At 44.1% G+C, this 71,276-nt stretch overlaps 4 protein-coding genes and 1 non-coding gene across 5 annotated transcripts in view; 2 read left to right on the forward strand and 3 right to left on the reverse strand.

The window, feature by feature from the left end:
• Positions 1–16,683: 16,683 nt before the first annotated feature.
• Pgbd1 (piggyBac transposable element derived 1) lies at positions 16,684–33,443 on the reverse strand. The gene is given in 9 exon segments (XM_051143192.1): positions 16,684–16,975; positions 16,977–17,181; positions 17,184–17,420; positions 17,423–18,013; positions 18,016–18,242; positions 30,435–30,508; positions 31,539–31,700; positions 33,043–33,263; positions 33,266–33,443. Coding segments are annotated over 9 exon segments (2,187 nt in total).
• On the forward strand, positions 22,443–22,569 carry LOC127187298 (small nucleolar RNA SNORA76). The gene has a single exon (XR_007830448.1). It is a non-coding gene; the product is annotated as a small nucleolar RNA SNORA76 (small nucleolar RNA).
• Positions 33,444–39,700: 6,257 nt separating the features above from the next.
• On the reverse strand, positions 39,701–45,048 carry Zscan26 (zinc finger and SCAN domain containing 26). The gene is made up of 5 exons (XM_051169181.1): positions 44,794–45,048; positions 44,635–44,694; positions 43,566–43,883; positions 43,157–43,274; positions 39,701–41,010 (listed from the first exon to the last, which is right to left on the reverse strand). The coding sequence occupies exons 1-5, from the start codon at positions 44,806–44,808 to the stop codon at positions 40,109–40,111; spliced, it is 1,413 nt and encodes a 470-aa protein (XP_051025138.1). The 5' UTR covers positions 44,809–45,048; the 3' UTR covers positions 39,701–40,108.
• Positions 45,049–58,707: 13,659 nt separating this feature from the next.
• Positions 58,708–59,995, reverse strand: Nkapl (NFKB activating protein like). Its single transcript, XM_051168433.1, has one exon. The coding sequence runs from the start codon at positions 59,925–59,927 to the stop codon at positions 58,728–58,730; it is 1,200 nt and encodes a 399-aa protein (XP_051024390.1). The 5' UTR covers positions 59,928–59,995; the 3' UTR covers positions 58,708–58,727.
• Positions 59,996–67,740: 7,745 nt separating this feature from the next.
• Positions 67,741–71,276, forward strand: part of LOC127209545 (zinc finger protein with KRAB and SCAN domains 3-like) — a 4,649-nt gene continuing 1,113 nt past the window's right edge. The window contains exons 1-2 of the mRNA XM_051169220.1: positions 67,741–68,410; positions 70,292–70,448. Coding sequence (XP_051025177.1) covers positions 67,994–68,410; positions 70,292–70,448 — 574 coding nt within the window. The 5' untranslated portion in view covers positions 67,741–67,993. The remainder of the gene's footprint in view (positions 68,411–70,291; positions 70,449–71,276) is intronic.

Here is a 71,276-nt window from a genome sequence, read left to right on the forward strand (position 1 = left end):
CTTTTAATATTTTCAATCATATTGAAGGCTGGGGCTATTTGACTCACTAATTCATAGCTGTTTTATTGTTCCCTTTGGTCCCAGCTGCCGTGAGCAAGGACTATTAGTCACAGCCAGCTGGCGTAATGTAACGTGAGATCTATGTGCCGTAAGGGCCCCAAGGATACCTCAAGGAAACTACATGCTAACTTCAGCTGCTTGCTCAGAAGGTACCACCCCAGCCCTAACTGCTTCAGTGTATGCATCGCCTTCTAAGGCATCACATGCTTTGGTGACCTCTGACAGTCATTTTCACCCAGGCCAGAGGGGAATTGCTTTCTCTGGTGATCCAACAAAAGAAAGATGTCGTGATTGGCGCAAACAGTTCTTGCATCAAAACCTGTCAAGATTGGCGCAAACGGCATTGCATCATTCTAACTATAAAGTAGGCTGTTCAGCTTACTGTTTCCAGCCAGCCCGGAAACATCCTCTGATGCATCTTCGTGGGATTATCAGTTTGTGGAGCCCTCTTTCCTGGTTGTCCATGTGGCTGCAGACTTAGGACCTTGACTTTTGGGTGGCATTTCAGGACCTGGGATAGGAAGTAGCAAAAGCTGGCCCTAAGTACTTCCGTTACTGGTTCCGTTGTGGCTTTAACAGACGGAAACTACTTAAATGACTAACATACCTATCTGCAGAGTTGAGCAGGAACCTGACGCAGACATACAAAAAGAAGGAAGAAATGACAGGCTTTTTAATCATTGTTTAGTTACCTTGTGGATCCAGGTGGGGTCTACTTTTCAGCAAGGCAGTTTCTACATTACCTGCCAGACATACATATGATGTACCCCTTAACTGACCGACAGATATTTAAATCATTTCACATTTAAGTGTTCTTCTCTCTCTGTTTCTCTCATTTTCTTTCTCTATCTCTCTGCTCTCCCTCTGCTGTCCTTTGCGCTCATGGCCCTGTCCCCGTCTGCCTGTCCCATCATCCGTCCCCTATCTTCGTCGATAACTTCATAACTGTAATTTTCTACTATTATAAATCATAATGTAAATATCTGATATGCATGCTATCTGATATAGAACCCCTGTGAAAAAAAAGGTCTTTGACCTCCAAAAGGGTCGCGCCCCTCAGGTTGAGAATGCGACTCCAAAAGAGAAATACGGAAGTTAGGAGAAAACAAAACAAAACCCCAAGTTTATGTTTTCGCCACCCCTCTCCTCTCTTCACACTGTCGGCCAAGGCTGGGGACCGGAACTAATGAGTCCGAAATACAAGCGGCGAGCTAGCAATCACTTCCGGTCCCCGTTTTCGTTCTCGTGCCCAGAATAGCGCCCCCTACAAACTTGGCCTCCTGCGATTTGGGCCCAAAGCAGGAAGCCACACGCCAGCAAGGTCCAATAATCTTTAAATTCCCGAGAAAAGCTGCTTTTAGAAAGAGGGAAGGGAGGCTTAACTTGGCGCCTGGACTCAGGACCGATGACGCATTTCCCGTCTTTGTGGCAGTCAGTTGCTCCGGAGCCGGAAATTTGGGACAGAGAGGCTTTGCTGACTCTTGGTTTCCAGGAGACATGAGGCCCTTATTTGGAAAGGGGTGAAGGAATAATTGCGCAGGCGCGATCCGACCCAGTTTCGGTGAAATCCCGAGGAGGCTGGATCTTCCCAGCCCTGAGGTACCTGAGATGAGTAGAGGTGTTGATGATTACTGATTGTGCTGGGAGTGGAACCCATGGCATCTTGCCGTAGGCAAGCACTCTCCCGCCCTAATTTCTGTTTCATGATGTTGGGTATTGACGCAAGGGTTATGCTAGGCACCATTCTAACGGTGAGACCATTCTACCGACCAGCTAGACCTTTAGCCACACCGTCACTCATATTTCATAAACGTAAACGCGAGGTAGCATTTGGTGCGTATACTTTCCTTTGTTGTCAAACAAACTACAAGTATCATGACATGTTACCCTCCCCATTATTTTTTAAAAATAATTATTGTTGTTTATAGGTTTGAGTGTTTCACCTTGAACGTGTGCACGTGCACTGTAGGCTGTCTAGTGCCCACGGAGGCCAGAAAGTATTTGGTACCCTGAAACTAGAGCTACAGACATTTTGTAAGCCGCTACATGGGTACTGAGAACGGGGTCCTCTCCAAGAACCACTGAGCTATCTCTCCAGACTTTAATGCGTTTCCAAGGACATTTTCCCACGTCATATTATTAACACACATAGTTAAGAGCAGGACCATTCCCTAATATGACACCTAGTTTACACTCAGATTCCCTCTGCCTGTCCCAACAGATCATCCCACAGATTTTTTCTTTGGCAATTGATTTGTACCAACTAGCATGCAATTGTAGGCCCCTTTTGTAGGCAGTTTAAAAATCTCCTTTAGTTACAATCCCACCCCTCTCCTTGTTGAAGAGACCCCACGGGCTCACCTCTAAATTACCTGCTTACAGATTTGCTTGAGTCTTCGGGGGGTACTTAACTTACTCCTCCATTTCCTTGTAATTGTGACCTGTATCCTTTGGGGGATTATGTTCCAACACAGGTGGTTGACATTGTTCTGTTATTGCCAAGTATGCCAAAGCTAATGAGAAGATGTTCTTACACGTTTATGGTTGTAGTTCACAGTAGGAGGGAGATGGGAACACCTCAAACTGTAGTTGTTTCACTGCCTGACACACACTAGGCACTTAGTAAATACTTATGAGAGGGTTTCTTTGTGGGTTGCAGAAACTGTTAAATTTAGGAAGGATACTTCTGGTTTTTACAGGGAAATACCTTGAAAACACCTTCTAAACTATAGCTTTTCTTTCAGTGTATTATAATTGTATACAGGAGCTCTAAGTTAGTCCCAGACCTATAGACATCCATTGAGTGAGGGAACTGCGGTTTCAAAACTTAGTTTCTTTCAGTTGTATCTGTTTTTCAAAATTGCATCTTTTACAGATCATGGTGAGGTCTTAAGTGGAAGTCTTTCTAGGTTCACTGCAATACCTTGTCTCTATTTTCTTCCAGCTGTGTTTCAGGCTTCTACTCTTGCTTTTGTTCTCATTTTTCTACCCAGCAATGGAACTTCTTAGTGCACAAATCCAGTCTTCTCACTTTTTTTTTTTTTCTTTTAAGCATTTAGAACTTCCCTGTTCATTCATACAATTCAAGCTCCTGTGTTCTTAATCTGGCTTGCCAGCCTAGTTCTTTGCCACATTCCTCTTCTGGTTTCTAGTCTCCTGTCATTCCTTTGGCCTGTGGCAAGACCTTTGAAGAGTCTCACCGTCCTCAGGCCCAGTATGCAACTCCCTCCTTTGCACTTAAGGATTGATTCCACTTTAATGATACTGAACTCCCCCCTTAAGTTTTCCATGAGAGAGAGAGTCCAACATTTTTAGCTTTTCATTTCAGCCTCATGAATCATGTACGTTAGTGTTTTTGTGCACATACTCCAGTGCTGTGGAAACCAGAGGACAACTTTTGGGAGGTGGCTGTTTTTCAGTCTCTAATTCAGTTGTGAGGTACAGTGGCAGCCACCTCTATTGGTGGCATTTGCTGGCCCTCTTATGCACCTTTTTAACATCTTATATCACACATTTTGTTTTTTACTCATATTTACATTTTATAGCTAAGCCACCAGAAAGCCCCTGACTGTCCTTAGAGACCTGATGTGCACCCTTAAATTACTTTCGTTCGTGTCTTTTGTCTGGTCTGTGATATTGGATCCACTTTATGTGTCTTTTCTCACTAGACGATCTCAATCACTTTAAACTAATCCTACTGAACTTGCTTCTGATCCATATTTTTCAATGCTCTACGTCCAATGAGAGTTTTTTAAAGCCTCCTTTTTGTCCTTTCTTTAAACCTTCATTACCTTTACCTAGAGCTACCTATATCACCAGATATTTCAGTCATTACACTCTCCTTGGAGAGGTCTTGAAGGACACTTCTAGACAAGCATGCTTGGACCTAAAGTGGAGGAGCCAAACCCTCCTCCAAAACCAGCTTTCTAGTGAGCTAAAACAGCATATGGCAATTTGTAAGGTAAATTATATGTAATAAGGTGTATTGCCATAGGATTGCTTGCTATCAAGGCATGTCAGCTAGTTTTCTCCAGTGTAGTGAAAGCAAGGAAGGAAAGCCAAAAGCTTTTCAAAAATGACCGTTACACAGAAGTTAGGTACCATCGATTCTGCCATATTTCAGTAGAAATGAGCCATGAGCACTCAAGGATAGGAAAATGAGATTTCCCCATCCTCCCACCTTTTTTTGTTCTTTCTGGTACTGAGGATTGAACAGGCTGCCTTGCTCAAGCTAAGCAAGTGCATTTCAATTGCACTATATCCTCATCCCCTTTTAAGTTATGCACCGTAACACAAAGTCTCATGTTGCAGGATATTTGATCCCACTGTGAAGTGTAAAAATCTGTTTCTAATTGTGGTATGGCTAGTCTTGGATCCTAGAGCTTTCTGTTTACTGTAAACAGGCACTGTGATCTGAGCACACCCCTTTACTCCAAGAGCTTTCTGTAAACAGGATTAAATAAAATTAACCCTAGGTCAAGAGTCAAGTAAGTAACCAGATTGACAGGAAGTGAACATGGAAAAAAAAAAATAACATAGTGAGAAGTCTGGAGGATGGACAGGAAGTAGAAAGGAGGGACATTGAGTTGAAGGGTAGTTAAGAAAGTGTGGGGAAAGAGAAAGAATCTTTTTTTTTTTTTTTTTTTAGTCAGGGTTTCTCTGTGTAGCCTTGACTATCTTGGACTTGCTTTATAGAGCAGACTGGCCTCACAGAGATCCACCTGCCTTTGCTTACCCAAGCACTGGGATTACAGTAGTGAGCCACCAATTCAGACGCATGAGAGGAGAAAGAGCTGTTGCTTTCCGGGACGTGAGTGGAATAGGAACGTCAGCTGGGTGCTTTCTCTGCCTCTCTGAGCTGACAGCTTTTCACCCCAGTAGCTGGCTCCTGAGTCTTCATTAGTAAAATAGAATTAGTGGGATTTTGTTTTTTTTTTTAAAAACACCATCTTACTAAGTTCTCCAGGTTGCTTTGAATTTGAAATCTTCCTCGGCCTCCTATAATTGGGATTTCAGATCTGGACCACCAGCCTCCACTAGACTTCACTGGTTAAAGGGAGATGTATCAAATAACTTGACCTATTTAAAATGACCCCAGGTTATTGGCTCACTTTTTCTTTCTTTCTTTTTTTTTTCTTTTTTTTTTTTTTTTTTTTGCTCCTGGTGGGATATAGAACTTGGGCCCTTCCATTGAACAATCTTTTTATAAACTCCACACAGTCCCTTGTATTAACCATGAGTTTAGGCTCTGACCGTCTCTTATAAACCCACAGGCTCTAGATCAGCAGCATGGGCATGCAGAAGCGCCCTCAGAAGACGTGATGCTGTTGAAGACCAAGCAGGACTCATCAGTTAACCAGCCCATGGAGACACAGGTCAAACCTCCACCAAGAACAAGGTCAGGACTGCACAGGTCCATTCAAGGGAACGCTGGCGGCTTGGCAGAGGGCTTAGTGAAGATTATGATTCTGAGGCCAAATTCCATGGGTCGGAATTAAGCATTGCAACTAAGTAGCTCTCAACAGTAGACGAGTAGGCAACCTTCCTGTTCTCAAGCTTTTTATATGTCTGACATGGAAAAAAAAAAAAATCTGTGTACCTCCAGTAAGGCGTTACATGAAGATTTAACAAGTTTCTATGCATGAAACAGTTAGAACTGTGCCTGTCATGTAGTATCCGCCGTGTATATTCTTTGAGCCTTGCTTGTTCTTCAGCCATTTCAGATGTAGAAAAGTGGTAGCTCTAACATCCTCGTTTAACCCATCCTTACATTATATCTTCAAGTTTTGCATTCATAGAAGTATTCTTGTTTTGTTTTGAGACAGGGTCTCTCTGTGTTAGCCTTGGCTGTCCTGGACTCGCTTTGTAGACTGGGCTAGCCTCGAACTCACAGTGATCCGCCTCTGCCTCCCAAGTGCTAGGATTAAAGGCGTGCGCCACTACGCCTGGCAAATTATTCTTTATATATTCTTTATATATTAAATAATGCAGTAGATTATTACGGCAACAGTTTTCTTTAGCCGGCTAGTTTCCCAATGATTGACACAGAGAGACTGTGATTTATTTTTAAACTGTAAGCACTGTGCTCGGCAAATCCAAGCTACTCTATTCCTACTACCTCTAGAACCCACACACACACACACACACACAACCAATCACTTGCCAATCCGATGACTCCTGGGGCGGCTTCTGCTCTATCAGTCTGTTCCCGCAGTCATGTGCTCACCACCATCTTGCCTTATAGGGACCTCTCTCTCCCTCTCTCTCCCTCAAACCCAAGCTGGGGCACCTTAAACTCTACTTTCCTTTCTTCTGCCTAGTCATAGGCTTCAGCATCTTTATTTAGCCAATTAGGGATAACTGGGGAACATTCCTTTTCATCACATAGAGATAGTTCAGCATTCATAACAATGTCCATGACAGGGAGGTATCCAGATCTCAAGGCATTGGAATTAACATTTGAAACCACAGTTGGGCCTTCCTCCAGCAGGATAATTTATTATTGTTCTGTTTCAGGTGGTGACACTATACCTGTAAACCAGGGGTTGCCGTCAAAGCTAGAAGTCTTCAGGGAATCAAGACATTTGGAGGATATTACACTCCAAAGAGATGCTCCTCTGGATTCTAAGCACAGAGAAACCCTGCTGGAGACTGATGACAGCGGTGCAGTGTGCGTGGGAAACGCTCCTGCACAGCTCAGTCCTCATTCAGCACCAGAGACTCCACAGCGGGGAGAAGCCACATGAATATGAGGCATGTGCGAAGGCCTTCTACCAGAGGTTGGGCTGGAATGAACATCGTCGGAGCCACACTGGCGAGAAGAAACCTAAACAATGTAAGGAGGAGTGTGGGGAAGCCTTCAGTGGTCCCCAGTGACCTCATTAGCCATGCAAGAATCCACACAGGGGGACAGATCCTATGAATGTGAAGCAGGAGGGGAGACGCTCCACCTCAGCTCGCACCTTGTCCAGCATCAGCGGATACTCACTGGAGAGAAGCGCGATCAGTGTGCCGAGTGTGGCAAAGCCTTTATTCAGAACGCAGGGCTATCCCAGCATCTTCACATCCACACCGATGAGAGACCTCACCAGTGTGCAATAAAAGCTTTAGTAGCAGAGACTCCTTATGAGTCACCAGAGAGGCCACATTGGAGAGAGACCTTACAAATGTGATGGATGTGGGAAAGCCTTCAGTCATCACTCATGAGGCATTTCACAACTCACCCAGTTGCGCAATTTGACTAATCCTATGGACTGTAGTCCTTGTATGTGAGGGGGTTCAGTAAAGAAACTGCCAGCATGACTGCTCGATGATATGGTTAAAATTTTTATTGTACATATGAGAGAAAGGAGAGAGAGAGAGAGAGAGAGAGAGAGAGAGAGAGAGAGAGAGAGAGAGAGAGAGAGAGAGAGAGGCCAGAGGCATCTGGAAGTCCAGAGCAGAGAGACAAAGAAGTAGACTGAAAATGGTCCTCTGACTGACATTGCATTGCCAGGGCTGTCTGTGAGAGAAGAGAGACTAACTAGGCGCAGAGAGGAGAGGGAGAGAGTAGTGTAAGGAGTATGAGCAGCTGTGGGCGAGGGAAGCCTGTAAGATGGAGGGGGTTAGGCTAGAGGAGAGGGGGAGACAGGCTACGATGTTACTTTGGCCTTTGAAATGTACAACAGCTACTCGGGATACTGAGGGAGCCTGGAGGCCAGCCTGGGCTTTGGTATGCTGGCACGCACCACAGCTAGCCATATGCCCTCTCTTTCTACCAGAGGGAAAGAAATGACTCCTTTTGGCAGGTGGGAACTGGTTTCACAAGTTCCTGAGGAATGCTGGCTTTTAGCTAACTACCTCAACTTGTATGTTCCAGTTTACATATTTGCACTGCCTGTGAGACCGAACAGTCCTCTAAATCTTGGAAAATAGGTTGTCTGTTCTGTTCTTACCTTTTTGTTTGTTTGTTTGTTGTTGCTTTGGAATGACTAGCTTTCTAAGAACCAGATACTTGTGTCTTCTGGATCTTTTGTCTACGGATCTTCTAGTCAGTTTTTTGATTCTCAGTTTTTCAGTTCATCCCTAATGATTTCCCTTAAAGCAACCAAACCTTGAAATACATTTGGATAGAGAAGCTGTCCTTGAGTAACACTGAACCCTCTAAGTATTTGTGTGTGCTTTGTAAAGGTTGGGTGACTTTAAAAGATACTATAAAGCTGGGTATTTTGCTATAAGACATAAATGGACGAGTCACATTTACATAGGAAGCTGTTGCTGTGGTCTCCCTTAACAACGTGATGGGTGCAGCCTAGGTGGACCATTGGGGACTGAGGGAGTTCGGGGACTCTGGAGGGTAGCTGAAGCAGAAAGATCTGGGAAAATGGAAAAGGCAGAGAACAGGAGGCACACTACTCTTCAACACAGGTGCAGCGTTTTCAGGAACCTTCATTTCACCCCTGCACCCTCCACCCCCACGCACTCATGGGCTTATATTTTAAGCATCTACACCATGTTTCAGGGGTCAAAAGCCATTTTTTTTAATTCTAGAGAGCTTTAGAGAGAAAGTCAGGATCTAGAGTGGGTCCCCGTGCCGTGCGTGTGTGTGGGCGTGGGTGCTCATAGTCTGCACTCAGGAGGCTGAAGTAAAAGGATTGCTGAGCCCATGAGTGCAAGACCAGCCTGGGTGACGCTGGCACCCTTTCTAAACCATAAAAGACTAAAACGTTCTTTCATATAGATATGATTTTTATCATTTACTAAAAAGAGAGCAGGGTAGGGCCAGTAAAGAGGCGCAGCCGGTGAGTGAGAGGCTCAGCCTGCCACCAAGCCTGGTGATCTGAGTTCAGTAGGAGACCCACAAGGTTGGTGAAGAGAACTGACCCTGCAAAGTTGTCTTCTGACCTCCACATGCATGTTCTGGTACACATAGGCGTACATATACATTATGCACATACGCACTAACTTTAATCTTTTTCCAATGAAAAAACAAATCAAAGTTGTGAACTGGTGAGCAGTGTTTGCTTATGTTTTGTATAAAAAAAAATTAAGTCTTGTTTGCTATTGTAGGATATACTTTCGAAGGTTTTTAACGTTGTAATTATTCAGGAGTACACATGTTCCTGAGTATATGTGCCCCATGTGCACGCAAGCGGCCTCTGAGGCCAGAAGAGGGAATCAGACACCCCCCCCCCGGAAGTGAGGTTACAGGTAGCAGTAAGCCACCCAGTGGGTTCTGGGATCTGAACCCAAGTGCTCTGCGAGAGCATCACGTGTTCTTCATGGCTAGGACATTTCCCCAGACCCATCCACTCCCTTAACCATCTCCTCTCTCTTGTCTTGTCTTTCTCTCTTGTTTCTCCCCCTCTCTTCCTCTGTCTCTGTCACTCTCTCTCTCTCTGGGGTACCCCCTTCCTTCTCTCCCCATGTTCATATAATAAACCTCTCAATATTATATCTATTGTGTGGTGCATTATTCCATATCTCATATTTCATTGGTATTTAAAAAGCTTCCTTCTACAAATTAACTTTGCTGTCATTTGGGATTAAAGGCATGTACCACCATGCCTAGGTCTAAGCTTTTCTTTACGGCATACTTGCTCTACACCAGGCTGGCCTGGAACTCCGACTTGTTTGCCTCTGTCTCATGGATTAAAGGTGTGTTTGTATTCCTGCTGGACCTAGTAGGTCTTTGAATGTGATCTCTTGCCAGAAGAGCCATATTATGAATTAACATTTAGCTACTAAGCTATTATTTTTTGAGGATTTTATTGTGTTCGTATGAGCATTTTGCCACACTGTCAGTATGTGCAGCACATCTGTGTCTCCTGGCTTCTCCTGATTCCTTCCTCAGGGCCCCTTTGCAGTGCTTCACTGGTTCTCAAGTTCACAGTGACTTCATTTGAGTCATCTTCCCTCCCTCAGTATGGGAAACAGCTGACAAATGTCTTTTGTATTTCAGAGGGAGAATCCAAAGTTGGCCTCCCATCTCTGTGTACTGTGTAGACACTCTGTAGTGGATGTATACATACATGTGTTTTGCTTTTGTTTTTGTATCCCAAGTGTAGTATATGTAGTGGATGTGAACATGTTTTTGTTTTGATCCTAAGTGTGGGATGGGGAACGGACTTGTGAGAGAACAGGTGACGTTTATCCATTTGAAGATGAACCACCTAGTGTGGGGGCTTGGCTTTTGCCAACTGAAACCCATCTTAGTACAAACTCTGAGTATATATATATATACTCAAAAAAGGAGGCAGGGTCTTTATGGGTCTTGGTTTTGTTTGGCTGTTCATCACTCCATTTTGAGATGTTCCCAGAGAGAACCACTCCAGAGAATGTTTCCAGGCTCCAGGTTCTGGCTGCTGTTCCAAGTTCCAGCAGCATCTTTGGTTGAATTGCTGATCTGCTGAAATCCTGCCAACTACACCAGGGGAATCGCGCCCAGGAACTGAGTCCAAAAAGGTCTACTTCTCCTGTTCCCATTTACCTCTTTTCTCTCCTATCTAGGGTAGGTGGGTTGGAAGGGAGGTGTAAGCATTAAAGAACCCCAAATAAAGTAGGTTGGGAAAACCTCGAAGCATACAACACTCTAGCACTGAGCTATATCCTCCACCTTCCCAAGGTTGAAAGACCAAGTGCAAGAAACTGAGTGGCTCCATGAAAAAATGGTAAAGAGGTCCTCGCTAGGTAGATACTGAGGACGAGAGCATCTCCCCAATTCTTCTCCTCTCATGTCAAAGGGTGGTACTAGTGTTTTCATTCTCAAGTCAAGTGCCTAATTATTTTATACAGCAGTAATAGTTTCTTAAACAGGTCATGTTTTCTTCTGTGACAATCCAGAATATGCAGGATATAATTGAAAGTTAATATTTAACTTAAAATGTAGGCTCAGCACCAGGCTCAGTATTTCTTTTCTCCTGTTTTGTAACACAGGGCCGTTTTGTACAGTACTGGAAAACCAACCAGTCCTTTTCTAAATGTGAATTCACAAAAGTGAAAAGACTAAAGGAACTTCCTGTCACTGTCCATCTTTGTGTGATTTCCCTCAATCAGTTTTTATTTTCTTTCAAGAGATGCTAGCTTGTGGTAACCTGTATGCATCATATTCTCAACTTGTTTGATACCATCTGTAAAAAAAAAAAAAAAAGAAAGAAACTGAGCGGCTGTCAAGCAGGAAACATCCGACGATACAAAACTCCCTTTAGCAACTCCCTTCAGACTTCAAACACCTTTCAGAGTTCTAAATGGGACAGAAGCTGTCAGTGGACAAGTACACAATGGAAAGGTCTTCCTGTCATGAGTGTAAAAAGACTTTATACAGTCATGAGACCTCCAAGCTCACCAACAAATATACACCAGGAGAAAGAGGCACCATACTGTGTGGGCATGGCCTCCAGGTGACAGAGCTTAATCTTTCCCACACCAGCTGGACTGAATACTTGGGCAGCCTGGCCTGCTGATACCTTAGAATCTACCAGAGAGGTCTGATATCATGTATATACTGTCAGTTGAGGACGTGACCAATCCTGATGGAGAAGGGCGAAGAGCAGAGTGGCGCTGCAGCGATGGTGTAGCCACAGCACCAGGTAGCCACTGCTATTTCCAATTTCACTGTTCTGATTTTTTTTGCTTCAGTTCTGTGTCATGAGGAAAGCAGGCCACACTCATGAGAAGACTGGGATAGGGCTTCAAAAGATGGTACAAACCTGTCCAGCACTAACCAGTATGTGGATGAGAGGATATCTGAGTTCTAGAAGAGAGGCCAAGCCTTCAACCAGAGTTCCGGCAAGGTGTAGTACCAGAGGGGTCTCAGGGACCAGAGGCCTAAGGAACCCAGCAGTGCTCTCAGACTACAACACTTCCTAGTTGGTAGCATTGTGGACATTGGTCAGGAATAGCATAGGTAAGGCTAGAGTATTCAGTGACTAATGAAAAGCATAATCTCCACAGCAGGAGTGACCCATGGCTGATGAATTGTCTTTCATCAGAACTCACTTGTGTCAGGAGTACTCAGATGTCACAAAGCCTGCCGTGTCAGACTTTGTCAGGTGACAAATAATAGACCTGGAGAGTGCCTTGATACGAGCCTGAACTTCGAAGACAAATTCAAGGTATGGAGTCAGCACCACCGCAGATTGCATTGCCCTGACATCTTCAGTAAATACATCCCAGAGAGCAGTTCCATTGTGTAGCTCAATTCGAGATTTTTCTTTCTTCCAGACCCAGAATTCTGACGTCCATGAGAGTCCTTGTGGGCAGAAGTCCCATGTTCATTTGTGATTTCTCTTGAGTGGAAGGGACGGGAAGCCTTAGGAAGGAAATTACTTTCCACTACTTATATTTTATATTTAGGGTGTCCTAGCCTGACTGGACCTTTCTTCAGAATACGTAAGCAGAAAGGCAAACCAAAAGTCCAAGCTTTGCAATCACTTACTGGTAATCGGAAAATCCCAAACTCCCTGACTAGATCCTTTCTTTTTTCCTCATCAAAGTTATTATCTTACCCTAATGTCCTCAAGTAGAGTGACAGGGCTAGTAAGACGGCTTGGTAGGTGAAGGATTCCTGCCAAGCCTCAAGACCTAAATTTGATTCCTAGAACCCATATGGAGAGAACGGACTCCCTTGTGCCCTGAAGTCCACATGTACACCATGGCATGTGTATACCCACACAGATACACACAAATAAATGTGATAAGGGAAAAAAAAAACCCAAGTTGGCATTTGAAAAATAAAGTTACAGCTATTTATTTGGATAAGCTAAAAATTTCAATTAAGTTGCGAGGAAGTTAAGTACCCATAGCAAGTATTTAAGATCCGTGTGGCTGTAGAAAACATTATTTGGAAGTTTATTTTCCGGTAATGGACAAGCATTGAACAAAAATAGCCGCCATGTAAGGCACTGTTTGAGTAGCGTCATGAACGTAGTGTGGATGGAGGTGTCATATGTGTTTAGTGCAGGGGTACAGGAAGGTAAACCGTGAGCATCCTTGATACAGTTCAGCATGAGCCTTTGGAAGCCTTTCCCAATGCTATGGTCCTTCACAATTACAGAAGCATGGGCCTCCTGCAATGCCACTTCTGCCGCATCACATTAAAGCAGAAGCAAATGAGGCATGGTGGCCCACACCTGTAGTCCCAGTATGTGGGAGGCTGAGGAAGGACTGCCGAAAGTTCAAGGTCCGCTTGGGCTATTTTTCGTTGTTGTTTTCAAGAGTCTGACTGGAAAGGGGAGGAAGGGAGAAGGAGGCAGGGGAAGGGGAAAGTGGGGAGAAAGGGAGGTGGGGGGGGCGGAGAAAGAGCACTCAGCCTACTTCAGTGACAGGAAATAGAAATAAACCTTCTGCAGAGTAGATGAATCTGTTATTACACGTGGCTTAGACTTGTCCCTCAAGAGGACTGCAGAGAAGGCTCTGTGGTTAAGAGCACGGGTTACTTTTTCATAGTACCTGGGTTCAGTTTTCAGCACCTATATGGTGGATCACAACCATCTGTAATTCCAGTTCCGGACGACCTTGCCTCCATGGGCACCAGGCACTCATATGGTACATAGACACACACCAGACAAAAGACATACACTTAAAATAACAATGACAAACTACAGAAAAAATTTCCCTTGTTGTGGTTTCAATGCTAATGACTCCACAAGCTCATATGCTTGAGTACCTGGTCCCCAGCTGGTGGAACTGTTGGGGACAAACAGGTACAGCTTTGTTGGAAGAGGTGCACCACTGAGGGCTTGCTGTGACGTTTCAAAGCCTACACCATTCCGAGTTGATACAGTGCATTGTGATTGAAGATGAAGGTTGAAACCCTCAGCTACTGCTCAGGGCCATACCTGCCTGCTGCTCCCCACAACGATGGGCAGGAACCTAGCTCTCTGAAACGGCAACCCCCAATAAATACGTTCTTTTATAAGCTGTCTCAGCAACTGAAAAGTAACTAAGACACCCTTCTACCACAGATACATACATAATAAAACAAATGTTGGGAGAAAATTGTATCTAAAACAAAAATGATAGGGAATTTTTGTCTTAATCTAATCCTATAAGACTTAAGCGCTGTGGGGTCATGGTTCACTTGTTCCAAATGTCTCTCACCAGATGAAGAGTCACCGATGACCTCAATTCAGACATCTTACGAGACTTTAACATGGGGTTTATGTCAGTAGGCTTATACTTTCTTTCCTATCAAGATTGCTCTCGTTACTCAGCTTGCTTCACCACCTCCCTCTTTGACTTCTCCCAATTCATAGTCATCACATCGTCAGTATTCAAAGCTCCACACCTACACACAGGTGCATGCACACACACAAGCACTTGCATGCACACATGCACACGCAACCGCACAAACACATGCACACACAAATGCGTGCTCAGACGTGTTGTTTTCAAATTACCTGTATTATTAATATTATCAGTATGCTCGGCTGGCATGCAATTAAGACACAGACACCTCTTATATTGTAAAATAGCCTTAGTTAACCTGGGGCAGAGCAGATATCACTCCCCTAAACTACCTCCCATAGTGGGGCAGGTATGTGATACCTGCCCCAATCCCATGCCATCTGCTTCTAATAACTTCTATCAAGCTACCTCCCACCCATAATCCCAAATACTTGCTAATGTTCTTCATCTGAGCCACATTCTCCATCCACGCCAGCCATGTGCTTCTCCTCCATCTAACCTATGGCAGCCTTCCTCTCCTCCTTGGGTCTTTTTCCTTTCTCCTTGTCTTTCTTTTTCTTCCCAGGATTCCTCTCTCTAAGCTCAGGAATCTCAGACATATCTCTATCTTCTCTGCCCAGCCCAGGTGGGATGGCTTTTTATTAATTAGCATCAGAATACATCAGACCATGCCCCAACAATTCCTCTTTTCTGTTTAAATAAAGGCCATTTTTATATATAGTAAGTAAAATTCTGAAAAATTATAAAAACCAATAGGTAATACTTACATACATAAGGTCTAATCAAAAGATATTTGGCAACCTTGAGGAAAATATTATCTATTCTATCTTGGTGAGTCTTAAGTTTTGAACCTAAATCAACATCTATTAAAGTTCAAATCTATCAACCTAAATATCTTTCTAGACCTAAAATTATCTTTTTAACTCCTAAACAACTAAGTTTAATTTTACAACTAACTTTAGCCCATCAGAGACTTGAGAAGGAATAAATTGAATTACCTGAGTAAACAGGAAGCGCAGGTTAGCAGCTTCTAAAATGAAAAACTGACAGAGACAGTTTACTGCCTGAACAGACACCCAAAACTATAATGTTGGAGCATCAACCTCAGCTTTCTGGCTCAGTATATCTGACAGACATGTTTGTGAAGCAGGAACCATTGAGGACTTGCTTGCCCTGTCTTGACAGAGTCTGGCAGTTGACTGCCTGCATCCAAGCTTGCCCGTTTTTAGGCAGAACTCTGTAGGGGAATGAGGATATTTTTGTCCCATGGCTGTTTTGCCACAGTTGAAGCCATCTCCACAAGGAGGTTTTTTTTTGATGCTCATCTTTTTTTTGTGGTAGACTGGGTATTGTCAGGAGTCAACCTGTCTTATTGTCAAAGAATCCTTAAGTTAATAAAAATATTTTAAATGCTATATTTTGTAGGTTTTGAGGCTTTTGTCTTATCTATTTATAGAATTATATCTATGTGTTAAACCTAGCATGTATATTCCTGTACTTGACATGACCCTGAGTTGATCAACAATTGACTTGTATTGCTTAATTATCCTCAACAGCCTACAATAGCATTATCAGAATACTGGAAGTAAACCATGTATTAATTGAGTTGTATGTGTACAATACCTCATATCAGAGTAGACATACAGTGTGTGAAGAATAATATTACAGTTGAATTCTATTTTAATGTATCAAAATTAAACTTATTTTGTATCAATATACAAAATTCCATATTAATGAATGAAAATTAATCTTATTTGTGAGTAACAGCTAAGGCCTTACGTTGAGCAGATTCAATAATCTACTTTTTGTCCTTTCATCCTATCTATACTCTCCTTTGTTTCTTTACAACCCCTATCTCCATACTTCTTAATGACAGTATTCATCTATAGCCCAAGAAGCCACCAAAAATCTATCCAACCCGTTTCTGCGTGTGCGCGCACACACACACACATCACACAGCTATTTCATGACTGGCCCTGTCTCAACTACATACAGTGTGATCCAGCTGAGACATTTCATTACTTACACTTATGTCTTGTTTAGAACATTCTTTCCTCATGAGTTGTATATCTGTTTTGGACTATGGATTCCGTGCCATTCTATAGAGCATAATATTGCGTGCATTTTCAAAATGTCAATCTTTAAAACAAAGCAAAACAAAAAACTAACAATGGGGAAATGGTAGGGTTTGGCTTTGCTCTTTTAATACACAAAATAATTTAACAAATAAGTGTTTTCACATATCTGACATAAAATTAGACATAAAGGTAACATAAATTCAATACTCACAAAATGTTTTTTAACATTATTTGCTGTAACAACCTTTGTTGTAAAAAAGACCAGTTACCTACACCATCTCCATTACATTTGCTTTGGTAGGATACACCTAATTACAGTTATATTTTGTGTGTGTGTGTGTGTGTGTGTGTGTGTGTGTGTGTGTTGTTACTGTGTACTTTATCTGCCCAAATCAGTCAGATTAATGTCATGTCCCAAGTAAAAGCATGCTACCCATCTTCAGAAGCCCAGGAGATCTAAAGGAGAGCCTGGGTTACAGATTCTGTGGAGCTGCCATGCATTGTTCATGGCTACATCGATTATGTAACTCACCAAAACCGAGTACCATTTCTTACTTCTTAATCCCACCCTGTATGTGGAAACAATTTGATCCATTTTAGCCACACCTCTCCTGCTTTCCTCATACAATTTCACTATGGATGGTTGGCACAGCTGCAGGAGCTCTTCCTCAGCAGCTGCACTCTTCACTGACAGGTTCTATGCCCACAGCGTTTGAACACAGACTGATGAAGCCATCACCATGCCAACGGCATAACATTATATCATCATTTTCTTCCACCCTGAAATCAAAATACCCCCTGTTCATCTTTTTCATATGCCTGACATTCGTAAGGGGACATTTTTCCATTCTGTTTTCACGGATTGATCCTGTGGCTTCACTCCCTTCTTCTTCAAAGCCGACATCAATTTAACACTTGTAAAGAAGCTATCAAAACACAGCTGATAGGGCTGGTGACCTTTCTCCAAAAGGACATCAGCAAAGCTCATTAGTAGATTTCTGCCCAGTCCAAGGTCCAGCTTCTTATCTGTTTCCACAGCTGAGTCTTCTTGGTATGGCTCAAACCAAACCAGATAGCCTTCTGTGGTTGTATCACACCACATTTTATAGCCAATTGAAGAGGCTTTCCATTCAGAAATTGGTCACTATCAAAGCATTTACACATCGACTTGTCAAAACAATAGTATTCTTCTAGGGGGGCGTACAAGAGGAAATTTTTATTCATTTGCCTTATGAGAGGCCTAAATTTTGAAAACTTATCCTTTTGATCTAGGTGGCTATTATCTGCAAAATGCAGATGTGAGAAAATCGACTCAAATCTGTCCCTTCTAATTGCATTTCTAATCAGGGCCTGATCAGAATCAGACACTTCCCAATACATCCCCCTCCTGGGATGCCTTACAAATCCGCCCCAGAGCAGGACACCAAACACACACCACAGTTCCTGCACTGTGACTTCCTAGTTGACATTTTTCTGAGAAGCATAATTATTGGTTTCATTGACAGTCAAGTTGAATGTTTCATCATCAAAAAACAATTCAAAGAGCTCCACTGGGTTCAACGTCTCAGTCTTGAGAATCAGAGGCCCGGAGTCCAGCGCCGACCAGCTCGGAAAGGTAGGCCTAATGTCTCTTTTAGTCCTGCTCTTCGCTGGGTCGCGGGAAGCCTTTGGCTTCTTCCTCTCAGGCTGCAGGTCAGGCTCATTGCCCCCACCTCTGAGTCATCAAAAAATGCAAGGCCTTGAAGCAGCTCACTCACCCGAGACTTGTCTTTGTCCCTCCCTTTCCGACTAACGTCTCCCGCCGCATACTGCAAAGACGTAATGTACATCCTGGCCCAGGAGTCACGGGGAGGGTGGCAATTCCTGAGAGAGTTCAAATTTGAAACCGTCCTCTCAGTAGGGAAAGTAGTAGTTCCAGGAATGCGGGGTGCACAGTCTCTGGGAAAAGAAGAACATATGCCACAAAACAAAACAAACCCCCAAATCTCTATCTTCCACACATGATAAATACAAAGTAGGATCATTTCCTGGGGACATCTACTTGCTACCCTTCCTGTTTTCCCGGAGAAGACTTGCTCCACTTGGCATTCTGACCCCTCCCCCCCACCCCCGACTTTGCACTCACTCCTCAGGTGTAATTGCTGAACCTGAGAAGCTGGTGCTGGGAGCACAGCCCCTCCCCTACGGCCCTGCAGGGGCAGGTTGCAGGCCTTCTGAGCTTTCCAGATCCGTTCTACTCTTGATTCCCTGCACTCTCTTAACTTGGACACGATCTTATGTCGATTCACAGGTCTTCTTGGAGATCTCAGGATTTCTGAGCAAGGAAGACTTAGCACCCCTTAGCTTTACACTCATCTGGAATATACATTTCTCTGAAGAGAAGCAAAAAAAAAAAAAAAAAAAAGAAAGAAAAAAAGAAAAAGAAAAAAAAAGAAACGCAAATTCATTGGACTTGAACTAATTTAGGATGGAAAGTGTTATTTCATTATACAATTATGACACAATTGAATTATGTATCACTATTGTGGGAGTGTACCATAGTGCTTGTGTGGATGACAAAGGACAATAATAGAGTCACTTATCGCCACCTCTATGTGCGTTCTGGAGGCTGAACTCAGACCATCAGCTTGAGTGTTCTCTTTTACCTGCTACCGAGTCATTTCATCTGTTACTCTGGGACTTGGGGGAGGAAGCACGGGAGTACCTGGGCAACGTGTGGCAGTCAGAAGACAACTTTTGGGAGTTGGTTCTCTCCTTCCATCATGGGACCCTGGGATGAAACTCAGTTGGTCAGACTGTAGTGGTGAGAGTGTTTGGTTGCTTTAAAAACCTAGTTGTGTTATGTGATTATCTTTTTGCTTTAATCCCAGATGTGGAACAATAGGCTGCTTCACAGAAGGTTATTATGATTTGCCTCATACACCAGCAGAGTAGTCATGAGCAAAGAGACAAAGTAGAAGAAATTGGATATCCAGTCAGGATCAACCCTGCCCCAAGGAACTGGATGTCCCTAGTGAGCCAGAAGTAGTTTAAAGAGATCTACATCCCTTTCTTTTCCCCTCTCACCTTCTTTCTGGCCTACTTAGTGTTGGAGGCTTGGAAGGGTTTAGGGTGGAGAAGGATGGTAGATATAAGAACCAAAATAAAATAGCTTATGAGAATAAGCCTACAGTTGGACCTGCATGGCAAATGCTCTTAGCCTGCTGGGCCACCTTGCTGGCTTTCTGTTTTTAAGATGTTTATTTCTTAAGTGTGTGTGTGTGTGTGTGTAATGTATATGTGAGCTGAGGTGCCCAAGGAAGCCAGATGTACTAGAACCCCTGGATCTGGAGCTACCCAAAGTTGGTGCTGAGAACTGGGCTCATGTCCTTTGAAAGAGCAGCGAGAACTCTTACCCACTGGATCATCTCCCTAACCCTCTGTTGCTTTTTCGTTTATTTTTATTTTTAAGTTGTATTTTATTTTGTGTTTGTGACGGTTTCTCTCTGTAGCCCATGTTGGCCTGGACCTTACTCTGCAGGCTAGGCTGAACTTGAAATAAAGGCAATGCTGTTTTCCTGGCCCATCCTTGTAAGCCCTGGGATTACAGACATGAGCCCCCCGCCCTCCCCCACACACTTGGCTCTTGGTTCTTAAGATGATGTTATGAACTCCATCATGTCATGCCTTTCAGTGCTGAAATCTAAACTCTAAGAGCTATGGTGCCTTAAGGCCAATATGGTGAGGTCAGGATCTGGGAGAAGGAAAAGGGGTGGAGTGAGGTAAAGGAGTGGGGTAGGATGTGGGACTGGAAAAGGAATGTGGGGTTGCCAGAGGCCGAGGCTCTGAAATCATAGCAGATCTGCTACACCCGGTTGTAGCTCCCTCAAAGTGTTTGTTACATGAAACAAGGTATTTTTATTCTAATAGGCACTATGAGTCATGGTTTCAGCCATCTGGTGCTGCATAGGAGCAGATTCCCACATTCCAGTTATAACTCTGCTAAGTTGGTGGGTGTTGCATCTTGTCCTACAGTAGGACTCAGCTCATCCTCACCTGCTTAACTAAAATTTCATTATTCTTTCTTTTATAGCTTCAAGATACTTGTATTTTAGGGGCCGTGGTATGGCTTAGTGGTGAAGTATAGAGAGTTTACTACAAGGAGGAAGAGGGGGAATAATAAAGAAGAAAGGAAGAGAGAGATTTATATGATCTCAGAATTAGTTTCCTCTTTCCTTAAAATGAGTAAATGTGAACATGAAGAATCTGCACACCCTGCCCTGTGCGTGGCTAACTATTGCACTTTCCTTCCGCCTGCCCCACACTCTCCCTCAGGCTGTAGAGAACGAGAACGTCATTGCTTCACTGGAAGGCAGCCATCTGCTCCTTTCCTCCCAGCTTTAGGAGTGTGTACGTTGCACTCTTGTTTGCTCCCACACAACAGTTACAGAGCAGCTACATTTCCCAAAGCACATTTCCTTTTGATCCATCCCTGCCTGTCTACCCTCAGTCCTCTCACAGCTCTGACGGCTCCTTCTCGGCTGTCCTGGCAGTTTCACTCCTAGCTACATGTTTCTCCATTTACACGTGCATGAAAATAGAAGAGTGATGAGGCAGGACAGAATCCCGAGGAGATGCTGGAGGTAACTGCTACCTCGAGCTTTTGCAGTTGCTCCCTGCTGACAAGGTATCCCTGCACTTGGGTCTTCGGATCACAGCAGAGGGGTGCCTCCTCTACTGTTCCAGGGAAGCAGGCTTTGACTGGCTTTTCTGCTTCCCTCCAGGCAGGATCTGGACCACTCAAGACATAGACACTTACCTATTGGGTATTCTTAAGTTCTGTACCACTTCTTCAGAAGTGCCCAGCTCTACATGAACAAAACTGTCATTAGTTGCAATTATGCTAAGACAACACATGGTAACTATTACCCCATAAGTTACAATTAAATTAAAAATTAGACTATAACTCAGAAATATAAATGAAAAGAAGACAATCTCCCAGAGTATTGAATAAATGTTTCCAATGAAAACAAGTAAAAAATATCAACATATATCGCAGGAGTGCACAGTTGCAATTGGAGAAAATGTAGTCCAGGGGCTGGGGGTGGTAATGTACTCTTTAATCCCAGCACTTGGGAGGTAATGGCACGTGGATCTCTGTGGTTTACATACTGGGTTCCCGGCTAGCCAAGGCCACATAGTGAGACCCTGTCTCAAAACAAGCAAATCCAAAGAACACTGGCCCCTCCCAAAAAAGAAGAAAATGTAGCACAGAGTGGGAGATAATAAGAAAGGCCAACTCAGATACCAGACCAAGTAGAAAGAGGTCCCAACAGGGCAAGGTGTGTTTAAGGGAAATTATACACGGACAGTGGTGTTCTCAGTCAGGAGAACTTCTCTCGAGGCAAAAGGGACCAGGCAGAGGCACTCATGGAGGCTTTGACATATGAAAGGATATCTGAAGGTATCAAGCTATATGGAACCAGGATGGGATTGAAAAGGATGCAGAGAAGTCACCAACGCAGTGAGTGCATAGGGACAGAAACTGTGGGTCACAGGGGAAATGAACAAGCAGGGCCATCAACAGGAGACAACATGACTGGGAAGGGTACAAAATGGCCAGGGCTATGACAGGTCTGCAAGCAGCAGCCAGGATGAAGGGCAACAACCCATAGCAATGTGAGGTCCCCAGTGGCCAAGGAGGCGGGGTTAATGATGGGAACAGAGACAAAGCGGAGCCAGCCACAGCCTGGCTTTACTTATTATACCCACAGCCTCCTGCTGAGCTGAGCTCCCACTGAGCCTCCTCTGAGCCAGATAGGAGCACTCCTCTGAGGCAAGAGCCTGGGCTGTTTCTTCCCCAGTTTTCACCAGTGGCTAAAAGGAAAAGAAAAACTGGATGAAGAGCTACAGATAGTGTTGTTCTTTGGTAAGAACGGCGTGGTGGCACACACCTTTAATCCCAGCACTTGGGAGGCAGGGCAGGCAGACTGCTGTGAGTTCGAGGCCAGCCTGGTCTACAAAACGAGTCCAGGACAGATAGCCAAGGCTAACACGGAGAGACCCTGTCTCGAAACCCACCCCCACCAAAAAAAAAAAAAAAAAAAAAAGAATGGCCCCCATAGCCTTATAGGTTTGAATGCTTGGTCATCAGGAGTGGCACTACCTGAGAGACATTAAATAGTGGGTCTCGGGTTAAGCTGCGGTGCCACAGCAATTGCTGGCGCATAACTGGGGCCGCCTGCCCTTCATGGGGTGGCGGCCCTTTTAACTGTTAGCCACAGGGCGGAAAAAAAAAAAAGAAAAGAAAAAAAAAAATAGTGGGTCTCAACCTTCCTAATGCTGCCACCCTTTAATACAGTTCCTCATGTTGTTGTGACCCCCAACCATCAAAACATTTTTGTTGCTACTTCATAACTGTAATTTTGTTACTGTTATGAGTCATAATGTAAATATTTTTGGAGACAGAGGTTTGCCAAAAGGGTCACGACCTACAGGTTGAGAAGCACTGGATCTCAACAAGGTGTGACCTTGTTGGAGGAAGTGTGTCAGTGGGGGTGGGCTTTGGGTTTCAAAAGGCCAAGTCAGTCCCAGTGTCTCTGTTCCTGCTTCCTGCAGATGCAGATGTACAACTCTCAGCTCCTTCTCCAGCACCATGTCTGCCTGCATGCTGCCATGCTCCTCACCCTGATGACAATGGACTAAACCTCTGACACTATAAGCCAGCCCCAATCACATGCTTTCTTTTAGAAGAGTTGCTGTGGTCATGGTGTCTCTTCACAGCAACATAACAATGACTGATAGAAGCTGGTACAGGGAGTGGGGTATTGCTGAGACAGGCCTGACCATGATGCTTGTTGGTGGAATGTGGGCTTTGGATTTGTAAAGAAGCTGATTGCTTTAAGCATGGCTTAACTACCAGGAGCATGGAAGACAGTGGTGCTGAGAGCAATTTAGGCTATGATATCCAGGCTCAAGATGTTTCAGAGGAGAAGATATAAGTGGCTGAGAAACACTTCTTGTGGTATTTTGGGAAGAATGTGGCTGTGTTTTGCCCATGCCCCAGAGAGATTTCAAGACAGCCTAGTGTTGTGTGGTTATTAGTGGTCACGCTTATGCAGACCTATAATGAAAAGAGCAAATTGAGCAAGGAAAAATACAGAATGTACAGTATGAGGAGAAAAGGAGCACCAGGAAGTATAATGGAGCTAAGTCCACTGCTAAAAGAGATTTTAAAAAAATTAAAGAAAAGCCTGATCTTAAGTGGAATAAAGGAAGTGGTGGCCTCAGGACAAGACCCCACCCAACTAAGCTTCCAACTAGAGAAAAGGAATTAAAGAAAAGCTTAAGCAGTGAATGAAACCATCAAAAACAGAAAGCTGGTGAAAATGTATTTGAACGAGGGAGTCAAGTTCTAGCCCAGCAAGCTGCAGAACTTGGCAGCTTCAGCCATGTAGCTCTGGTGTTAGAGTCAAGGATACAAGGAGATGGTTGGGAACCTTCCTCTGTGGCTAAGGAAAATTATTGAGGCCAAGTGTCCCTGTCTGAGGCCCAGAGAGGCCATTGTGTGAAACCATGAAGGTTAGGCCTGGATTTCATTGGAGACCCCAAGATGTTGGAGATGCCAGAGCTGTGGGATATGAGCCAAGATCTGCAGATTGGGTGTGGAACCAGCCCAAGAGAGAAGTGTGTTGCAGCCAACAAAGCTGAAAGGAATTGGAGACCTGAAGAGAGCTTTGACATCAGACATGGAGATGCAGAGAGTTTGCCCTGTTGGTTTTCAGTCTTGTTTAGGTCCAGTATTTCCTCAGTGTGCTCCCTTTCCTCCCTTTTTGGAATGGTGATGTATATTATATGCCATTGAATGTTATAAGTATGTGAATTGATTTTCAATTCTTGCTTTCTGGGAGATTACAGTTAAGAGACCGTGTTAAGGAGATTTGTTTTTTGTATATATAAAATCCAACTGTTAGCAAAACATAAAAGCCTAAGTAGATGTTGTATTTCATAGATGCAATTAGGTTATGTCCTGAAGAGATGCATTTTTGGGTGTGCCTCTAAAAGTCTCCATTGTAGAGGAACTTTAGTTCAGAACATGGGTGCTCTGGTAAGAGATCACATCCAAAGACCTTCTAGGTCTGTGTGATTTGGCTGGAATACAAACACACCTTTAATTCAGGAGATAGAGGCAAGCAGATCTGAGTTCAATGCCAGCCTGGTGTAGAGAAGTTCAGGTAAAGAACACTTTATGTCTAGGCATGGTGGTATCCACCTTTAACCCTAAACAATGAAGGCAAAGTTAGTTTGTAGAAGGAAGCACCCATGTTTGAAAGTGCTGTTTAGTTGAGTGGCAGAAAAGTAATGAATCACAGAAAGATTTGACAGAATAGGACATGCCCAAGTCTCATGAGAAGAGAGAGGAAAAGGAAGCCACTTAAGGGGCAATGCAGAGAGAGAGGAGGCATTTATACTGGAAGACTTTTATAGAAAGAGGTTGAATGAGGGAACAGGCTAGACACAGGTGAAGATAGAACAAGCCAGAGAATGAGAAGGAGCCAGAAGATTAGAGTAGATTGCTGGAGTTAGTTTGAGGCCAAGCAGAGGAAATCGGGGGCTGAGAGAGAAGCCAGGTTAAATAAGTCAACTGAGCGAAGAGTTTGAGCCAGAACAGCTAAATTGAACGAGCCAGCCCAGAGCTCAGAAAGAACAAGAAAGGGCGAGCTTATTAAGAAATTAAGTCTCAGAGGCTAGAAACATTCTAGGCCTAGGTTAGATAGTATGGTGGCTGGAAGCTTCCAGGGCTAGGCCTAGGTTAGCAGAGGGAGGCAGTAAGCCTCCCAGACAACAATCCAGCCAGGAGAATAGAAGTTCCTTTTATATTCTGTGGGCAGGAGGTCGTTGTGTAGTTTAAATTCTGATTTCCTGTCTAAATGTTGTGTAAGCTCTTCTCCCCAATATGTCTCCCTGATATGTCAATAAAGCAGCTTACAGTCAATCAATGAGCAGCGGGAGAGAATAGGGCTGAACTTCCTGCCAGCCAGGGGAGGAGAAGTTAGGAGACGAAACAGGGGTTTCGGCCATGGGTAGAGGTCCAAGGAAGATTAGGAGGAAGGAGCTGGAGCTGAGGAAAGCTACAAAGTGCAAGTATGGCTGGGATGATTGCTGGTAGTGAGACAAAATAACAAAGAGGGTTAAGGATAAACATAAACTGCTGATGATTGTGTTGTGAAGCTTAATTTTAAACAAATATAAAAGAGTCTCAATTATTTGTGTGATAGCTGGGTTACGAAATAAACAGTTTTAGAAAAACACTGTTTTATAAAAATAATTTCTACAACACTCCAGAGATAAGAATGCTTTTTTAAAAAATGGAAAGCTCCTGCCTATTTTAAAGCAAGTTGTTTGGGAAGGGTCTTGTGGTATATTCTCTATGACCCAAGACAAAGTCAACTGGGTGACCTTGAACTACCCCACTGTAAAGGTGAAATGATTTAGCCCCTACTGACTTGGCTTGGAGCTCCCCAACGCCCATGATAGTGACATGATTCAGTCTTCGAAGGGTGTAGGGGAAGAGCTAGAGACTTCTTCTATAAGCAATTGGACCTTTGATAGTTCTCTCTCTCTCTCTCTCTCTCTCTCTCTCTCTCTCTCTCTCTCTCTCTCTCTCTCTCTGTCTCTTGACTTGGAAACACCTTTTTGGAAGAAGCTCTGTCTCTGTCTCTTGACTTGGAGAAACCTTTTTGGAAGAAGCTGTAGTTAAGATAGGAATCCTCACTTTGAGCTTGCAGAAACAGCACAGAAGCAGCTGGCACGACCAAGGTAAAACAGTATTGTAGGAAAGAGAGCTAGGGAGCCCTCTTGGATTTGAAGGAGCAAGCAAAAGGTAAAGTAGTTAGATAGAATGACAGAGATAGAAAGAGATTTTTTAAAAGAGCTAATAGTTTAGTTGTAGAATCAGGCTTGTAAATAGATATATTGTATATAGTTCAGAAATTAAAGTTACCTTGCTGAGCTAGCAGGTTTTTAACCTCAGTATTTGCCTCCCATGTCTTCATTGGTATAAATGTTAGATAGTTTAAACAGTTACAAGATTGCCTTGAGTCTCAGAAGAGACCTTGAACTTTGGAACAGTGTAGAGGCTGTTATAGACTACAGAGACTTGAAATAGGATGGAAAAAAATTTTTGGTATTATTTTATGGCTACAAGCATATAGGGGCCAGGGAGTGGAAAGTACTGGTTTGAATAAGAATGTCCCCCATAGGCTCACAGATTTGAATGCTTGGTCATTAGCAGTTGACACTACTTGATTAGGAGATACGTCACTGTTGGAGTAGGTGTGGCCCTGTTGGAGGAAGTGTGCCACTGGGGATGAGCTTTACGGTTTCGGAAGCCCAAGCCAGTCCCAGTTATCTCTCTCTTTCTGCTGCCTGCAGTTCCAGATGTGGAACTCTCATCTACTTCTCCAGCATTGTGTCTGCCTGTGTGCCACTATGCTCCCTGCCATGACGACAATGTACTAAACCTCTGAAACTGCAAGTGTGCCCTAAGTACATGCTTTCCTTTGTAAAAACTGCCATGGGATGGGGTCTCTTTACAGCAATAGAACACTGACTAAGACAGACAGTGTTAAAGATGTTGAATATTGAAGGGCGGCGGTGGTGGTGCATGCCTTTAATTCTAGCTCTCCAGAGGTAGAGGCAGGCAGATCTTTGTAAGTTCGAGGCTAGCATGGTCTACAAAGCAAGTCCTGGACAGCCAGTACTACACTGAAAAACCCTGTCTCAAACAAAACAAAGCAAAGCAAAACAAAACAAAAAACAAAAACAAAAACAAAACCAACAAACAAAACCAACAACCAACCAAAGCAAAGCAAAGCAAAGCAAACCAAACCAAACAAAAAGACATGTTGAATATTGTAACCCTGTGGTGCAGCCACTCAGGGCCCTTTGTAAATGTGTGGGAACTTTGGGGTGTAGTGCTTATGCTCAGATCCAGCACATTCCACTGCTATTCAGGGCCAAGCAAACACTGGGACAGCAGCAAACTGTCCCACATGGTGCAGGGCTTTGGAGTACCCTGCTAGACGAAACCTGTACCAATACGCTTATACTGCACCTGTGCATAAGCTGCTTAAGACTGTTGTAAAATAATACTAGGAACAAAGAAAATAATTCAAGTATATTTCCTAGAAGAAAGATTGTATAGAATAAAGACACTGTCACAAACATGGACTTGACTGTTCTGGTCAACATAACTTCCTGCTGTGGCTGAAGAGCACATCAAAGACAACATGGACTTCTGAGGCTTCTTTTAATAGATTTGGGTCCTTATAAGTCTAGAGATTTTTACAAAATTTTCATAATAAAAATTATTTAAAATATTTCAAATCTATATAATTTAAAAAACTGTACGTTGTTGCAATAATAATTTTGGTGGCTGCCTGTGGTTCTTCATCTATATTTAATATTGTCCCCAAAAGTCTACCATCTAGCTTTCCATTAATCTCTTAATTTTTGGTTTCATGTTCTTATTTATGCAGTTTGCCCATTGCCTGAAAAAGATAGACTATCCCATTTTTCCGAGACTGGATGTAGGCTCTCATAAGGAGGGCTAGGAAATTTCAAGATTGGATGACTTCCGTTTACCTCATCACTACCCAATCCCAAAGGGCACACAGACTTATTTTTATACTAAAAGCTTTCCTTTTTAAAAAAAACATTACTTCTCTTATGTTTCAAAATTACAATATGATCACACATATCCCCTGTCCCTTTCCTCCCTCCAAATCCTCTCATATACGCCTCCTTTCTCTCTTTCAAATTTATGTCCTGGTTTTTGATTAATTATTGTTACATGTATATATGCATATTTCTATTCCATATACATTCCTAAATGTAACTTGCTCAGTCTGTGTAACCTTACCAGGATGCCTGTTTTCAGCCCTGACCATTTGGTATTGCAGATTTTCTTGTTTAAGTAATATTACCTCTTTTTACCATCTCCCCTTTATCTACATATAATTTGCCTAGAAATCTATACTGATTCCCTTAGTCTATTATAAGGGCACAAAATTGTTAGCTTAAAAAAAATGTATTCTCTCAATGTCCCTGAGACTAGAAGTCTAAAATCAAGATATCAGCAGGTGCCAGCAGGGCCATGCTCTCTTGGAAAGCCCTAGGGGAGGGTCTTCCTTGCCTCTTTCCTGGGATTCTGGATGCTATCAGTAATCCTTGGTATTTCTCTACTTGTAGGAGTAAGATGCACAGTATCTTGGTGTTGGGGATGGTCTGATGTATTTTGATGCTAATTATTGCTTGCTGTCTCTGTGACCCACCTTTTGCTTAATAAAAAGCCATCCCACCTGGGCAGGGCAAAGGAGATAGGTGGGGCTAGGAGAGTGACCTGAAGGGAAGAGAGGAAGGCCGCCATGGGTTAGATGGAAGAGAAGCACATGGCCGGCATGGATAGAGAATCCGGCCCAGATGAGGAACATTAGCAAGTATTTGGGATTATGGATGGGAGGTAGCTTGATGGACTTTATTGGAAGCTGATGGGATGTGATTGAGGGTAACTAAGGCTATTTTAAAATATAACAAGGGTCTGTGTCTTGATTGATTGCTGGCTGGGCATACTGATAATACAGATAATACAGGTAATTTAAAAACAGTATCTCAGCCTCTGTAATCACAAGCATTCTCCCTGTGTATCTCTCTCCACCACCCTTCACATAAGGCCATCTGTCATGGGGTTTAGGCCCACTCACCACAGTATGACCTCTTTACTTCATTATATTTTCAAAGAGATCATTTTCAAGTCAGGCCATTTTCATTGGTACCCACAATTAGGACTTACCATATCTTTTGAGGGGATAAAATTCAACTCCCATGTTAGCTCAGCTTCAGTTAAATTTCTGTCTGTTTGGCCTTTTATAATTTGATTCAACATTAGTTTTCATCTTCATCTACCTTCTGACTTTCTTGGAGTCCTCATATTATTCCTTTTTAATTTGCAATAATTGATTATACACTGGGGCAAACATCTAACTACTTTGCCATTTCCTCACATATAATCATACTGAAGCCTTTATAATGTGGAATATATACTTTACTTTTTAATAAATTCTTGAAAAAAATTTTTTTTGAGACAGGGTTTCTCTGTGTAGCTCTGGCTTTCCTAGACTCAACTTTGTAGACTAGACTGGTCTCTAACTCACAGTGATCCACTGCCTCTGCCTCCTGAGTGCTAGGATTAAAAGCATGCACCACCACACCTAGCCTTTTTAATAATTTTTAAAAAAGATTTACTTATTTATTATTATATATACAGCGCTCTTCCTGCGTGTACACCTGTAGGCCAGAAGAAGGCATCAGATCCCAGTATAGATGGTTGTGAACCATCTTGTGGTTGCTGGGAATTGAACTCAGGACCTCTGGAAGAGCAGAGAGTGCTCTTAACTATGTGTGTGTGTGTGTGTGTGTGTGTGTGTGTGTGTGTGTGTATATATGTATATCTATACACACACACACACATATATATCACTTTTCAAAAACCCATGTTATATTACATTTACAGCAATTGGTTTTATATTTAAAGTATGTATAAGTGGATTACACATACAAACAGGCAGTTGATAAAAACATGAGGTATTAGGTCTGATGTGATTAACAAGAGGTCACGGAAGAGCAGAGAAGACAACACCACCATAAAGAACAAATGCAGCAAAAGACCCAGGGAAGACTCTCCCCATCCTATGTGCACCTCCCTACATTTCTGCCTCTTTCTGTTTCTGTATCCACAAGACAGGGTATGACCATGTAAACCATGCTGACCTAGAACTTGCAGTGACCCCCACCCCCGCCTCTGTTTCCCAAATGCAGGAAGTATTGGTGTGTGCCACAAGCCTGGCTGAATAGGGAATCTTACACCACCATCTTTACTCCTATCCCTTGAAGTCTGAATGCACAGACTACGGCTGCAGCCATGAGCATAGGCTGTCTGGATGATGAACACGCGGCCTGTGATAGTCTGTGACAAGTGAGCATGAAGGAACTGCACCTTCAGGCTCAGAGAGTGGTCCAAGAAAAGGGCAGCTCAAGCTCATGGCAAAGTAGGATCACCGTTAAGCTCCTATAAACTTGACAGCTGCTCACCTGGAGCCTAGGTGAGTTAGACTCGGGCCCTTCTGCAGCTGCACTGTCTTTGGAACTTTCTTCTTGGCGACAGGCTATTCCCGGAGGAGCACATCCTATAAAGAGAGAAGACAAGAGCCCTCGTGATACACCACTGCCCTGGAAGTTGCCTTTGTTTCGACCCAGTCTCCTAAATCTTCCTTCTGTTTTTAAAACATCTAAAGCAAGATGCAGATTTTACCAACGGAGATAAAAGCACTGCAACTGTTTCTAAGCCTCTGATGCTTGGTTGTTGCTCACGCACAGAACTGAGCAGGAGGGAGACTTAGGGGTGCACTTTACTCATATACATTAATACAGTTAAAACCAGATAAGAGAGGAGGAAGAAGCTGCTGGTGCATGCTGCAGCATCTGAGTAACATATGGCCCACTATGGTCAATCCTCACACAAGACAAACATCTAGTAGACAAAGGTCAAAGGTCAGGTGACTTACATTTTAGAAGTCTGAATCTGTTGGATTAAAAAAACACAGGAAACAAACGAATCTCTACCCCCTACCAAAAACAATAACAACAACAACAACAACACACACACACACACACACACACATTCTAAGTAAATGAAGACAAAAATTTTGAATGTACCTGTGATTTTATTTTAAAAAAAAAAAAAACAAGCAAAAAAATAAATCCTGGGTTCAAGCAATCTTTCCTTAGCTTCGTGAGTAGCTGAACTATGGCCATATGTCACTAGGACTGATTTCATACTCAAAATTTGTTAAGTAGATCTCAAATATTTTAAGTTTTTAAATGGTGTGTGTGTGTGTGTGTGTGTGTGTGTGTGTGTGTGTGTGTGTGTGTACCCACACAGGCATGCACACAGAGGTTAGAGGACAGCTTGCAAAGGTCAGCTCTCTCCTTCCACCATGTGGGTCCTAAAGATTCATCTTGGGCTGTCAGGCTGAAAGGCAAGCATGCTTACTCTCTACGCCCTTATGTATTTTATACAACACACACACACACACACACACACACACACACACCTTGAGACCTGACACTCAGGTCCCCTCTAGGGAGACAAGGCATCTATCAGTGTCCTTCTTCCAGAGTCCTCACCAAACTCACCCGCTGGCATCCACCGCGAGACTCTTGGGGGATGTGTGGAGGGTCACATGTCAGGGGGCTGACCCCAGGCTGGAGGAACCGGAGGCTCTGATACTCCAAAGAGGCTCCTGGATACTCTGCCACCACTAGGTGCATGCCCTGTTCCTGACCATAGAAAGTAGCCTGGAGACAAAAGATTCACCTTGGAAATGCGTCCTGGTGAGAGCCAGAGGTTGCCACCAAGGGATCACAGAACACGCTCCATTGACTAATCCAGAGAACGAGCAAGGACAGTCACAGATTCACTCAGCAAGTTAGCACTGCAAACTCACTCAGACGGGCCCTGCTCAGTGTCTGGGGACCCAATCAAGGCAGGCAAGAGAGACAAAGGTCTATCCCCAGAAAGACACAGAGATAGTGTGCCTGAGTTGCGGGGGAAAAATGGAGTGAGGACTAGGGTCTGTACACTATCTCAAAATGTCTTTTAAAAACTCACAAAATTACCAAGGGGAAAACCAGTAATTCTCTAGAGAAGAAACGTGACAAGCACTACCATGACCTGTGCGGGAAGGGCAGAAGCATCCCTGGGTGCCTCCTGAAAGGTCTGAGGAGAGGACACCCTGGGTTGCAGGACCATTGATTCCATTGTGATGCCTGAGACTGTGAACTGTTAAGCACTTACCTTTTGTTTGGTGCGGTTGAGCCCTAGCGCACACCTCTAATACAAGAGCTTTTTGTACACAGGATTTCATAAAGTCAACCCTACATCAAGAGGTGGCACAAGAAACCAGCTGACAGGGATTAAAGTACAGGAGGGACTTTGAGTTGAGGGGTATTTAAGACAGTGTGTAGAAGTAGGAATTTTTAGGCTCTTGAGCTCTTCGGCTCCATCTTTGGCTTTTTGGGCTTTTGAGGTAGCAAGCCCTTGGGGTTTTTTTTAGAGGGGGGCTTTTCCTCCTAGGCTGTCAGTTGAGCTAGTGAGCCTTTGGGGCCTTTTCCATCTGGACACAAGCTGAGAAGGAAGATCAGCTGGGTGCTCTCTCTGCCTCTCTTGAGCCAGCAGGTTTTCACCTCAGCATCTGGCTCCTGAGTCTTTATTGGAAACATAAAACGTCTGAAATTTTCTTTTAATACAACCCTGCCCTCTGTGGTAGATATCTAGCCAAAGTGTACAACTTGGTGATCACATGCAGATGGTAAAAGCATGTCCTTGCTCTTCATAAATATACAGCAAAGTATTTGACGGTAAAGGGACATACTTATAATTATTTGTCACCTGGTTGTGTGTATGAATCTGCATAAATGTGCATGCCTATATACAAAAAATATGCAATGGGGTAGGTGGGACACATCATGGAACCAGGGTTACCAACAGCTCAACCTGGGTGAAGAGTACAAGGGTTCTCTATGGTTTTTGCGGCCCTTCTTTAAATTATGAATTATTTCAGAATGAAAGGTTAAGCATTAGCAGATATGCATTCCTCCCCTCTATTTCTCCCTCACTAGCACATTGTTATGCTTTCACCTGCTGCCCTGGGTCTGGGTCTCCATGCTCCGAGGCTAGAGTCGCCAGCAACGTTGCTGCCTCATCACCGCTCCGCAGAGGACACGTCTGTATCCAGGCTCAATGTTCTTTGGGCAGGATGGTCAGGAACTGCTCCAGCACCAGCAGCTCCAGGATCTGCTCCTTACTATGGGTCTCTGGCCGCAGCCACTGATGGCAAAGTTCCCGAAGCTGGGCCAGAGCTCCCGCGGCCCAGGAGCCTCTTGGTAACAGAACCGCTGAAATCGCAGGCAGCAGAGTTCCTGAGGGTATGCCCCACCCTCCTGTGAGTTACCTGGCTGCTCCCTGGTAGGATCTTCCGCCTTCACGGTCACAAGGCTGCCTTCATTCTCGGGAGCGGAACCCGGTAAAACTTCATACATGTTGAGTTTAGAAGCCGCAGGAGGGGTCATTTGCCTGAAGTCTATGCTTCAGAAATGTATTTATAAATGAACATCTACAGTATAAGAATCGAACACAAAGTTAAAGTCAAATTAAAACCCTATGAAACATATTCTTATTTTTGTCTCCACTATGCTGTGCTCAAAGGCTAACCCTATACGTCAAAAATCATATCCTGAACACTAAAGGAGTTGAGCCTAGAGATCAGAGATATACCACGAGAGAAGAAAGGCTAGCAATAAGAGTGACGGCCCAGGCATGGTGGCCTGTGACTGCAACCCTGGCACACAGAAGCTAGTGTGGACTACACAGTAAGTTCAAGGTCAGCTGGGCCTGAATAAAGAAAGTCCGTCTCAGTGGACCTGAACACAGCAAAACCTTCCAAACCAAACCCCAGTAAGAATGTGCTACACACAAGCTAGAGAGTAGGGACAGTTTGGCATATGGAGAAGCCAGAGAGCTATCTTGGCAGAAACACAGGACAGTTCAAAGGTTGTTTATTGATATGCATCGACTATTTCACATTACGTGCAGACATGGTATTGTGTTTCCATAGTTTCATATCACCAATGCTTTCTATACTAAGCTTGATCTTGCATTGCCTCCCATAATTCTTGTCTCAAATCTGTGCTGACCTATGACTTGCTTTGATGAACAGAGTATAAAAGACATGACACAGAAAAAGGATGTGCCCCTATAGCTCTTAGGGCACTGCCATAAGACAACCACACTATAAGGAGACCCAAGTTAGTCACAAAGGTCACTTGAAATCAGGCCTCCTAAACTAAAGCCTAGCTGCCTCTAGAGCCTAGATAATTTATTGACTAAATACAGCTATATGTGTAACTCCAAGTAGGACCAGCCGTAGAACTGGGCAGCAATCCACAGACCCTCAAGAAACTTTTCATTATTAGGGGTTTATTATCTATCTATTTATTTTTGTAGAACAACAGATACCTGAAACAGTACACATGAGAGTACACAGGGAGCAACTTTATTCTTCCCTCATCTCACTTTCTCCATTTGTGATCTCAACTTCAGCATCTCTGTTTCAAGGACATGTACATCCTTTTCTGGTTCCAAGTTTCCTGTAGACTCCAAACTTCCAGTGTCAGCAGAACGCCTCCAGCTTCCCACCTGTCCTGCCCCATCATTTCAACGCAAACTGAAAAGAAATCAGAGTCCCCTCACAGAGGGTTCATTATGTAATGCTCTACTTCCATTGCTGTCAACTGCTTTCCATGCCTTTAGGCTCTCTGTTAGGGCCTCTGTGGTCACTGAGTTTGCCTAAGGGATGCTCTTACAGCTGTCCCTTCCTGTTTCCTTAGTCACTGCTTTCACCCACTACTACAGTGATTTTGTTTCTTACTTCTGTCCTTCCATCATTCATTGATTTATATTTCCTGAAGCTTTGGATCGTTCTTGAACACATCACCTGTGTTAGTGCGAAATACATTTGGCATTTACTATTTTCTTGCTTGTAACTCCGAAAATCCTTTGGATGGGATAATGTGTATGTTAAAATAATGACCACTGAACAGTTACTCAATTAGCCAGGCCTATATAATGAAGTCTCCATCAAAATCCAGAAGGGCAGGGTTTGTGGAGCTCCCAAACAGCTGGAGGTTGATGCCTCCACAGAGGGCATGGGAGCACCACATCCCTTCGTCTTATCCCAGGAAACACAAGGGCACTTTCTACCTCATCTGTATGCTTTCCGATATGCTCTATAACACAGTAGGAAGCCTATTCCCTGAGGTCTGTGCGCTCCATGCCCTGGGAGGGGCGAGTAAAGCCCTGGTTTCCAGCCAGTGGGGCAGAAGTACAGGGAAAACAAGCTGGAGGTTACAACTGGTGCTGAAAGTGGGAACCAGGCTTGTGTCTTGTAGAACGGAGCCTCAGCATATACAACCCGCCCATCTACAAGGAATCAGAGAACATCTAATGGTGTTAAGAGAAGAAACAACAGCTTGTTTGCTGGTGGGGAGACATCGCTACCACCTTTTGAGGTCAGAGGTGTGTTCCACAGCGCCTGTTGTATTGTGAGAGAAGAGTGAAAAAGAATTGTTTTTTTTTCTTACAGAATCTGATCTGAGTTTTACTTTTAGTTTACCACCAAGCATATTAAGTGCCTAATTATTTTCTACGTATAAAATTAATCCTGGACTAAAAGTAGTTCCTACCTACAAGAAAACCACGGTCTTCCCAATTCCTCATTCACCACACCCTGGCATTTTTCCTTCCCCCACTTTGTAGTGGTCCGTCCTTCCAATGTGAACTCCCACTGGCAAGTAACCTGCTCTGTGGGTGCACAAGCTTTCGTAGCCACCCTCAAACCTAATATACAGATGGGGAAAACCGAGCCACACAGCTCCCAGAGGGGTGTGTGCCGCTAGGTGTATGCCCTCCATCCTTCAGTTTCTGTTACAGATCAAAGCACAGCCATCCCTGCCCCTGGCAGAACTCTGCATAAACCCTAGAAGCGCAGCACATACCTCGTACCCAACAAAGACCGGGAGACTCCTTGACGGACGTAATAGATGTACCTGAGGGGCATTGGTCGGTGCTCCACTGTGCCCAGAATCTATGCTATCACTGTACGCCAGCGCCTAGTGCACAGCATCTAAGTGTGCCTATTCGCTGTTTAAACGTTTAGGGAATGTGTGCAACGGGGACGTGTCGCAGCTCACTCAAGAAAGGCTGCTACCGGAGCCGCGAGGCCAGAGCGCCACAGCCTGACGGTGCCTGCTGTTAGTCCCCCAGCCAGCGGCGGTGCAGCTCGGCTGGAAGGGGTCCAACGGCATGAGGGACAGGGCGCACTTCCTGCAGACGGAGCCGAGCACCGAGGGGGCACTTCCTGTAGAAGGAGCTGGAGATCCAATGGCGATTTCCGGCTGCCGTCGTGCAGGTTTGCAACATTATCCCTGTCTCTGGTGGACAGGTCATGGTTTTCCTTCCTGGCACCAGCTTCTCCTAATGAATGAGTGATGCATATTTACATAAATAATTTCAACCCAAAACCCGTGGGATGTACGTGAGGGAGAGCTCTTGCATGACGTGCTTACTTCCCAGCACGGCGAGAGAAAGTCAGATGAGTAAATACCCACAACACTGCAAGGTCAGTAAGTATACAGATTGCATATGTGTGTGAAAACTCAAGTGGCGTGAATGCAAGTGTTGGCCATATTTACATTTATTTCCTATTTGTGTGTGTGAATGGGCGGTAGTGTGGAGGTCCGAAAACACTGGCTCCTTTCATGAGCTACGGCATATCCACGTTGCAGACATTCCCTAAACTTTTAAGCAGCCGGTAGACACTTGGCTAGTGTTCTCTTGCTATGTGGCTCCCAGGGACTGAATTCAGGTTGTTAGGTTTGGCGGCAAGCGGCCTCACCCGTGGACCCATCATCACAGCCTCCCTGTTTTCATAAATTCTGAGGATAGCCCCTGGAATGTTTTCCTCAGTGAGCATATTAGCTTTTGAAGCATTTACAGACATCAATATGTAATTTTACAGTTTTTTTTCTAAGACAGGTTCGATTTTTTTTCATAGCAGCTTTAAAATTATTGTTCTGTATGTTTATATGGTGCACACATGCGTGTGGGTGCAGAGGCCAGAGGTCGATCCAGATGCTTACCTCTATTGCTCTTCACCCCCCCCCCTTTTTTTTTTTTAAGACAAAAGCCCCTCACTGAATCTGGAGATCACGGGGTGGCCATCAAGCTCCAGGGATCCCCATAACCCTTCGCCACCCCCAGGTGGCTGATAGCTGTGCACTATCTCTGCCTTTTTACATGGGTGATGGGAATCTCAACTCAGGTTCACATGCTGTGTCATAGGCATTTCAGCAACCGAGCCTCTCCCAGCCCTGTAAGCTTACTCTATAAACATCCCAACAATGGTGTTCCATTGTAGAGGTCACATAGTTTACTTAGCTTCAATAATGCAAGCTTAAGTTGTATTCTTTATAAGCAATGCTGTAAAAAACACCATTCCAAATCTTTATTTTTGAAGCTTTAATTTCATTCAAAAATTACTTTGAAACTATAACTCTTTACAGTTTACAGTACAGTCAATAGCAGTATTTCCATAAGAAAGTATTCTCGTTACACTATCAATAATTATGTTTTTATGTTGTTTTAAATATATTTGTTGGGTAAATACTACACACACAAACTGACAAAAAGTAATGTGCATTTAAATTTTAGATAGTTCTCTAATTTTTAAGGGCCATGCTGTTTAGGAGTAAAAGGAGACATTAATACAAAGTCCAGAAAAAGAACATCACTCCCACACCACCAATGACCAACACTTAAAGGAGGTTCAACGGTAGAAACGTAAAGCATGTTCTAAAACAGGCTCCATGTACTGAGGAACAGCTAGCTTTCTTCTGAGGCTTAGGAATTCCAAGTGTTAGAAATGCCCACATGCAGGGTTTTCTATGGACATAAGCATTAAACGTCAAGGAGATGCATCATATGCCAACACTTATTCTGGTGGTGCCGGGGACCTAACCATAGTCCACGCCATCAGTTCTTAAGGCCATATGATTGCTTAAGTTGCAACTATCACATGCAAAGTATGGATAAAAGGGCAAAAAGAGGTCTTTCCTGGTTCAGTCAGTCCCCTTTCGGCACTTTCCCCAAAATTTGCTTAAAGGGTGTATCTTAGGCCAAAACTTTGACAAAGGAAGCAGGAGAGGACCTTGTTTTGTGCAGAACTAAAAAGAGATGAAAGGAAGATTAGTGTCAGAATTGTACCCAGCAGTCCTTGGCCTCCTGCCTCCTACTTAGCAGGAGGGACCAGGAGGGACTGGCAGCACTCTGACCAGAGTCAGACCTGTCTTGGGCTGACTCCAGCCTTTCCTACTGGACAAGAAAAAGAAACTTCTCTAAGTTGCTACTTATTTGTAAACCAAGTGTAGCAAAACCAAGCTGTAATCATTACAAGGGTCCACTTATCTTCCCAGAGCGGCATAAAGAAGAAGCCCTGATCTCCATCTACGTAGGCCCTGTGTGATGACCAACCACAGCAGTGTTTACCAGTCTGGCCATGGGCTTGTGAGGACTCCTCCAAGCTTGCTTCTCATCACTAGCAAGACAGTCAACATGACATGATGACCATGATCCTCTCAAGCTGATGGTTTTTTAAGACAGGGTTTCTGGGCTGGAGAGATGGCTCAGAGGTTAAGAGCACTGTCTGCACTTCCAAAGGTCCTGAGTTCAATTCCCAGCAGCCACATGGTGGCTCACGACCACCTATAATGAGATCTGGTGCCCTCATCTGGTGTGTAGGTGTAAATGCAAGCAGAACACTATATAAATAATAATTACACCTTAAAAAAAAAAAAAAAAAAAAGAAGACGGGGTTTCTCTGTGTGGCCTTGGCTGTCCTGGACTCCCTTTGTACGCCAGAGATCCACCTGCCTCTGCCTCCCGAGTGCTGGGATCACAGGTGTGTGCCTGCGTCTGACTACTCTGTGATTCCTATCCTTTGGCTCTCTCTTATGTCTGATATCTGTGAGCTGACTTTATTTTAATGGTCAACATTATTTCACAATATCATTTAAAACTTGTATCACTGGTATCAAAGGGAAAAAGCTAGGTCCCCCATGGGAAATTCACTAAAAAGTGTTTTTCAAGCAGTCACTCTACTGGCACTGGAGTTGTCCAGTAAGAAAATTGCTGCTTACAATAATTCAAGACAGTTCATTCAAATGACTCAAAGTCTCCTGTATAGTTTAAGTAAAACTTTGATTTATAACTTGAAACAGTGTGACACTGTGGTTAAAATGGGTAGGAAATGTAAACTGGCATAAGCATCCCAGGAACTGGAGTTACAGGTGGCTGTGAGCTGCTATGTAGGTGCTGGGGACAGAAAATAGATGGATCCTCTGCAAGAGCAGAACACGTTAACTGCTGAGTCATCACTCCAGTTGCTTAGGATTTTTTTTTTTTTTTTTACGTGTATGATGTTTGCATGTGTGGGTATACATGTGTATGGGTACATGTGCATTTAGGTCAACATCAGAAGCCTTCCTTGATCACTCCCTCAATTGCTTTCCAAATCCTCCCACCTGAATCCAGAGTTTGCTGATAAAGCCAGCCAGCCAGCTTACTCTAAAGATCCCACTTCTGCCTCCTGAGGGGTGGACCACAGGCGGGCCACTGCATCTACTTGACCTCTGCATGGGAGCTGGGGATCCAAGCCCTAGTGCTTACACTTGCATAGCTGTAACTGGTTTAACCACCGAGCCATCTCCCCAACCCTCCTTAATTTGATTTTATAGGAGCCTGTTGCTATAGTGCTTGCAAAAATATCAGCTTGCTCTCATTCTGTATAAATCTATAGGCACTTGACTTGCTGATTTAAGAGATTTCATTCGTCCATGAGGCTATACTTAAGAGATAAATAATCATGTTCTTAGCACATCAAACGCTCTGAGAAGTTCTGTAGTGAATAGTTAAATTCTGATCCTACCATCTAGGGTGAAACTAGTATAGTCTAATTATGGCTTAAATAAAACACAGGAGAGTGAGACAATGCAGGCCAATGGCTCCCGAGCATGCTGACTCCACGATGCCTTTTTAAAAAGCACTGTTTGCTTCTCAATGTAACATTCCCAATCTCAAACAGAGAACCGCATCAAGCCAGTTTGCTTTTGTGGTGATGTCTCTGATGCTGAAAGAGACCCGACTTCTGCCTGAAGGCTTCTTTGCATTCCCCGCACTGGTAGGGCTTTTCCTCATTGTGGATTCTCACATGCTGATCTAGGTGTGAGTTCAGGCGGAAGGCTTTCTGACAGACTGTACATTTGAATGGTTTTTCTCCAGTGTGAATCCTGTGATGTCGAATGAGGTCAGAAGTCAACTTGAAGGCTTTGCCACAGTCATTACAGTGATGGTTTTTGGAACGACCGTGGACTCTCTGATGGTGCGTGAGGAGGAGGGCCTTACTAAAGGTTTTCCCACACTCCTTGCATTCACGGGGCTCCTCTTGATTGTGAATTTTTTGGTGTCGATTAAGATGAGAGCTGCGCCTAAAATTCTTTCCACAGTGGATACACAGATACGGTTTTTCTCCAGTATGGATTCTGAGATGCTCCAAAAGACCTGCATTCTGGCTAAAGACTTTTCCACACTCTTTACACTGGTAAGGCTTCTCACCAAGATGGATTCTCTGATGTCTGATGAGGTGTGAACTCCTTTGAAAGACTTTCCCACACTCCTGGCAGGGGTGGCCTTTCTCTTTAGAGAGGCTTTCCTGATGTTCAGTAGGGACAGAGCTCTGACACACTACAGATTCACGAGGCTTTTCTCCTGCGTGTGCCTGTTCTTGTTCAGTTAGGCCTGAGTTCTGGACAAGTCCCTCCTTGGTCTCCAAGCACTGGCTGCTAGGTTGCTCCTTGGGCACAGCTGGTTGCTTCACCAAGCGCAAGACCTCATACTGGACCTCAGTGGGTTCAGGTGTTGTACAAGATGGCTCCTCTCGTCCCCAAGAGTCCGTTTCTGCAATGAGCTTCTCATTTGCGCTCTGTGCCTCCTTACCTGAAACATTAAGTATGTATATCACTAATTATTTCATTTTTGGTGTTCAGGGAAAGGAATCTGCAAATAGGAAATATTTTAATCATGCCATATATACAAATTTAAAATAATTAAAAGAAAAAAATTTATGTGTATTTTGCCTGCCTGTAAGTATGCACACCACATGCATGCAGTGCCCATGAAGACCATAAGCGGGTATTCAGTTCACCAGAGCTAGAGTTATGGAATGTTGAGAGCTGCAATGTGGCTGCTGGGAACTAAACAAGGGCCTCTGAGAAAGATCCCGGTGCTCTCAACAGCTGAGGCACCTCTTCATCCCCACAACACACAAACACACACACACACAGCAGACGCATGCCTTTAATCCTAGCACTCGGGAGGCAGAGGCAGGTGGATCACTGTGAGTTCAAGGCCAGCCTGGTTTACAAAGCAAGACCAGGACAGCCAAGGCTACACAGAGAAACCCTGTCTCGGGGGTGGGGGGGAGGAAGAAAAAAGAAAAAAGAAAACACCACACACTATGGAAAGAGAATGATTTACAAGAAATTATGATTTTGGGGGCTTTTTTTTCTTTCTTTCTTTTCTCTTTTTGAGGTAAGGTTTCATATGTAGAATAACTTGGCCTCGCCTAAAGCATGGAGCAATCTTCTTTCCTCACAGCCTCTCAAGATGACAGTCATGTGTCAGCATATCCAGCTGGACATCCAAGAAATTGACAACCATATTGGCTTTGGGGCCGGATAGGAATTGTGGTGGGAGGTTATTTATTTTAAATGTTCTAAATTTTATTATGTGATATACATCACGCACACAGAAGCTACTAAGCATGACAGCATAGTCTTGATTCTGCTTGTCACATGGAGAACAGAAAGCACCATCAAACTAGGGCACCTGAGGACCATCAGATTAAGGGATGGTACTTTGAAAAATGAAGATGTGTTGGCCTAATGCCAATTCTATCACTGAGTAGTATGTAATCCCATAAAGATAGTTTAATTCTTTATCAATAAATCAACACCACCAGACCCATAAGACCTTGAGAATAATGCATTCACAAAAACATCATGTTGAAATATGAAGTGTTCCCCTCCAAGAGAGAATAGCAGGTTCCTGAAGCTTTCAAATGTGGCCAGTTTTTTAGTACTGAACAGGTCAGCTTTCGAAATAAGAACCCAGGCATTAGAAGATACTCTGTACTCAAGGTCAGGAGGGGAAACAGATTCAGAGCACAAAACAAAGTCTGGCCGTTTAACTATGGAAAGAGAAAGAGAAGCCCGAAACTGTGCTATAATCTACCCTGAGAGCACAGATGGGGACAATGATGCAGCCTCAGAGGAAGGAAAAGGGAGTGAGTACGGGGCTAGGAAAGCGGGGAACAGAAGGAATGAGGCAGGAGAGACCCAGAATAAACTGGAAGGGGTGGGGTGGTTGCCCAGTTTCTCTCTCTGCTCCTCCTCCCAGTGTGTGGCCACAGTTTTTCATATGTGAAACCACAGACCAGCATTACCCAGCTTGCTAAGGGTTTTAAGCAAAGGGGAAACATAAATACGCTTTTATTTAAGGGAGAGAAAATAACAGAAGGCAACTTAACGGAAGTATCAAGAAGACACTTTGGAAACTTCAAGGCTAATTGGTCCACATAGTTGTAGTTGTAATCAGCCAGGGCTACACGGGAAGGCCCTGTCTCAAAAAAAAAAAAAAATTAATGAAAAAATAAACAAAAGGAGGACACTAAATTAAGAAAGACAGCAGTGACAAAGGAGAGCCAAGGAAACTGACCTTGACCCCCACCCACCACTGCCATTTACAGACTTGAAGGAGATGAGAGACTGAATAAGGGCGCCCGGGCCTGAGATGCGTTGCCTTATGTACAATCTGCAGGAAGCTCTGGATCTGCTTCGTTCTCCTTGGTGTGCAGTTACACAGTTGGTTAGCGTGCTTGTGCTTTTAAATCCTGACTGTATGCTGACTATACATACTAAGTTTACTGTATATAGAAAAACCTCACTGACTAGGGAGGTTACAGTGTGGGTTGTGTATATACACTATATGGCAATAGACCTGACAAAATGCTACAGGTGACAAGGCGGTGGGCACTGCATGGCTTACTATGATTCAAACGAGAAAGACGCCATTTAGTCCTTACCCTTCTCCTCGGGCTTCTGAACCTCACGCTCAGGTAGGACTGGCTGCTCCTGGGCTTCTCTCAGAGGGGCTTTCGTCACACGAACCAGCACGGTCTGTCGGATTCTTTGGGCAGAGTCCTAGAGATAAATACAGATAATCAGGAAACTGGTTTATAAACAAAAAATAAATAAATAAAATAAAATCACTTCAGTGTTAAAAAAAAAAAAAAAAAAGAACAAAGAGAAACTTAAGAAAAGAGGCAGAAGCATGGAGAGCTCCCTCACACCCGGGGATGGCAAGGGTGCGGGGAGGCTAGAACTGATGAGCGGGAGGGAGCGGTGCCCCTCCCACTGCTGTGCTCACGTCCACCTACGTGACCTGGGGGCTCGCTTCTTACTCGCCTGCAAACAGGCACGTGTACCCCTTACCTTCTGCTGTATTGCTTCTCCATGGTGTAGCTGCAAATCTTCCAGTATTCCCACCAGCTCCTCTCCAGTCTCTGGGTGACGCTCGAGCACATGGACCAGCAGGTGGTCTGGCAGGATGGTCAGGAACTGCTCCAGCACCAGCAGCTCCAGGATCTGCTCCTTGCTGTGGGTCTCAGGCCGCAGCCACTGTCTGCAGAGCTCCCTGAGTCGGCGTAAAACCTCTCGTGGTCCAGTGCTTTCCTCATAGCGCAGCTGCCTGAACTGTTTGCACAATGGCTCCTGCCCAGGGCCTTTTCTGTTTCCTTGAACTTTGAATCCCTGTTCCCAAGCACAGCAGTTTTAACAGTGGCTTAAAGGGCAAACTTGAATCTCCAACTATAACTCCTTTGTTAGCTTAAACTTTGAGTCCGGTTTCTGTTCAACTTGCACATATACCCTAATCATTTAAAAAATCTCTCTCTCTGACAACTGGCAAACAAAGCTTAACAGTCTCTAATGTACCTAGCCTTGCTAGTAGCCCCACTCCTCTTTTCCTTTTCAGACTTCACTCTGTAGCTCTGGCTGGCCTGGAATTTGGTATATAGACCAGGCTGGCCCCACAGAGATCTATCTACCTGCCACTGAGTGCTGAGATTAAAGTCCTACATCACCACCCCACAGCTTCTAGTGCCCCTTTAAGGCTAATGTCACCAACATAAGAATAACTAAGTTATTTTTAAGCCACCAAGAACTCTGCAGACATTATCCTGATGGGATCCACAGGCACCACCATTAAATAATGACTGACCAGTTTGTCCAAGACAGAATGACAAGGACTGCTTTGCTCCTCTTCCTCTGGGCTTCTGTCCTTTCCCCATTTAATCCTGAAGCTCTTTCCAGGTCCCTGAAGACAGCTTAGGACACTGTCTCCTGTTTCTTCCCAGTATCCACACCCTAAGTAATTGATTCCTATCTTATTTCACTACCATTCATCTCTCATTAGACTGAGTGGCAAGTCAGTAAACTGAGTCTGTTAGGATCCCCCAGGTCAGACCTCTGATTCCATCAACAGCAGTGGTTCTCTCATTACCTGAAGCTCCTCCTTCAGATTCAGGGGAGCCAGAGAGTATGCACGATTGTGAGGGTGGATCTGGGAAGAAGTATGCATGGGAACAGAAGATGATCAGAACATGTTGTTGAAAACTCAAAGAACTTAACAACAACAACAACAACAACAATGCACACTCACCAAGGCCAGGGCCATCCCTTGCTCCAGGCACTTTGTCTTGGAGAACTTTCTTTTGACTGTATCCTGAGGGACACTGCTAAAAACACAAATTACAGAAACAGCAGCACTAGTAATAAGAACAGCAACAAACGACTGTTCCTTAGGGTTGTTTCCTTCTATCCATTTGTTTTCTCCAAAACAGCTTCTCCTAAGTATATATAAACAAAGCGAGAAAACTTTTATAGGTTGCCACCCAATCTAGAAATAATAATACATTTTTAAAAATTATCTTTTTTAAACTCTCACATGATTCTGTTGACAACCACAAATGAACACTAAAACTACTGGGTGAAAAGAGGGATGAACGTTCCCGGTGTTAACCACGACGCCTCGTATTAATAAAGAGACGATAAAGGCATCTGGCAGGTGCAAATGTAAGCAAATGAGCAAATGGAGCAGCATTGCTAGTATGGCACCAATACCAAGGAACCTATTCCCTGTGGAACATTTTTTTTTTTTTTTTTTAGATTATTCCAAGACAGAGTTTCTCTGTGTAGCCTTAGCTGTCCTGGACTCGCTTTATAGACCAGGCTGGCCTCGAACTCACAGCGATCCTCCTGCCTCTGCCTCCCGAGTGCTGGAATCAAAGGCGTGCGTCACCACCGCCTGGCTCTGTGGAACATTTTTAATAAATATTATTTATCACTAATTACTGAGGAAACTTGCCAAGAAACCCAGAACTCAGTCCACCTGCAACAGGCATGGATCCAATTTCCCCAAACCAAAGAGCAGATATTGGGAGGCTATTGGTCTAGACTAAGGAGACACAACCAAGTGAAATGTGTGAAATCTGATGTTTGCATTAAAAAACAAAACAAACATTTAAAGGCAGGCATAGTAGCGTAAGTTTGTGGTCAACCTAGTAATTAATTTTAAAAGCCACTACTAGTATTTTGTTTGTTTGTTTGTGGTGTGTCTTGCTATGTTACTCAATGAAGCCTCATTTGCCTGAGCTGAGGCAACTCTTCATTCCAACCTGCCAAGTAGACAGGATGTGAGAGCCTTGTGCCTGCATGACCTATTAATAGAAGCTTGAAAACAAATTCAAGGAAGGAAAAAGAAAAAAAAAGAAAAAGAAATCCAAGGAAGTGACAATTATTGGCCAGGAAATATTAGGTTGGTATAGTGGTGACAAGTTTATATGTCACTTCTGGAACACAGAGTGTGAAGATATTTGGTCAAACACTGTTTTGGATGTGATTTAATATTTAAATTAATAGACTACAGAGTGAGTAAAATAGATAATCCTTCATAATGTACTGGGCCTTTCCGATAAGCCGGAGGTCTGAGGATGATGGGCTCATCCTCTCCCATGTAAGGGAACAGGACTTCCTCTCCAGCAGCTTCAGTGTAGACACCAGTGTCTTTCTTCCACCTTCAGCTCTGAACTAAACAATCAGCTCTGGTGGTTCATAGGTCTTAGGCTTGCACTAGAATGAAATTATTTGCTATTTTTAGCTTGCTAACTCCCCCTGAAGATCTCAGGACTTGATAGCTGAGGCAATTCTTGTAATAAATCTTTGACTCTTTTCTTTCTTTTTTTTTTTTTTTGACTCTTTTCTTATTCTTTTAAGAATTAGCATTTATTAATTATGCATGAAATGGATCTCATTCCGACATGTCATACACGTGTATTTCAGTCAACTGCCCCCAACTCCCATGTGTATTTCAGTCAACTGCCCCTCCTACTCCCAACAACCCTCTTCCCAAACACTCCTCTTTCAACCTTCATGTTTTTATTTTAGTAAATCTCTGCTTAGACATCTGTTGACCAAAATCAACATAAAAACCGGTCCTATTTCTTTAAAATAACTCTAATAAAGGAGCTGAAGAGATGGCGCTGTGGTAGAGAACAGCCTGCTCTTTCAGAGAATCCGACTGAGGCTCCCTGAGCCCTTGCTGGGCGGCTCACAATACCGTAACTGCAGCACCAGGAGATCTGAGTTACCCATCAGGCTTCCGAGAACAAGTGTACTTAGTGTACATACCTGGACACATATAAAGAATTTAAAAAGCAAATTTCCTTTCAAAGGCAATAAGAACTCTGATGCAGGCATAATACATAAATTACGGTGACTCAGTTCTGTGATATGATGAAATGTGTCAACACAACAGAGAGCAGTTTCACCTGTCGAGCGCCAGCTACCTTAAGACATTTCAGACAGAAAACGGGCCCCTCCTTTCATACCGTATGTATATAATTAATCAAGTTCTTTTAAAGAACATGTATGGGTGCTTTGCCTGCATGTATGTCCATGCCTGCAAGTCACATGTGTGCCTGAATAGAGCCAGAAGAAACTGGCGTTACCAGTGGTTGAGCTGCCATGGGGGTGTTGGGATTGTGCGTGGTTCTTCTAGAAGACTGGCTAGTGCCCCTGACTGCTGGCCCATCTCTCTAGCAGCCGGAGTTCTTTTGACTCAACAGCTTCATATCCCCAAAACACACTCTTACTGTATTTTCTGTGACACAATCTCCTACTCAGAACACTCAGTGGTTCTCAACCTGAGGGTTGTGAGCCCTTTGACAAAGCTCTATCTCCAAAGGTATTTGCATTATAATTCATATCAGTAGTAGAATTACAGTTATGAAGACGCTGGTGTCACCACAACAGGAGGGTCCCAGCCTTAGGAAGGTTGAGAACCACTGCTCTAACTGGTATACCTCACACCAACCTATTTCCCACACTGCACCTGTGTCTTCCTAAGGAGACAATGAAGCACACCTAACTCTGCTGTGCCTGTTGCACACGAGGACTCGCCATTACCACCGAGATCAAGCTTCAAACATTTAATATGGTCTAAATTTGTCTTATGCTTTAAAGATCAAACTTGCAATCCTTTTGTTTTTTTTCTTGGCTCCTTGTATATCCCACACATGAAAAACCCTTTGGCATTTTTTTCTTCTTCTTAGTGATTGGTCACACCTTATGTCCCTGCTCCACCTGTGCCTTACTTGCTAAGTCAATCTCCACAGAGACCTAGTAAGAACTACTTTTAACCTTATACTACAGTTGAAACTTGACAAGGAGAGTTGAAGAATTTACACAGCTGATCATTCCTCCTCCTCCTGTCTTCTTTAGGTTTTTCAAGGCAGAATCCCTGTGTAGTGCTGGAACTCGCTCTGTAGACCAGGCTGGCCTCGAACTCAGAGATCTGCCTGCCTCTGCCTCCCAAATGCTGGGATTAAAGGAGTGCACCACAATACTCAGCTAGCTGAACTTCATATCTTTTTGTTCATTTTTTTTAATCCACAAAGCCAAAGTTCTTAATTTCTCTCTCCCCTCTCTCTTGCTCACGTGCTTCTGATCCAAAAGCGAACGCTGTGGGCTCCACCTAGCCACAGCTATTACAGCTCACAACAGTCAGTCTTCACCGCCCACCAGAATGCCTGCCAGGTTTTCTTTTTCCCCAAGGGCCTCACTCTGTATCCACTAATGGCAATCCTCCTGCCTCGGTATTCCAAGTGCTAGGATTACAGAAACAAACCGCCATACTCAGATGCAAGTTTTTAATTACATCCAACTTTTGAATTATTCTTGATTTGATTCCCGCCTGTCCTCCAAATCTATTCCCATTATCAATTTCCAATTACAAATGCTTTAAAACATGTCAGATTATGTCTTTCACCCCAAGACCAAGTTCCTCACACAACAAAATGCCCACCTTGTCCACACATTTAGTCATTCTAGCAATCTTATACACTGGGCTGTAAAGACCCCAGTGACCTTGTTATCCCCTAAATAATACAGACAAGCTCCAGCTTTTAGGCCTCTGTATTCGCTGTTCTCTCACGCACGCCTCTTAAAGGCCGCCGACGTCTACCCATCTTCTTCGGACCATCTACTCAAATATTCTATTTACTTACAATGGAAACTACTTAAACACGCCGCAGAAGCCGTGTGTGGTAGCCCCAGCCTATAAGCTCTGGGCCTGGAGGCAGAAGGAGAAACTGAAGTTCAAATCCAGAGTATCTTCTGGAAAATCAGAGAGGCCAAAATGGGCTTCACACGAAACGCTCACCCACCCACCCACCCACTCCCCAAAACCCCAAAACAAAAAAAACCCACAACAAAATAAAACTAACAGGACCTAGGTGTGTGGCCTCACATTTGTAACACCAGCGTCAGGATGCTGAAGCAGGGGGATATTAAGGAGTTCAGCTTGAGCTACACAGTGCGTTCCAAGATAAGACTGCGCAACAGCACGAAACTGTCTCAAAAACTACTACGTCCTCAGCTTCCATCCCTCTCCCCCGCCCAGGAACAGCAGCTTCCGCTACGCACCGGCTTCTGGTCCTCCCAGCTCCGAGATGTGGATCGCTCCTGTGTAGCTGCCAAACCCGCAGCTCGAGAGTCCAAGGGTGGAGATTCCAACTCCCCTGCAACCGGATCACACAGCGTCCTCTCGTTCTGGCCGCAGGGTCTGGCACGTCTCTCTCTGGCCGTGTTCCAGCCCAGGAGGTTCCGGCTCCACTCTAGGACGGTGGGAGGACTATGACTCGACTCGATGGTGACCTGCCTGGGTCTAAGTTAAAACGTTTCGTTTTCATAAAACAGACCCTTTCATTTGGACTGTTTTCACATACAGCCGTCATGTCTATTACTAGAATAACAAAGCTCTCGATGTAAATACAGCCACCGACTGTAGGCTTTGACCTTTTCCAATTTTACTTTTGTTGGGCTGGTGTCGAGTACCCCAAGAATCTCCAGGAGGCAAAAAAGATGAAATAGCATGAAGGATCTTCAGCGGAGGCGACCCCCTGCTCTGGTTTGTGTGTAGGGGGGCGGGAGGGTTAGGTCCTTTTCCCTCCCAGCGTTCCAAAAGCGGGGAGGGGGGTGGGGGGGGGCGGTGTGTGTGTGTCTCAGCTTGGCAAGTACTTATCAGTAAAGATACGTAAGAGGGTCTAGTGTCCTAAGGTGACAGGCTGCAGAACATGGTGCCAAGGGCACCCAGTCTCCAACATTCTTTTGATCTCCTAAGTTCATCTCTTCGCTGAGGGGAGTGTCCCGTTTGGATTTTAGCTGAAGGTCCAGTGTTAACTGGCCTTTGCTAGGGAGCAAAGCGAGAGTGGCAAGGCCCTTTGATCTGGCTTCCCTTTCTCCAGGCGGGCAGAAAGGAATGTGGAATGTGGTCACATGAATTGGGCTAGGGGAAACTTTCCTGCAGCTGTGCTTAAGTTTCTCTGCAGCTGTGTCTTACTGTGACCTTGAGATATGGATTTTAACTCTTTGGTCTTCTTTAATGCCTATACCTCCCTTCCAACCCACCTACCCTAGGTAGGAGAGAAAAGAGGTTAATGGGAACAGGAGAAGTAGACCTTTTTTTTGTTATTGTTGTTTGTTTGTTTTGTTTTTCGAGACAGGGTTTCTCTGTGTAGCTTTGGCTGTCCTAGACTCACTTTGTAGACCAGGCTGGCCTCAAACTCACAACCATTCTCCTGCCTCTGCCTGAGTGCTGGGATTAAAGATGTGCTCTACCACGACCAGGAATTGAGTCTTTGAGTTGGGCATTAGCCAAAAGCTGGCATGATCATGAGGGTTTAATGTTACCATCCAAAGAAGCGAATTTAAGACCTCATCTCAAACCTGCAGCTTTCTAGAGAACCAAAGTTAATTATTGGTGCTCAAGTTTATTTATTTATTTATTATTCATTTCTCACCTTTGGCTAAGAAGTTCCAAAGACTCACATCGGTGCCTTTTCCCTTGTATTACTTCGGAATGTAGGCAACCCAACACTGTTTAGTCTGGTTAACGTCCGGTGATATCAAGTAAGGGTTCTGCAGTTAACTCAGAATAAACACGGCGTTAAGACGGCTTGTGTGCAGATTAACTCAGAACAAAGAAATCATTACTAGGGTTTAAGCGCACAGTTTTTCCTGCAGTGTCTAATACAAAGTCCCCTGCCATCCTTCGCTCCCCTGTCACTCCCCACTGTTGACCATTTACAAACAGGCTACAGTTTGGGGTTCATCTCAGCGAGAACTCCCAATAGGACTCCACCTTTTTCATGAACATGTAACCGGGGACTTTTGCAGCCTTGTACCTCCCATGGCAGGAGCAGATGTCAAATCCCCTTTTTAAGGTTCAAAAACCCATAAATATTCTGGGTCCATTCAAAACTTTATAGAGGGGCTTAGCCATGAGATAAAAATTTGGGGTTAAATTCTACAGTAGTCAGCCATACTTAGGAATACTTTCAATTGCCTGAGACTTGCAATGTTTTTTTGCCCCCCCCCCCCCCATTTGTCTGATTGTTTGCTCCTGGTTTCCAGGCAGGCTCCTCTTTCTAGGCTGGAAGCCTCAACAGGTAATTTTCACCTGCTGGTACATTTGGGCCTTGCAGGCTAACAGTCCCCGTGAATGGTTTAAAGTCTCCTAGTCTCCAGTTACCAGACATTCTGAGGTAGCATGGGCCCTGCAATATTAGAGTTTTTCAGTCTTAACCCAGAGGACTGGGTTCATGACAGTTTGGTTTTCAGCTTACAACAGCCTGTAACTCCAGCTGCAGGGGATCCAGTGGTCCTTTTCTGTGGACAACAGTACACACACACACACACACACACACACACACACACACACACTTTAGAAAGAAAACTGGCACATCTTGATCCATCATCTCTCCAAAGATCATTGAATTGTAAATCTTAAATCCCACCCTCAGGCCACCTAATCCCCCAAATCACAAGAGACGGTACAGTTTAGAGTTGGAAACTGTTCAGCTTGGTTCCTGCCACTCAAAGATGAAAAGCATCCTCCAATTCCAGTGATTAAAAACCCAAGGAGTCAGCCCGGGGTGGGTGGCGGCGCGTGTTTTTAATCTCAGCTCTTGGGAGGCAGTGGCAGGCAGATCTCTGTGAGTTCAAGGCTAGCCTGGTCTGCAAAGCAAGTTCCAGGACAGTCAGGAACTGTTACACAGAGAGACCCTGTCTCGAAAAAACAAAACAAAACCCCGAGCAGTCTCAGGGAATGTGGTTCATCAGACCACACTGGCCAAGAAGAGCGGAGGATAAGGCTTGCACGATATGTATTGCCTGACGGTCTTATATAAATGCACTCGTGAGACTGGGGCTTCTCTCTTACTGATATTTTTGGCAAAATGCATATCTATAGGTGCATATATTACTGAAAAGTCCTAGCTCAGAAAATATCTTAATAAATCTTATTTCAAGAAGTTTGGTTGACTTTATAATAGGCTGACCCAACCTGCGGGGTTCGGCTAAAACTCAGGAGGGAGGTCACCTGTTGAAAAATGCAAGACACAAAGAAGGAGAGCAAGTCTGATTGATCAAACTCTCAAACTTTATTGGTCAGGCAGCAGCTTTTATAATTCAGAAGGCAGGGAGGGGAGCATATTGCTATAGCAATGCAGCTGCAGGCTTTTCTCAAAACACAGGGAATCCCAGGCAGGGTCATACTGTCCTGCCACACAGGGTGTCTTGCTTTGTCTTCATCTAGCTTTAGTCTAACTGCTGACTCACAACAGGGTCAGCTAGTTTCTGGTGAAAGGCAAGCTCTGGGAAAGACAGAGACTTAAAGGTGCAGACTTGGACAAGATGGCTGAACAATTGGCCATATGGCCTATTGTCCCCAACAATAGGCTTGCTAAAGATCTTTACAATTGTTTTAAAGTATTATTTTATGTTATGTATGTGTGTGTGTGTGTGGGGGGGGTGTTGCCTGCATGTCTGTCTATGTCCCACTTGCTTCTTGGCACCTGCAGAGGCCAGAGGAAGACTTCAGATTCACTGAGATCCAGGCGGGTGTGAGCCACCATGTAGGTGCTTTGAATCCTGCTTGGGAAGCACAGGCAGAGCCCTTAGCCACTGAGCCATCTTCTGCAGCACTGAAGGTCTTCTAAAGATGTTCTTTCCTCAGCGTCTCAACATCCTTCCTGCTTGGAAGGTAGCTGAGGTCCGACTTAGTAACGCCCTGGTTGTTACACACTGTCCACAAGCGGAGACGGCCCATGCCGACACTTTCCTACCTTTTGTCATTTCTTTCTACTGTCTGGGATATGTTGTGAAAGACAGAGCACACTCACCACCATGATGTTTTCCAGGGCTTCAGGGTCCATGTTGGCGGTTTCTGATACAAGTCAGAATCGCTTAAGAACTTGGATGGTCTTCAGTGGATTTTTTTGTTGTACCTGTCACAACTAGGTGCAGTCCTAGATGTGTGACCCCTTTCTAAGTCATTTCAGGGTACATCTCCAATATCTTTCCAGATGTTGTTACCCAACTAGTTTTGATTCCAAGAGTCTGGTGGCTGCAGAAAAGGTCCTGGCAATCAGTTTCCCCCTCCTCTGGCCTCACCTAGTACCAGCCTCCTCAAGCCTGGTGAGGAGGATACACAGGGCTTGAATGCCTGGTCAGTTAGGCAGGGAAGTAACAAAAATGGAGCTAAGAAAATTAACCCCTCTAGTGGTGGGGTCACCTTAGTAAAATGCTCCCGAGTCTCTCCAATTCAGGTCAAAGGTAGAAAGGGGAGTGTGGGCCCGGTAATACCTCAGTGCCTGTTCTTCTTGGCCTACACCCAGAGGGAGATTTTTTAAATTTTTACTTTACTTTTTATGTGTTTTATACAAGTATTTGTGTATGTGTGTGAGCCACAGCATGCATATGGAGGTCAGAGGGCAACTTGCAGAGTCCATTATCTCTTTGCAGTATGTAAAGATTCAACTCAGGTTTTCAGGCCTGTTGGCAAAGGAAATCAGTGGTGAGAATTCTCAAAAAGCTAAATGTAAATCTATCAGGTACTACCCTGCACTGCCAGTCACACCACTACACTATAATAATGTTTTCTGTCCCTCTCTCTACTTCTATAATACAGCAATATTTCAAGAGGGAGGCGGGGGAGAGGATGGCACAGGAGAACATATTTAGAACAGATGTCAACCACAAATGTCAGATGTTGTTTCTTGGGAGCTGTCTACTTTGTTTTTTGAAACAGGGTCTGTGCCTGGGTCCCGAGGCTTGCCAGCTAAGCTGAGCAGTCTGGCAGTGAGCCTGAGGGGTTGGCCTCCTTAGTGCTGGGATTCAAAAGTGCCCCACCAGGTCTGGCTTTAGGCCACAGCTAGGGTTGAATTAGAGACCCCATGCTTAGGCAGCAAGTACTTCTTCAACTGAACTGTTTTCCTTAGCTCCCATTACTCTGAATAAAAACAAGCATATTCATAACTAAATCTTAAAGGAGAGGGACTGGAGAGATGGCTCAGGGGTAAGGACAACACTGTTCTTTGAAAGAACCTGAGTTCCGTTCCCAGAACCCAGCTCACAGCTGCCTGTAATTCCAGTTCCAGGGGATACAGCATTCTCTTCCATCCTCCATAAGTACCCACACATAGGTGATATAAATTCACACACACACACACACACATCTAAAATCCAGGAAATTATGGGACTGGAATTTATTGTAAATAATAAAAATCTTATAAATGAACCTAATAAAATTAACTCAAAGTTAAATATTACCAAATGTGTAACTTTAAGATATCATACAAATGGACCAGCAAAACTGGATGATTTTCATTCATGCTAACTATTTTAGTAAACCACAGTATGCATTTCTGACCAAAAGAGGAAATAGTAAAATAAGAATTGGGAACACTACCTGAACAAAGCAAAAATAAATACATTGTCAAGCCAAGCTTCCCTTTGATGGTAAAGGGCTAAAATTACCTCCATAAAAATCTGGCATGCCTGCCACAAGGTGTGTGCCGGATTATAAAAAGGACAACCCACCACCTCTCTCTCTCTCTCTCTCTCTCTCTCTCTCTCTCTCTCTCTCTTCTCTTCTCTCCCTCTCCCCCTCTTACCTCCCCCTCTCCTGCTCTCTCCTCTCTCTCTCTCTCCTGCTCTCCTCCTCTCCTCTCTCTTCTCTTCTCTCTCTCTCTCTCCTGGGGCACCCCTCCCTCACCTACTTCTTTCTCTCTCATGCTTCTACAATAAATCTCTCCATATTTCTGTCTCATGCCATCTCACTTTTAATCATAACAGGTGAGAGGTGACTCTAATGATTCATTCAAATATTAGACATTTTGTCCCATTTTTATTCTGCAGCCCACAATTTGATCATCACTTCAAAGAAAAGGCTGTTGTCTGTTTATAGCATAGTGTTTTGAGGTGAATGGGATATATAATCAAATTACACATCTCGGTAAGGCATGTTTATCAGCCAGGTCCCTCCCTGATGGCAGTAACCCACGGGGAGCAAGTCATGCGTACAACAAAATGGTACTGAGAAGTTGTAGCTGCTCAGGCGTTTCTTCCTCTCAAGCAAGCAAGACAAAGATCAGAAAAACAAGTAGAAAGGAAAGTGACAGAGAAACATTTGTAGGACAGTTGGTAAGTTAATTTTGTATTACTTGAAGAGTTTTCATGATAACAAGCCCAACATTCCCCCAAATAAAATGGCTAAACACTAGTGTGAACACTTTAAAAGAACTGCAAAATCAGAAATGCAAAAAAAAAAAAAAAAAAGCCTTACCAAAGTGAAAATAAAAAATAAAAACCACTTTCATCGAACAGGAAAAAAAAAAAAAGCTTTTTGAAAAAGCACAATGCTGGTTGTAGTGGAAGTTTTGGTTTCTTTTAAAACTCAGTTATGTTATGTAAACATGTTTTCGTTTTAATCTCAAGTATGGGATTTTAGTTTGTTCACAGCTGATAATTGTCTTGTGTGGTCTTTTCCAGCTGCAGTTAATTTCTGAGGACTAAGATGGCATAAATATGAGAGGAGGGGGGGAAGGGAGAGAGGAAAAATGAGTGAGCAATAGGGCGCCTGGAGGGGATGGGCCGAGAGAAGTGGTGGCATTGAGGAGACAGACAGGACAGTGATGTTGGTCTTTGAACTGGGGAATCACTCTAGAAAGCACTGTTGTAATATCTACCAAAAACCAAAAGCACGGAGCTTGAGTGTATGTAACATTTAAGTTTTCATTAATAATTGTCCCAGAAAAGCCATTTTAAAAGACTTTCTAGCCTTATTTTTTTCATAGTGTACTGCAATTTAATTTCCTCAATTTTGACCCCAGCAGATCATATATTCTCCGGTGGCAGTGGCTAAGGCCAACTTACAGACTTAGCCACAGTACTTACACTCTTTCATCTTTACCCAATAAATGTTTGTACAGAGGAGATGCTTTCAAGGCTGGTGCTCACAGCTGGTGAAAAGGAGTAACCACAACCCACCTCTGCAAGCTTCTGCAGTCCTTGCCCGTGCCTGGGGCACCAGCCTGCGGTCTCTCCGTCAGTGTTGCTCCACATCTTCGTATTGTGAACTAACACGTGCCTTTGGCTTGAGTTCATTTTTAATGACATTAAGTCGGAAGAGTTCCAAATGTCCAGGAACACTGGAATACAATGGAAACTATAAAATCACTTAAAAATTGGATTTGTATGTACTGACACAAACACTTCCAAGATGTACTGTTAAGTGAGAAAAAAAACAAAGTGTCTACCCCTGTATATAAAAATGGAATGTGATGACGTACAAACTAAGCTTCCACCAATTTCCCTCAACCTCCGTTGGGAAGACCTGGAGCAAGTTACATCACAGTGTCCTTCTTTACCATGCTGCCCTTCAAGACTCTGGAACCCACTCCACACTGTCAACTCTATGGGCCTTAATAGTTCATGATTTGAGCCTTGTAAAGGAAGCTTACCAAATAAGGTGAGTGAGTTTGGGCAGTGCTGAGGTATCAGGGACAACAGAGGCCTTATAGCAGGTCTGAAGCTCACTCTGAGGTCTTCTTTGGAAATGACATCTCTTCATGTGCTCTGCAACCCTCCCCTCCCTTGCATGCATCTCCACGAGTGCTTTTAATTTCTAGGTGGCCCTAAACTACCCTTTGGAAGACGTCTGCCTTTCTGCCTTGATTTCTGGATAAACCCTGTGTCTGCTTCGAACAGGATTCAGCCAGGAACTGTTCTTTACAAACGTGTCGTGAACACACACATTTTAAAATTCAAAGCTGCAGCAGGCGTTTGTTCTCTGCTCAACGTATTTTCATCCTCCTTACGTAGCCTCCACACTGACCATACCTGCGGTGCCCCAGAGTAACTATTCTGTTCATCAGCCAATGGCACGTATTTTAAGCAGACACCTAACCAAACGAAGGTGAAAAGTTGTTAAGAATACCGAGTCAGACGTATTCTCTCCTGGCAGTGGCCTTGGAAGCTCTACAAGTATAGCACTGAGGTGAGGAACATGGGCCCACAGCTTATGTTGTGCCCAAAGGCAGCTGAGGCCGGGTGCTATTGAGAGACTGTACAGGGGAACCATACTTCTCTCACTGTGCAAATGGAAGGGAAACAAATAGGAAGGAGAAAATGGTACTGAAATGGTGGGAATGGATAATTCTGCAGAGCTATCTTTGGGAGGTGTTTACAATAGTCAGCTTGGAGCTGGGATGTGACTGAAGAAGATGGGTCTGGTGCTTTGACACATGTGAAGGCTGTCCATGAGCTTTTCTCTCCTCTATCAGGGGAGGAAATTGTAGTTAAAGAAGAACTTGCAGAAAATCCAGAGCTTCTCAACAAATCTCATTTTGAAGCTGTTTCACTATAAAGATGACCCTAGTTGGGTGTGGTGGCACACGTCTTTAATCCCAGCACTCCCGAGGCAGAGGCAGGCGGATTGCTGTGAGTTCAAGGTCAGCTTGGTCTATAAAGTATGTCCAGGACAGGGAAACCCTGTCTTTAAAAAAAAAAAAAAAGACACTAAATGGACTGAGTAAAGAAACCCATGAGAAATACACAAATATTTGGAAACGCATATGGCACCTTAAATAAACTACTGCAGAACAACTTCAGGATGATGGCCTTAAATTACTGGCGGATAAAGCTTTCGGTACCTTTTAGTAATAGATGTGGAGAAGAGACTCAAGCACTGCTACTGGGAGAAAATACCCTCCAGCTTCCTGACTCTGCAGAGGAAAACAATACTATATACTTTTACATCTATTTTCAGCTAAACTAGGCTCTTATATCCATGATTTATGACCTCACCTCTTCTAAAAGGTAGTGATAAAAATTCTATTATATCAGTAATTTCAAGAATAGTACATCTTAACAGATTACAAGACTAGCATCGTCATTAGCCTTGTATATCACTGTAATTTGTGTATATGCATCCCATTGGCAGGAAATGGGAGCAGAGGAAAAGTGTGGCACAGGGTCAGAGGAAGAGCAATACTGTCTTCATCTTAAAATGAACAGCATTTGGTGCTTCTTTCATACTATGAAGAAATAGCCTTGCATCAAAGTAAGAAAATGCCCAATCCCTCCTAAAAGAAATGTTCTTTCAAAAGATTTGGCAGCTCTTTTGTTCTGTAAGGGAAACCACTCTAAAGACAATGAGCCATGAAAAAGAAAGATAGGGGAAAGCTCAAGTTCTATTAACATTATTCAGTTATAAAATTCAATCTCTTTATCCAAGTCTCTTAACAACAGCCAGAAGAACACAGTCCATTGGATCCAAATAGTTCCAAATGATTTCAACTTCTTGGGCATTGTTCTCAGATTCTTTTTGTCCTGGCACAAATGATTCCAAAAGGTAAAATCCTCCTAGGAGGGAAAAAATTGCAGTAGCAAATGGAGGCAGGGAACACTTCACATAAATAGCACTGACTTTTATTCGGCAAAATACGACCTTGTATGTGCACAAAACCGTGGGAGGATACGGAAGACAATTTGCTTTGGGGGGTGGGGCGGGGTTGTAAATCAGGGACAGGAATGACGTTCACCTTTTTGCCTAGTCTCCTGCAGTTGTCTGTAAACTTTTCTAATGACATCTCAGGAAGTGTTAAGTACAATAGCACTGCCAAGTGGTAAAGCCGTTTGCTCTTATTTTGGTCACACAAAACCTTTGTTGTTAAAAGTCCCACAGTGTTCTTCTCACTTGTCGTCTTTCCCTTTTGTCTTTCTGTATACCATCTCTCGAAAGCTGGCTAGGATCTTATTCTCTCTCTTCCGCCTCTCTTCTTGGTTAAAGGATGCAAGGGCTCTTTTCTCATCGGCACTGTAAATCTGGTTCTCTTTCCGCAGTCTTACAGCTTCCATTCGGCGATGCCTGCTCCCACTCATGACGTAACCTGAACATTCAAACGAGGCAATCTCTTCACTCGTCAAGCCAATTTCACCTCTTCGGGGGATGCGCTTTCCAGCTTTTACGTATTCAGCCATAGCTGCACCTTCACCTGGAAGCAAGGCGTGGCCATAATTCAAAGGTTTCTCATCTTGAGAGGTATGTATTACAGGTGCTTCTGGGCCTATTAAATTCATGCTGTCCGCACTCACCGACTGTTCCATCCACGCATCTGGAAATTCCCTTTCTAAAGCTTCACAGCCCGTGTCACTGTATTCTTTCTTCCTCCTCTTCTTCTTGAGATGTTTTGCCCGGTGTTTCTTTTTCTTCTCTTTTTTCTTGGTTTTAACTTTCTTTTTATCACTATCAGAGCTGGAATTAAGGTGAGAGTCTGAATTGCTGTCATCGCAATACTTTCTATGCTTCCTTTTGGAGGTTTTTTCCTTCCGTTTTCTCTTGGCTGAATGACCAGTCTTTGTTCTTTTTTCCTCGGTGAAATCTGAACTGCTGCTCTTCTGATTCTTGACCTCGTCTTCAGCTGGTGTGTGTTCATCAGAGTCTGGATCAGGGAACTTGGGTGACAATCCCCAAACCTCAGGTGCCCCCAGCTCTCCAATCCTCTCTCTTTCCTTCAGCCTCCGTTGCCTATAGCTCTCCTTCTTTTCCTTCTCCAAGTCCTCCGCCCACGAGCGGTCTCCCGCATAGTGGTGATGGAAGCGGTACCCACCACAGATGGAAGAGGAGGAGGAGTCGGCGGCGGCCAACGTGCGCATCCCCAGCAGCGGCGGCCGCTTTCCAGACCTGGGGTGGCTGACGGGATGCACTAGGCGGGCGATCTCCGCACCCCGCGCAGGCTGGAGCCCCTCGGGCCCGCTGAGGTGAGGGCCGAAACCGCCTACCCGAGGGGATCCTCTAGTGGGCAAGGCGGACGGTGGGCTCTCCGAGTCACGTCGTCGTTTCTGAGAGCCCAGAGTGTCCTCATTAGGGCGGGATCGGGGTACAGGCGACATGGGCCGACTTCAAACAGCCAACGCGGCGGTTACTCCAGAAATCACAACCAGGAGAACACGCAACTCCAGCTCAGCCCGCACACTGCGCAGGCGCACTAGGAGCGGGCGGGCTGTAGTTAGGTCTCTGGTGCTGGTCTAGTCTGTACCCAGGCTCAGAGACCACTCTGTAGCATCTGGGATATGGACACTCGCTTTTCTCGATTTACATTCCCTATATTGAGCCCCTGGGGTAACAAAAGGAATTAACATTAATGAGAAATTCTGCTTTTTAAAAATTTATTTATATACTGTTTGTTTCCAAGACAGGGTTTCTCTATGTGTAGCCCTGGCTATCTGTCTTGGAACTCCCTTGAGATCCACCTGCCTCTGCCTCCCAGGTGCTGGCATTAAAGGCCTGCACCACCGCCTCAAAGCTATTTTTAAGTGGAACATATGCAGCCCCAGCTGCCTTGCAATTTGCTGGGCGAGCAAAAGATGATCTTCAACTCCTAATCTTCCAACTCAAGCGCCAAGATTACAGGTTTTCATAGGCACAGCAGGCACCCCTTTAATAGATGTTGACTTTTGCTCTAAAATTTCCAGGGACTCCTAGCTGCCTACATCCTCCACAGAATGAACAATAGTGTACCTGCTAAGAAATAATTTAACCCCTTGCCCTGGCCTTAGTAAATCACTTATCCCTGTGGGAAAGGGGAGGAAGCAGTGTTCTCTACTATCCCTGTGTAAGGGATTGAGAGACAAGAAGAGCAAAGCAATTTCCTCACGCAGCTGAGGATTCCATATGCGTGAGATAATTGTAATGCTCGCCTTTAAATGTGCTTCCCTCTAGCCCTCTAGGCTAGCCCTCTCGATTTGGTCATAAGGCTGTCTTCCTCCTGCTAGCAGTAAAAATAAATTCATTTGATTTTTATTCTAAATTTGAATTTAGTTTTTGAGTCTTCCTTGGTGTATTCGAACTCGGGAACACACCTCTCTCTCTCTCTCTCTCTCTCTCTCTCTCTCTCTCTCTCTCTCTCTCTCTCTCTCTCCCTCCTTTTTATCATTGTGTTTCACCATCATGTGGCTCACAGGTCCGTTTTCATGCCTGCCTCCACCTTCTCTGCTTAGTGAGGGGTTCCTTACTTGTACTCCACCTCCTACCTGCGGGTCTGCAATCCCAGCAACTATGGGAACTGAGGCAAGAGGCTCATTAGCTCAGGGTCTTATGGCAACTTAATGAAATTCTGCATCAAAAAGCAGAAGCCTGTTAGGGTGCTACTCAGTGCCAGAGGAGTGTGCCTAGTGTTCACAAAGCCAAAGGCACAGCTGCTAGCGACTTGGTAAACAACCCCTTTTGTTTCCATCTGAAGCAGAACCCAGATTACTTCTGGAACCAAAGCCCGAGTTTAAGTTTCTGAGCTAAGCAGATTAATTCCAGAGCCTTGCTTAACTTTGGTTCACAGACTTCCACTCCAGAAACATAGATGTGTTAGTCGGCAAGGTTTCTCCGCAGAAATTAGTCACTTGGCATTACCTTCTGAAGGCACTTTACATCCCATAATCTGAAATGGCAAACATTCATGTACGGTAATGATTCCCTAATCTGAACATGTACACACGCATTCCAATCTATCGGGCTAAGCTCAGCTCACAAACTCCTAAAGTAAGATAGTCAAGACTTAGGAATGATACTTTGCTGAGCTACGCTTTTCTTATGTTTGTCTTTTTAAAAAGCGTTTTCTTTATTTATGTGTGTGTGAGTATATTCTATTTGTATATGAGTGCCTACAGGGGCCAGAAGAGGATGCTGAACCCCCAACAACTGTAATTACAGGCAGTTGTGAACTGCCTGATGTGGGGGCTGACAATGTATATATAGAAAATCGATCCCATTTGGCTCACTGCACAAGACTCACTAGGTAGTGGAGGCTGACCTTGAACTTCTGATCCTTGAACCTCCACCTGCCAGGGGTTTGGATTGTAAGCATATGTGACCATACTCGGCTCTGATAGTAGGACTCCTAAACAATGAAATCCTTCAAATGAAAAAAGAATCTTCAAAAAATCTAGACTCAGGAGCTGGAGAGATGGTTCAGCAGATAAGAACACTGGTTGCTCTTCCAGATGACCTGGGTTCAGTCCCCAGCACTCACATGGTGGCTCACAAACGCTCTGTTATTCCAGTTCCAGAGAATCCAATGCCCTCCTCTGACCTCTGTAGGCACCAGGAATTCACTTGGTACCCAGACATATGTGTAGCCAAGACACCCCTACATTTAAAACAATGATGATTGTAAAATTAAAAGCAATAGAGAGCCCATTTAGTGAGCATAGGTTGCATATAATCTCTTTCATCTGTAGCCTGTACCTGCACAAGTGGCTTGCATGTTTGTTCTTTCAAATTCATTGTGTTGGTGTTAGGAGGTGGGGCCTTTTGGAAGTAATTAGCACGAGGGCTTAGCCTTCATGGTTGGAATCAGTGCTGTTATAAAAGAAGTCCCAGAGAGTTGCTTCCTCCCTTCAATAGCTAGATGATGCCCTCCCTTGAGAGTGAATTGTGCCTGAAGCTTCTCAGGTAGGTTCCAGAACCCTAAGAAATACATTTCTGTTGTTTATAAGCCACTCAGCTTATGGTATTTAGTTATAGCCATACAAAAGTGCTCAACTTTATATCTTGTCATAAGTTTGAAGGGTCCAGTGTGACTGTTTTGTGAAGTGTCCTACAAATTTATCTGACTGGTTTGTGATGTAATTCAGGGTAATCTTTCCAGATCATGGTGGTGATATATAAAATGCAAGGGTTTTTTTTTCTATGCTCTGAATAATGACATGGAGACCTTTGTATTTATTAAAAAGCTTCAGACACTATAGTTGGGCAGATACAGAGTTATTCTAAGCCGACAATCAAGTCCTGTCCTACTTCTCAGCCACGTGGCCAGTTACCTGTCACTTTAGTCTTGGCCTCCTTCTGCACCCATGTCTCTATGTGTACCTCCTGCTCCTCTTGTCTCCACCTGAAACCCTCTCAGTGGAATCAGAAGCCTCGCCTTAACTCTCCAGCCTAGCCATTGGTCATTCAGCTCTTTATTAAAACCAATCAGCTTTAATCCCAGCAGAGGCAGGGGAATCTCTAAGAGTTCAAGGCCAGCCTGGTCTACAGAATGAGTCCAAGAAAGCCAGGACTACACAGAGAAAGAAACCTTGTCTTGAAAAACTGAAAAACAAAAACAAAGAAACAAGCAAAAACCTCCAAACCAAAACAAAACCAAAAAAGCAATCAGAAGGTGATAGGAAAACAAAGCTTAGAAAACATTGAGAAAGGAAATGCTTCATAAAAATGGCAATGCCAAAGTCAGGCCTGTAGTCCGATCTGCACATGGCAGAGAAATCAGCATTTGAATAATGCAAGGATAATCTTTACACAGTGCACAAAAGCATCACTCCAGCCACCTTACACCAGTAGGTACTTAATATCAGTTTGTCCCAATATGTGTTCAGTAAGAAATTCCTAACAAGCAAATTAAAGAATAAATTAACAAGAAGAATAAACTGGATTTAAGTTTCTTTTCAAATTGCTTTAAAATTCTTTCACAGGTATATTTAATGATCTTTGCACAAAAACATCTATAAAAGCAATATTTTACTTGGCTTTGATAGACATTTACTGATGAGAACCAGCTGCAAAAAAAAGAAAACAAAAAGTTGATATGGAGTACTGTTTAAAACACGAGGTTGCTAAAGTGTTGAATCAGTATTATGTCTGTTAAAACTGTGCAGGAAACACATTTGCATTCTGGCCCACCTATATGACTTTAAGTAAACATTAATCTCTTTGTGCAGCATTTACTGCTTTGTAAGTGGGGCTAATCACATCCCCTAACTTATTGGACGAGGGTGTGGAGATTGGCCTTGGGAAATGTTGTTAATGCCCGGCTGGTGCTCTGGAGAGGGTCCAGGGTAGATTCTCTGGTATTGGATTGCGGATGCCCTTCTAGTTTACTTTATGTCTTGGGTGACCAGAGCTGATGGCTCAGGCAACTGATCAGGATTGAAAGAAGAAAAGGGAAGGAAAGGGAAAAAGAGCCCAAGGTTTCTTCTCTAGGGACTGGCTGTACTGCGGCCGAGGAGAACTTAAACTGACCACCTTTTTTCCTATGGCTGAGGCTGTAAAAGCAGCTTCTGGCTGGAAACTGCATGGGGGTCGTAAAAGGAGGCTCTTTGATCTGTAGATAGGCCTCTTTGCAGAGATCTCCAGTAAGTTGGTGTAAACTTAGGCTTATTAGCCGTAGAAGGCTGATGCCCCTGAGTCTGCTAACTTATTTGCTAATCTATAGAGAAATAAGAAGTAAGAGAGAGAGATAGAAAATAAACCACTCACACACATACGTTCAAGAGAAGAGGACCAGGAGAAAAGGTGGATGAAGTCAGGCGTTTTAACTTCAACTTAAGTTAAGCTGCTCAATTTTTTCTCCTCTGTTCTCCTTCATTTTCTCCTCTGTTCTCCTTCATTTCTCTCTCGTTCTCCTTCCTTTTCTCCTTTGTTCCCCTTCATTTCTCTCTCATTCTCCTCCCTTTTCTCCTTTGTTCTCCTGCTCACGTTTATTGTAGCCCATATATATACTTCTGAGAAAAGGGAATTACCTCATAGTCAGAAGAGTACAATTAATCACAAAAGCAGGTGAATTCTAAAATACAACAGGTTACATGCTTTAAATCTAAACATTTCTTATCTATGTATCCATTACGTAAGTTCATGGTGAGTTCAAAATGACGAAGGTTGCCAGGGTCTAAGGTTAACAGGGTCTGAAACTTACAAGAGTATACAACCTATCAGTTAGGATGGACCTGACTATACATTGTCCAGTTATCTCTTAGTTCATATGAGCTCAGGACAATAATTTTGTCTGTCTTTCATTTTAAGAAACAGAGTAAATTCAGACATCTCTAGGTAACTTCATTCCACATAGGTTCACATGGAGTTTAAACAAATTTGGCTATATTTATGGTAGGCTTATCTGAAGCCACAAATCTGCTGGTAGGCTATCCTAAGTGAGGCATCTGGAGATCCACAACGGCATTTATTGCAGCCATAACTTTAACTTTTAAAACTATTTGAGCCAAATCAGGAATTCCATAATCAGGGATTAATTCATCTGGATAACAAAAAGTACATCTTCAATAAGATCCTCTAGGAAGTTTGCTCAATCAGAGCTGGTCAGTACCCAGAAGCTAACAATTCACACCAATGCCAGATGTATTTATTTTTGGTTTTTCGAGACAGGGTTTCTCTGTGTAATCTTGGCTATCCTGGACTCGCTTTGTAGACCAGGCTGGCCATGAATGTAGTCCTGGCTGTCCTGGACTCACTTTGTAGACCAAGCTGGCCCTAGACTCACAGTGATTCACCTGCCTCTGCCTCCCTGGGTGCTGTATGCCTTTCACCCAGATTCAACAATTACCACGTTTGCATTATTTTATTTGTTTGCTCCTTTTTTCCTCCTAAGTATTTGCTTTAGCAAATCTCAGACATTGTATTGGCTGTCCATCAGTACAAGTATTTCAATGTAAAGTTCTTTGAATAACTTTTAAAAAATGGTGGGCAGCAGAGAAACCTTGTCTTGAAAAACAAACAAACAAACAAGACTGAGAGGCAGGAAGGATGTGTCAGTAGGTAAGAGCATCTGCTGTTCTTCCAGAGATTTGGGGGGGGGGGTGTTTGTTTTGCTTTTGCCAACTCAACAAAACTAGAGTCATCTAAGAAGAGGGAACCTCAACTGGAAAAAATGCCTCCCCCCAAAAAAGGAACATAGCTTTAGCTGGCCGTGGTGGTACATACCTTTAATTCTAGCACTCAGGAGGCAAAGGCAATCAAGTATCTGTCAGTTTGAGTCCAGCCTGGTATACAAAGTGAGTCCAGGGCAGCCAGGGCGACACAGAGAGATGCAGGCAACTCCATGTAGCATTTTCTTTCCTGCTGGTTGATGTGAAAGATTTCAACTCACTGTGGATGGTGCCAGCCCTGGACACGCAGTCCTGGGCTATACACATGAAGGCAACCCAAAGAAGCCAGGACAGCAAGCCAGTAAGCAACATTCCGCCAAGGATTTGGCTTCAATTTTTGCCCCAGCTTCATAATGGACCATGAATAGAACTTGTAAGCCTAAGTTGCCTTTGGCCATGGCGTTTATCGCAGCAGTAGAAACCGTAACCACAACAGGATCTGAGAGTCACAACTGCCTGCAGCTCTAGCTGCAGGGGACCTGACATCCCAGTCTCATTTCTTCAGGCACCAGCACACATGGCATACACACAGACACACATAAATAAAAATAAATCTTATAAAAGCAATAGTATAATTCTAACAGTTAAATTGCCAATAATTGGTTAGTATTGAGTTCTAGTTTTCCCCATCGTCTCAGTTCTTTCTTTCTTTCTTTCTTTCTTTCTTTCTTTCTTTCTTTCTTTCTTTCTTTCTTTCTTTCTTTCTTCTTTCTTTCTTTCTTTCTTTCTTTCTTTCTTTCTTTCTTTCTTCTTCTTTCTTTCTTCTTTCCTTTCTTTCTTTCTTTCTTTCTTCTTTCGTTTCTTCTTTCTCTTCTCTTTCTTTTATTTCTTTCTTTCTTTCTTTCTTACTTTCGTGTGTGTGTGTGGGGGGGCATGTAGGTGTGGCCCCAAGAGTCCAGAACATGGGTTTTTAAGGGCAAAGGCCTCATTGAAACATCTCCCTTGGCAGCTGTGGTGGGAAATAAGCAGTTTAAAGCAAGCAGTTTGGCTGCCGGAGGGGAGTCCACAGAAATGCGCAGCTAAGATAAGGAGTTGGCTGCAGGGGGTCCCTGAACAAACAAGTAATGTCAACAAGAGTCAGGTAACTTAGCTAGGCCATCCTGACTGTTAGTTCCTAGAATAGATTTGGGTAGTTTTCCGTGGGATACTCCAAGGAGATCAGATTCTAGTTAAACCTGGAAACAGCCTCAGCAAGAATGCAGGATGCAGGCACCTCTGCACTCTCTTTCCCAGTTACAACAGGTGTTTGGTTCTAATCGTGGTTGAAATAAAATTTATCACTGCACCTGGCTGATCGCTTTATTGGGTTTCTTTTCATCAAGGACAGTCTGCCTTTCTCCTGTTCCGGAGTCTCTGCATCTAACCCTTGTGCAAGTATGTCAGTCAAGGCTGTAGAGACACAATAAGGAATGAGGTAGGAATGGCGGTGACCCTGAGGCTGGGGACTAGAGGGTTTCTGGAAGTGCAGAGGCAGCTTGGATGCTGGCCATACACAAGCTCTCTGCTGAAGAGCCCAGAAGAGTTGGGAATCTCTCTAGCTATTTGGGCAGGGGCCATAGTAGTGGCTATAGTGGCGCTTTACTGCCTATGGTGTCTTAAGAGGTAGCAGGACATAGGGTCTGGAACAGGGTCTGGAGGATTTTTCTCTCAAGTGTTTTGGCCTGGAGAGTGAGAAAAGGGAGCAGCAGGAAGAGGGCAGGGCCAGGGGTAGCTGGACCCAGGTAGGTGTGTGTCCTGCTTCTTTGGGGAATAGGGGTAGGGTGTTCCTAAGAGATACCAAATTTCCTACCATGTCCCATTTTTGCATTCTGCAATATCTACTTCCCACCTTAATCGTCATTTAGTTTGTGACAACTGGAAAGGCAAGCTTTACACCAGAAAGAACCAAAGACTTAGGGTAACTTATTTCCTGGGAGTACACATATACTCCCAGTGTGCCTCCAGGGTCTATCCTTTCACCAACAACAATGGGTTAATTTGGAAAGAACCACCGAGAAGAGCATCCTAGAGAACCCAGGAAGTGGCTTGTGCTCCCACAATGCTTCCTGTGCTCTAGCCAGTGTCTGGATGTATTTTATTTGTCCTGGTATATCCCTTTGAGAATATTTATTGTGGGTTTAGCGGGGGGTGCAGAGGAGGACTTGGCAAAGGACAGCATTGTAGGTGACACCTGTGCAGCTGTGCTTCTGGGTGTCCGGGGCAGGAGGGGAGGGAGGAGACGGATCCATACTGAGTTCCCATCTCCCGAAAATTCTTGGCCGATCCACGGCTTGCAGCTAACTTGAGCCGCCGCCGCTTGGCACAGAATGGCTAGAGAGTTGGGAATGAGCGCGACGCTAAACGCTCCATCTGCAGAAGAGGGGACTGGGCTTCTGGTGGTGAAGGTAGAACAGGAAGAGGCCTCCCCCTTGGCAGAGGAGGCCAGTTGGCTGGGCAGTCCCGGGCTCGACCGCTCCCGCCAGCGCTTCCGTGCTTTCCGCTACCCCGAGGCAGCCGGACCCAGGCAGGCGCTGAGCCGCCTCCGCGAGCTCTGCAGACAGTGGCTGCGGCCAGACGTGCACAGCAAGGAGCAGATCCTGGAGCTGCTGGTGCTGGAGCAGTTCCTGACCATCCTGCCAGGGGAGCTGCAGGCCTGGGTGCGCGAGCAGCACCCCGACAGCGGGGAGGAGGTGGTGGCTCTGCTGGAGTACTTGGAGAGGCAGCTGGATGAGACGCCTCTAAAGGTAGAAGGAACAGGTTTAGGGCCTGGGACCTATGTCCTGTGCATAGCAAGATCCGAGGTGGGCAATTGCTTAGAGCCCGAGAAGTAACCTGGACCCCATTGAATAGTTCGATGCTTTGTAGGAAAGCACAAGGATTGCGGAAGAGCTCAGTCTTGGAGAAGCTAGGGTAGAGGCTCTTGAGCAGCGTGGTGAAAGTTATCTATGGACTTCTCACGGTGTGTGTTGAGTAAGACACAAGTACAGGTTTGAGCACAGTGTCGCAACAGATACAAATGACTTCGTAGTTGTTTTCTAGGCTTCTCACGTGTGACGACATCTGCAGTGTCTTGCTGGCAGTGCTGTGGTGCTTAGGGCCCCTCCCCACGCCTTTGGAGTTCCCATTGACTATGGAGGGGAAGTCTACAGTTTTCTTAGAACCTAGAATCTAAAAAAGTTTTTTTTTCTACCCAAATTCTCATGGACCCCTTGTTTGAACCTTTGGCAGAAAACAGGTTGGTTTTAACCTCCATCTTCTGGGCTCAAAAGAAACAAACAAACAAAAAACCAAAACACAACAACAACAAACCACCACCACCAAACCCAAAACCTTTTTTTTTTTTTTTTGCAGTTTCATCTACATGAACAATGTGTCTCCATCATATTGACCACTAACTGGCCCTTCTAGTCTCCCACAGCCACCACGTGCCCCCTTCTCACCTTCATAAAACACCCCCCCACCCCCCACCTACTAAGTTCAGTTAGTGCCCTTTGCTGAAACACTGACTGGTCATGTTGCCTTGATCTTGTGCAGGTAACCATAGCTCCCGTGAGTTCATAAGTCAGTACCCATGTATTTTCAGAAGGTAGCATTTTGCACTCCCCTCTCCACCCCAGATTCTTAAGTTCTTTCTGGCTTATCTCTCATGGGTTTCCCTGAGCCCTGGGGCCAGGGGTTGCTGTAGATGTCCCATTTAAGGATGAACACTCAGTAGTAATTGATTCTCAGCTCTCTGAATTAAGTGCTGCCTACTACCTAAAAAAGCATCCGTGGCTGTGGTTGAGGGCAGCGCTAATCTCCACATACAAACCCATTTTGGCCTGTTTTAGGGAAGGGATTTCTTTTCTGCAGCCTCCAGTGTCCTTGTTTCAGAGGAGAAGTGATTAGAGCCTTCCAGCTGGTGACCAGGAGACCCAGGTTCTGGACCTGTTGTTATCCCGAGCTCTGTAACAGTGGGAAGTCAACTCAGGTCTTAGAACCTTATTCTCTGTGAAAGATGTAGGAGATTCTGAGCATTGTTCTACTATTAATGTCTGCAAGGAAACTAGTTACTTGGTTCCACATACTGCAATTGAATTTGTTAGTTCCTTAAAGACCCTGTTGGGTGGAAATTACTATGCCTATTTTTCAGATAAGATGTTTTTAAAAGTAGATTTTCCCATCAGCTTTATTTTTATTTTATTTTGTTCTGTTTTTTTCAAGCCAGGGTTTCTCTGTGTAACAGCCCTGGTTGTCCTGGACTCACTTTATAAACCAGGCTGGCCTCGAACTCACAGAGATCTGCCTGCCTCTGCCTCCCAAGTGTTGGGATTAAAGGTGTGCGCCACCACACCAGGCTTCCCATCAGCTTTATAGCGGTCAAGGGACAAAGCAATAGTTCATTCACAGGCTTTGCAGCTAGTCTGCCTGAGCTCCTGTTGTAGCATTGCTACTTAGGAGCTGGATGACATGGACGAGCTGCTGACGCTGGACCTACATTTCCAGTTACAAAATTCAAAGGGTTGCCTGTGTTTCAGTGAGTTAATATTTTCACGAAGCTCTTAGACTCAGTGCCTAAAGGTCACCATACAGGGTGTGATGGGAAAGTTTGATTGAGGGGATAAAAGGAAACGAATGGCTTTTAGGTCCCAACTGGTGACCAGAGACAAGGTCTTCTCTGCTGCAAGATGGAATTGCTGACGCCCTCCCAAGACTCACAGAGTAGCCACTCCCAGCCGGGGAAGTCTCTGCCCAAGCATGAATATCAGGAATCCTTGGTGTGTTCACCCTTACAAGCCAGAGGTGAGTGAGTGAGTGTGTGTGTGTGTGTGTGTGTGTGTGTGTGTGTGTGTGTGTGTGTGTGTAAAGGAATGCAAGAAAGAGTGAAAGAAGAGAGATCCAACCAAGGGCCTTGCACGTGCCTAGGGAGCGTGCTACCACTGAGGTCACTTCAGGAAGATGGTCACAAAGCATAGTCTGGGAGTCTAGAAGTGACTTTAGGTGCTGCCTACAGTCTCTTCCCTCGGAGGTGCGCTGCCAACTCACAGAGGGCAATGTGGCTTATCAGAGGCCACGGAGTTCTTTGATGGGGCCTCCAACTTAGAACTCCCTTGTCAGTGACTGTGGGGAACACAGTCTCTGCCTGGAATAAGAAGAGCAGAAGTGACAGTTCATATCATTGACCCAGCAAGTGATTTCCAGGGGCCCTTACTTTCTTTTTTTTATTTTTATTTTTATTTTTATTTATTTATTTATTTATTCTTTTTTCTTTTTTTCTTTTTTTTTTTATTAATTTATTCTTGTTACATCTCAATGTTTATCCCATCCCTTGTATCCTCCCATTCCTCCCCCCCACCCCATTTTCCCATTATTCCCCGGCCCTTACTTTCTTATCACGTGTTTCAGAAATACTTTTACTTGCTCTTTATGTTTTGTTTGTCAAACATCTAATCTTGGTGTATAGCTCTGCCTTACTATTCCTAGGGTTTATGCCCTCACTCATGAGTCACATCACAGTGCCTACTTTCTTTAGGCTTCTGGATAACCTCGCTAGACACTGAAATACAAAAACATTAAACTTTTCCTGTTTTATTAAGTGGGTTTAGGAGTGTTTGTGCTCTCTGGTTGGCC

Source organism: Acomys russatus, chromosome 3 (assembly GCF_903995435.1).
Source record: "Acomys russatus chromosome 3, mAcoRus1.1, whole genome shotgun sequence".
Taxonomy (NCBI): domain Eukaryota; kingdom Metazoa; phylum Chordata; class Mammalia; order Rodentia; family Muridae; genus Acomys; species Acomys russatus.

Coding starts and splice junctions, on each gene's coding strand:
- Zscan26 (XM_051169181.1), bottom strand. Junction 43,275..43,565: donor GAGAAGCAATACAGCAGAAG/GTAAGGGGTACA, acceptor ATTTATCTCTAG/GACTCTGCCCAAAGAATCCG. Junction 41,011..43,156: donor TCAGAAGCCCGAGGAGAAGG/GTAAGGACTAAA, acceptor TTAATGTTTCAG/GTAAGGAGGCACAGAGCGCA.
- Nkapl (XM_051168433.1), bottom strand. CDS start 59,927: ATGTCGCCTGTACCCCGATCCCGCCCTAATGAGGACACTCTGGGCTCT.